General features: G+C 41.5%; 1 long non-coding RNA gene across 3 annotated transcripts; it reads right to left on the reverse strand.

Moving 5' to 3' along the window:
• Window positions 1–18,741: 18,741 nt before the first annotated feature.
• Window positions 18,742–27,087, reverse strand: LOC120387985. 3 transcript variants are annotated; one of them, XR_005590471.1, is made up of 4 exons: window positions 27,030–27,087; window positions 24,545–24,732; window positions 22,315–22,374; window positions 18,742–20,187 (listed from the first exon to the last, which is right to left on the reverse strand). It is a non-coding gene; the product is annotated as an uncharacterized LOC120387985 (long non-coding RNA). The 3 variants fall into 3 exon arrangements; XR_005590470.1 differs by having other exon boundaries at window positions 22,265–22,374; XR_005590472.1 differs by having other exon boundaries at window positions 22,265–22,374; window positions 27,026–27,061.
• Between the last annotated feature and the right edge of the window lie 45,002 nt (window positions 27,088–72,089).

The following is a 72,089-nucleotide window of genomic DNA, read 5'->3' on the forward strand; positions in this document are numbered from 1 at the left end:
AGTCAGCATGTGGCATCATCATGTCACTGTTCCTGTAACTGTTCCAGTTGTGTGTGTGTTGTGTGTGTGTGTGATGTTTGTGCCAGTAGCTAGGATGGTGTTCTCTGGAAGGTCACCAAGGAAGGTAAGGTAGTCACTCAATCAAAATCAGTGTGGTGGTCAGTGGGAGTGCTGGTATAGTAGGGTCTGGTAGGGAGTCCAGGAGTCCACATATCCATACAGTCAGAGAGAGTTCCAATCCCAGAGATGATGATGATGTCCAGGATTACCAGGTTTGTTTGTCTTAGGTAGTATATAGATAGAATAACCTGGTGGAGGGTTCTGATGTTGTTTGTTTGTTGTTAGGTGTGTGAGTGTAGGGAGTGTGATGGTAGAGGCAGTTTCCTCAGTGTATTCTGAGTGGATCTCAGGGGAAGTAAAATAAAAATTTTGTAGTTTCTGATCTGTTGGCCTTTTGGTGGCCAGACCTGTTCATGATGACACATGACCCTTCCTTTATCAGCTTCTTTTTATAATATGGTTTCTGGGATGGTTTCTGAGGCTGTGGATGGCATGCACGACTGCCTGTTGTAGGTGTTGTGATGTTGTTGTTTTTTTTTCCAATTTCTCTGCTGCTGCGTGCGGAAGCATTCAGTATATAGGTCCAAAACTGTCATTTCCACCCAGGAGAGGTCCATGTGGGAGTTCTTCTTCTTGTGCTGTTGGTGGAGGGTAACTGTGTCATCAGCGCTGTTCAGTGTGTTGTCCTGAAGTATTCTTGAGTCGAGACGGGCGAAGTAGGGGCTTCCAGGATCGCGCAGAACTGTCATGTGTTGGGGGGTGGCAGGGCAGAAAGAGAGTCCCCGAGATAGGACAGACTGTTCTTCTGGGCTGAGTGTGTGGCTGGATAGATTGACGATATTGCTGGGTGGGTTAGGGGTATCACGGTTGTGGCCCCATGTGGCAGGTAGGAGTTTAGACAGCTTACAGTCCTTTTTCCTTTTTAGAGAGGTGAAGTGGGTAATGTAGATCTCCTGTCTTATTTTAGTGAAGTCCGTTTGTATGGAAGTTTGGTTATTGATGAGAGTCTCTAGGTTGGAGAGCTCTTTTTTGATGTTTTCCTGTTTGCTGTATAGTATGCTGATCAGGTGGTTCCTCAGTTTCTTAGATAGAGTATGGCATAATCTCTCACTGTGGTCTGTGTAGTATGTAGATAGCAGTGGATTTTTTACCTTTGGATTTATACTGAGCTAACTAGTGAACTAAGCAAGCTTTGGCACAGTATCCAAAGCTCTGAATGAGAGTGTACAGCAGTGATGGGCAACCTGCGGCCCACGAGCTGCACGTGGCCCATCAGGCTAATCTGCTGGTGGGCTGCAAGATAATTTTTTTACATTGACTGTCCACAGGCATGGGTTCCCGCAGTTCCCAGTGGCTGTGGTTCACTGTTTCTGGCCAATAGAAGCTGCAGGAAGGGGTACGGGCCACAGGGAACGACAAACTGCCGCAACTGTCTCACAGCCCACCAGCAGCTCACCCTGACGGGCCACGTGTGGCCCGCGGGCCGCAGGTTGCCCACCACTGGTGTACAGGCTAGTTCTATGGCAAGTCAGAATTGATCCAAGGGCACCAAGTCTTGTGGGCCCTTGGGGATGTGGAAACCAAGTGTAGTGGTGGTAATGCTGTCTTCTGGCTGAGGCTTGCCATGACTCTGTTCCAAGACAAATGATACTGGTGGTGTTCTGAAAACTCCTTCTGCTCATATTCCCTAAGGAGTGATAGTCTTGTTACTGAAAAACTGCAGTCACACTGAGAACTTGGAGGCCATGTAATGAAGAAATTGGAAAGTCTCTCTGACATCTCACTTGAATGTATTCTCTCAGTCAGTCAGCTGGCTAAGAGGGGTCTGAATAGTACGGAGGTGATGCTCTAAGTGTTTTAAACTATCACTAAAGGAGAGTGAGGTGAGGAGGCTTATTTTGCTGATTTTTAGCATTTTAAAAACTCTGTCATTTTTATTTTGAAGGATTTAATCTGATAGTTTAGATTGTAGAAAACACTCTTGTTTAAAGAAAGTGGTTTGCCAAGTTAAATGTTAAGGTCAGATAGGGTCTTTATTGGCTTGCTTCTCTCACTTTCCACTTCTCTCCCTATTTTTTGCCTCTTTAATTCTGACACTGATGGTCTTTCTTCCAAATGGCTCTCTAAACATCAGTAGGTGCACAGCTGGACAGGAAAGGATACAGCTTTTGGAATTCTTGAAACTAAAGCAGGCCAGTTTTCGTACTTCTTTTGCAAGAAATGCACCCAGCTTCCAAACTTGGGATACCTGTTTGAGAAGATTAAGGGAAAGGACATATTTTTGAACAATAGCTCTAGTATGGGTGTTGCAGAAGCTATTTCCTCCTTTTGTAGAGAGGCATAGCTCCTTTTCTTAGAGGAGATCATACAGGGGCAGTTTTTACAGGTGGATCATACATTTCAGTAATGTTGTTTTTAACTTGTATGCTCCTCCTCACGGACCACATTCTCTTTCCACAAACTCTTGTTCAAGTTTTAATCAGCTGTGACCCTGTATGAGAGGAAGGCTATAAATGCTCCATTGATCTCATTTTAGGGTATGTTTATGCTTCAGTCAAGAGATGTAAATTCCATCTTGAGGTGACATACCCATGCTACCTCTGATCAAGCTAACCTACTCAAATTAGAAGCATAGCCATGGCAGCACAAGTGGTGGGATGGACTAGCTGCTCCAAGCTACGATCCTTCCAAAATGCTAAGCAAGTACTCGGCGCAACTAGCCCCTCCCACTGCTTGTGCCACCACAGCCACGTTTCTATTTTTAGCACACTAGGTTGATCAGAGCTAGTGCAGGTATTATCACCTCCAGCTCAAAGTGTACCTAGAAATCATTAGGAACCTATGGAAAAGGGCTAACTGGCTCTGGCCCTTCTTTACTCATTATTATTATTATTATTATTATTATTATTATTATTATTATTATTTTATAATAGAAAACTGAAATTTGGGGGATTTTTGTCTGTCAATAAAGAACTTGAAAATTTTGATTGAAATGAAGATTTTCCATTAACATTCTTTTATAAAAGAAACCAATTTTTAACCATTTTAAAAAAATCAAGGAGTTCTAGAGTTTGTGAACAGGTCATCATCTCCCAAGCAACCCCTCATTGTCTGGGGTGGTTCTACAGCACCCTGCCTCAGTTTCCCCTTGTACGTAGGGCCCCTTAGAAAGTGCACACAGTCCAAATATTCCTCTTGGGGGGGTCCAATTTATAAGACCTGCACAAAGTCTCTCAAAACTAGAACTAAAACTTCCACAGTCTTCACCCCAATTTCAAGCTGGGCGCAGCCCCTCCACCCTGAGGTTCTTGTCTTTTCTATGAAGCTCCTCTGAGAGTTCAAACACAAACAGGCTCTTTCACCCAATCCCTTGTTTAGCCCAGGTCTCCAACTGGATGATCTTTCTTCTCTGGGTCTTCACAGTTTTCTTCTCCTAATAGAAGAGTGTCAGTATTCCCCTCCTTGGAGCTGTGCTTATTCACATCAAATGCAGCCGTAGATCAGCTTCTCTAAGCTGACTGCACCGTCTCAATCTTATGTCTTCCTGAATTGGAAAGTGATCAGCAGGCAACCCTCCTTCCTTGCTGGCATCATTCCACCAAAAGCTTTTGGCCCTCACAGTGTCACTCCTTGGTAAATACACATCAGAATTTTTTTCTCTTCCTTTCTAATCATTTTTCCATACCAAAAAATCTGAACCGGTGCTAATGGAGGCAGTTGCTAGGTTTGACTTCAAATACTCTCATTTCAGATCTTGTACTGCCATTTAACGTGGAGTAGCTGACAAAAATGATGAGAACTGAAAATGTCAGCCGAGGGTTTTCAGCCTCCCTCAGTGCCCACATTTTACTTCCATATAACAGAGTTGGTATATCCATGGTCCTACAGATCCACAGCTTCGTGGCAAACATGTCCCCACTGTAGCCACAGAAAGACCTGAAACAGAGCAGCTGCTGCTGCAGTACAAGTGTCCACATCTTTTGAGCATCTTGCAGCATTGCATGTGGCAGTACCCAAACATTTGACAGTTGCCACTTGTGTGATGTCCGATCCAGACAGGGTAATACTGAGCTGGTTCTAAACTGGAGCTGGAGGGTGCTTGATCAGACTGGCCAGGAAGTCTCTGAAGTAGCCTTTTGCAAGTCACATGAAGAATAAGCAGTGAGCCGTGAAGAACATGATGTGTTTGGTGGTGTTCCAGAACCAATGGTGACTAGAAGAAATACTGATTCTGTAATTTCCAAGCTGGGCATAATTTGGGAATGTTTCAATGGCCATGGTGAATTAATGGTGCTGTTTGTGAAACTGGTGAAAATACTCAATTATTTATGCACTTGTGATGTCTGATTTGTAGTTCTTGTTAGTTCTTTTCTATGAGTGATTTTTTTTTACAAGAGCTGCTCTTAATTTTAAAATGCTTAATGTATCAGAAACCAATTTGTCAAATAAAGGTTTTTCAGAGTCACTTTTCTCTCTCTCTGAAGTATTTAGACTGAAAGCCTCGCTTTATTTTGACTTTTTTGTTAACTATCAAAGTGTAGTATCAAGAGGTGGTGAGATAACTCTCTAACAGTGAAACATTTTCTTCTAATAATTCAGGACTAGAACTGTCAGTCTTGTACATATTTAGTGTAATATGTATGCTATAGTTACATATGAATGATCACAAACCCTGCAACCTCCCCCCATCTCTCTTTAGCTACACTCTATTCCTCTTACATTTTCCTTAGTTTTATTTGTTTTTATATGTAGAAAAAGTGAGACTCCAACATTTGTAGTGACATAGAATTGACGTTCCTAAGCCAAGCCATGGTTAAAAAAATTCTGTCCCAACCTCATAAACAGTGGATACAAACTAACAACAACATAACTGTGTCTTCTAGTCCTGAGTAAACAAGAATGCAGAGATGCAGAACTCCAGGAAGACAGATGACGTCCCACCGCGCAGAGTGAACAATGAGCATGTCTGTTGCACCATCCCTTAGGAAAGTGGAACTTATACTCCCCTCTGCAGCTGGCTAGCTCTGTGAGCTTCTGCCAAGGGGCCTTGGCCTCTCAACACTCATTTGAGGTGGTTCAGGCTGACAGGGAACAGTCCTGTTCTACAAGAATTTGCAAGGACCAAACTCTGATTTTCACTGTTTGCTAGACTGTTATTTTATTTTTGTAAAATAACTAACAATGAGGACTATAGAAGGTAGTGTATGCTTAGTTCCCTGACAATAAGTTAGAACTTCTCTTTGGCATAAGGATGCTAAAAAGAAGGGCTTTGAAGGCTGCCATATTTTAACATAAGCTATCAGTGGTTTATGTTGATATGAAAGGATTTTGAGCTGCTCTATTTTGTTTCCAAGTACAGCACTGGAAAACATTGCTCTGCCACCATAAACTGAAAAAGAGGAGAAAAACTGGAATAAAAATAATTAAACTGGTAAGAAATGGTAGTATTAGATCATAACATTAAGATGCATGAGTTCACAAGTAAGTATACATGAAAGAAATAAGGTAATTGTTTATAATTTAAAATTTTGGTAATTGTAAGTGTGTGTACAATGTTAGCACACAGCCAAAGACAGTGAATTGGCAGTTTAAGCAGGTTAGCCTCTGACTGGTGTGTTGGTAGGATGAGTGTGGACTGAAGTCAGATAAAGGTCATTGCAACACTGCAGGGAGGGGTCAGTCAGGCCTGTTCAGTAAATTTATGCAACAGCTTTGATTGACAGCCAGATTTAGCAGTTATGATCGGTGTATAAGTATGGACCAATCAGAGAGAGTCTGAAGGTGACTGGAGGATAGTATTCTAATGCTAGGATTAAAAAATGAGCCAACCAGAACAGGCCAAAAACTGTATATAAGGCAGAGAGCAGGCAGGCAGATGTCAGGTTAGGAGCAGAAAAAGAAGGAGAATGTCAGAGAAACCCGAAAAAGCAAAGAACATCAAGGAAGAAGCAACTGCAGAGTGACAACAGCAGCAATGGGCTGCGAAGACACAGCAGAAAAGGATCCTGAGACACATTAGAAGGATCCTTAAGACAGAGGGGGGGGAGGGGGAAATATGGAGAGTAAGGACATCAGCCATAGGATAGGATATAGAATAGAAATAGAGTTAATGAATGCGTATGCTTGTGATGATAAAGATGAGTGTCTGTGGTGTGTATGTCTATGCTACTATGAATAAAGGTTAGCATTTATTAAGATTGCTGTCAGTGTCTTGCATATCACTGATCACCATTTGCAGAACATAATCATTTAAGCCATTCCAACTGTATGCCATTACAGTATTGGCTACTTTGACATGCATACCTTGGCTAAGGTACTTATATTTTAATTTAAATTTAGATTAATTGTATTAGGAAAGGTTGGTCACACTAAATAAAGAAAATACTTTGTTTTGGAAAAGTACTGCCTGGGTGTCAGTCCTTTGAGCAGAGGTTCTGTGTCCGTGATCTAGTCTGTTCTGTGGAGTTTCCTGGAGGGCATAGGGAGATCATTGGTAAACCCTGGCAATTCTACTAAGCGGGCCCCCTCCTTTCACCTTGCAGGAATAGATTAATATGTCACCATCTTGGGAACACAGAAGTAAGCAATAGGATGACTATTCTGGAACCTTTGAGTCTGTTCTTGGCGTAACAATGGCAGATGTGTATACTGAATTGTGGTATTGTGGTAGTATCATTGCATTAGCATCAGTGTTGTTGGCGTTTTTTACATTTAGGATTAATGGCTGCTCTTTTTTCTTGCTTTTCACAGCTGAAACTAGAAAGAAACATGCACACTTTGTGGACAAAGGAGAAAAAATATATATGTGCACTAAGTTCACATGTGGCACACAATACAAATGGATCACTTTAGACCTCATCCAAAGCCCATTGAAGTCAATGTGAGTTTTACCACTGATTTCTATTATCTTTGGATCAAGCCTTTTAAGCCTGATCAAAGAAACACCAGGAATGAAACACCAGGAATGAAAAGATGATAAGTTTGCCTGAAATGTAACCTGTGGTATGTGTCTGTTTTATGTGGTCTTTACTGGGTGTAGAGATGAACCAAGTAAAACCCCTGATCACCCTTAAATTGATGAGCCTTTATCTTTGGGAGAATAGAACTGAATCAGGAACAGATCAAACAAAAACCATGGATCAGAACATACAATACCTAAAATTTGTGAAAGCTCGTGTCCAGGTTGCAACTTAATCTGCAGCCCTGAACCATCTCTAGGTTAGAATAGTTAGTCAGCTATGTAAAGTACTGAAGGATCATGTGATATACAATAAAGAAGGGAAGTGAATGAAATGTGCTGAAAGCAGTGTCATAGGACAGTTAGTACTTGAAAGAATGCTCTGTTCTGTGACATACAGTATACAAGAATAGGCCACAGGACATTATGTAAAGAATTCTTGTAAAAAATGATGCATTTCTTACCTTTTAAAGATCATGACTGACAGCATAACACTTATATGTTGCACTCCATATCTCCATTTTTTTTTTAGAAAATATTCCTTTGAAGACCTTTTCCCAAATAAATATTTCATGCAGGCAACTGATTGTCATGGCAATAAGCTCCCTACAAGTCATTACATCAATATTTGATTCTGTGTTTGTGAGTCAAGCTTCTTGTTAAGTGATGACCATCAGGGCTTGGACACAGCTGGTTATGCATCCATATGCCACACCTCTCTGAGCCCACCACTATCTTATCCTGCCCATTTCTCTCCTATCTCAATGCCACTGAGAAATCAGAGTTGCTCCATAGGCTGAGGGAGAGCATGGTCCCTCAGAACATACAGCAGGTAATGCTTTCTCCTTGATAGCATAAGGTTGTAGTGTACTAGCTCAGAGTAGGCTTAGGAGCAGTTCCTCCTGTCCACTACGTTCCCCATCCAGTGTCAAGATTCTAACAAGGACAGTCAGGATCAAGGTTCAAGGCTGGGTCAAACCTGACGGTGGCATAGGAGATCACAATCAGGTTCCAGGCCACAGTTGATATCAAGGGTCAGAGTCCAAGTCAGGTTTCAGGGTTTGGGTCAGGAGACAAAGTCCAAATGAAGCAGAGGTCAAAGCCAGGATATTAAGAGCAGGGAGCAGGAATAGTCATGGCAGCTACAGGAAATCCACATTGTTGTCTGGACACTTCCTGGAATTCCCTTTTCATTTATATAGGGCACGGAGCCAATCAGGAGCCATAAGGCTGCCGCTTGTCAAACCCCTTGAGGTGGGACTTCCAATGATCTGTGTTCACAGCAGGTGATGGGTAGTGTAGCACAAGCTGGCTACAGCTGCTACTGGGATGTCAGCTGATTGCAGTCCTGTGTTCTAGACCTGTGGACTCTTACATTGCCCCCCTCTAGGGTGCCCCCTGTTGGCCTCAGTTTGTTGGGATGGGCCAAATGACAGGATGCCACTCTGTTGAAGGCATGATCTTGGAATGTGAGTTCCCAAGGTCATTCTTCTGAGATATAGCCCTTCTAGTCTACAAGGTGCCAGAGGGAGCCACGTCTGATTTTGGAGTCCAGTATCTTGGGGATCCACACTGGAGGGGATGGTGGTTGAGCCCAGTGAGCAAAAATATTTCATGCAGGCAACTGATTGTCATGGCAATAAGCTCCCTACAAGTCATTACATCAATATTTGATTCTGTGTTTGTGAGTCAAGCTTCTTGTTAAGTGATGACCATCAGGGCTTGGACACAGCTGGTTATGCATCCATATGCCACACCTCTCTGAGCCCACCACTATCTTATCCTGCCCATTTCTCTCCTATCTCAATGCCACTGAGAAATCAGAGTTGCTCCATAGGCTGAGGGAGAGCATGGTCCCTCAGAACATACAGCAGGTAATGCTTTCTCCTTGATAGCATAAGGTTGTAGTGTACTAGCTCAGAGTAGGCTTAGGAGCAGTTCCTCCTGTCCACTAGTGTAGGGTTTTAGCAAGGATACATGATAACGCTGGGTATATTTTGAGGGAGATAGGTAACTGAAGCTTCATAGTCTTTTGATTAATTATCTGGCTGATGGAATATGGCCAATTCTATCAGTAGTCCAGTTTATGCAGAGGATTTGGGGCGAAAGGCACACTTTTTGACAGACGGTGAATGCTGGGCCTTCCTGGCCCTTGTGGTCAGCATACCACATGTAGTCCTCCTTGGCACTGTCCAATGGATCTAGAGTTCTACTTGAACTTTATGGATCTGCTGCACCCCAGACAGCAGCGACAGGATTGGTTGAGTTGATGGGTATGTCCAGGTGAAGACAGGAGTGGAAGCTTCAGTTTGCAAAGAACAGACTCTGCCCAGTGGAGACAAGATCTTTATAGTCACAAGCAAATTCTGCTTGGGGTAAGAATCTCAATCAGTTTTCCTGGTGGAAATTCATGAAGCATGTGTTCCAACATTTGATTTGCTCGTTTGGACTGACCATCAGATTGTGGTGAAAGGCGGTGTGTGCATAAATGCAGACTCCAACCAATCATAGAGATTTGTGCCAAAACTGCAACACAAACTGCAGACCCGAAGAGTTGTGACTCGCTTCAGGAGCCCATGGAGATGGGTAATGTGATTAACCAGAGCTGGACTGTTTCTTCTGCAGAGGGCACGTGTGCAATGGCGCCAAGTGGACCATTGTTAACTGGTTGGCCACAGTGAGAACTACAGTGTGCCCGTTAGATATGGGGATCTCGACTATGAAGTCCAAGGTAATGACCTCATTCAAAGCCACTGAAAGGAGTGGGCCAAATGGAGGGTTTTAAGGTGCCCCAAATGGCCTGCTAAGGGTGAGTATGACAGAGCCACAGTATTTCTTACTAAGGGGGTCCTGACAGAACATAGAAGTGGCCCTTGTCATACAGCAAGTCATCCTGGCCCTTGTGTTGGCCATGGCTTGCTGTCCCAAGCTCCTTATGAGGGTGTTCCTTCTCTGTAGCAGATTGGCGCAGTGACATGAGAGCTTGGGGAATTGTAGCATCCAGGAAGTTGCAAGGGCTTAAGTATGTCTGGGGAATCTACACAAGGGGGGAGGGCGGGAAAGCGGTCCTGGCTGGTGAGATATTCTCCTTTTCAGGACAAGACATCAGTGGTCTTGTTCTGGGGACTCAGGTGGTACGTGATGGTGAAATTGAAGTGTGTGAAGAACAAGGCCCAGCTAGGCTGCCACTGCTTCAATGCTTTGGCTCATTGGAGGTGCCCTAAGTTTTTATGATCCCTGTATACCTGTACAGGGTACCAAACACCCTTCAGATAGTGGCACCACTCTCCAAAGGCCACTTTGATGACTAGAACCTCCTTTTCTAGAATTTTGTAATTCTGTTTGGAAGGAGAGAGCTTCTGTGAATACTAGACACAATAGTTGAGGTCCTGTTGGGGACCACACATTTGAGAGAGTATGGCCTGATTTGCCACATTGGAGGCATTGGTCTCGATGATAAAGGTTTGTGCTGTGTCGGAATAGACAACAATCGGGGCACTGGTAAAGATCATACTGGGCTGGTTGAATGCTTGTTGGGCCTCTGGAGACCAGGTGAGGGTGGTGTTTTTGTGGAGAAGCACTGTCAAAGGTGATTTGGACTGAAAACCTGGAAATGAAGCAACTATAAAAGTTAGTGAACCCCAGGAAACATTGCCGCTCCTTGATGTTTTGGGGGAGTGTGCCCAGATCCATAGCACCTCCATCTTCTTGGGGTCCATTCAGAGGCCAAGCCATTCAGAGGCCAAGTGGACAAGATGTAGCCCAGGAACTCCACAGACCACTGGTTGAAGCTGTGCTTTTCCAGCTTTGTGTACAGGTGTGTTGGTGTCAAGTATCAGAGGGGTAGCCGTGTTAGTCTGGTTCTGTAAAAGCAGCAAAGAATCCTGTGGCACCTTATAGACTAACAGACGTTTTTGCAGCATGAGCTTTCGTGGGTGAATACCCACTTCTTCTTGCATCCGAAGAAGTGGGTATTCACCCACGAAAGCTCATGCTGCAAAAACGTCTGTTAGTCTATAAGGTGTGTTGGTGGAGCCATTCCAGGATTGACCAGACATGCTGGGTGTGTTGCTTAGGACCCTTGGAAAAAATGTGGCTATCATCTAGGTAGATTATGACATACTGGTCTAGGAGGTCCTGGAAGACCTCATTCATGAAATGTTGGAATGTTGCAGGAGTGTTTGTGAGGCCAAATGGCATTACCAGGTATTCGTAGTGGCTGTATCAGGTTTGAATAACCATCTTCCACTTGTCCCCACCTTGGAGACAAACCAGGTTGTAGGCCCCACCACAGGTCAAGTTTTGTGAATACCTGGGCCAATTGTACATAGTCCAGTAATTCTGGGATGAGCGGAAGGGGGTATCGATTCCTGACAGTAACCTGATTGAGGGCCTGGTAGTCCACACATAGACACAGGGTTCATCTTCCTCTTTAACAAAAAGAGCAGGTTCTCCATTGGGAGAAGTAGATGATTGTATGAAACTATTGGCCTGGTTCTCCTGGAGATAGGAACACAAGGCAGCTAGCTCGGGTTCTGACATCATGTAGATGCAGCTAAACAGCACCTTGGCCCCTGTTTGCAATTCAGTTGGGCAGTCATAATCCCAGTGTGATGGTAGGGTGTCAAGGTTCTTCTTCTCAAAAACATCACCATAGTTGCTATACTTGGGAAGCAGTGCCAAAGATAACTCTGGTGGTGGTCCCACCTGACCCACAACCTGGGCCCATGGGTGTATGTCTGGGTTCTGGGGTTTGTCACATGGTGTGAGTAGGGATAATTGCTGGCAGAGTTTGGAGGAGAAGCTAACCTGCTGCTCATACCAAAGGATGATACCAGACAGGAAATGCTAAGGGTTATGGGGAAGTGATTGAGGGTGTCACCCTAAACGGAACCTCACTTGCAGAGCAGGAGGTAAGGATCCCAAATGGCAGTTGTGGGGGATAAGGTGTTTCTACCTGTTGGTATGGACTCTATCTGACTTGCCCATTTTCATCATTTAATGATAAGATGATTAGACTCAATAGAGAGTCTTTGTTTTTGGTTGGTGATTCCTAGAGTTGACCTCACTTCTGAGCTACTCTAGGAGATAAGCCTTAGATTTTGTGTGGGACAGTGAATATAAAGACTGTGCTGGCTGTGAGGTTCCTTGCCACCTACTGAAAGAGCTGTGAGAAGTGGTGGAACCTTAGAACATGACATTGTGGGAGCAAGAAGCAACAGTGGCTAGCAACATCAGAGAGACAGCTGCCAGTGGTGGCACAGAAGCAGCAGCAGTAGAGAAACAGCAACAGTTGTGTCAAGGCTGATTCCCCACTCTGGCACTTTGAGTGCAGAAGGTGGGGACCTGCAAGGATTCTAAAAATTAATAAGGGTCACTCCAGGCTGGTATTAAACTCCCATTACAGCTTTTCTCTGAGCTTGGATGGATAGATGCTGCCACCACACAGGTGCAAAAAAAACCCTTTGGACCCAGGAAGGCACATTTGGGAATTCCTCCCTGTGGGGTACCCTCAATCCCTTTCACCCCCGACCCCTCCAGGGAACAGCTGAGAAAGAAAACAAAGGAAACCAGCTGTTGCCACTAACTAATTAAACAGCATGTGCACAAATCTCTTAGGACAGAAAAAACACAATACTGTTCTTGAAAAAAGGTAAATTTTATTAAAAACAAAAAAGAAAGTCAATACATCTGGAACTTGGGCTAGTGCTAGATTTAAAAAGAGAAAATATAATAATTAAGCATCAAGAATGGTTTTCTTGAGGTCCAGCTTAATGATTATAAGCAAAACAAAAGCACTTGGAGTTAGCACAGAGGAGTCCACAAGCCTTAAAGAAATAAAAGAGATAAACGTAATCACGTCTTTCTAGACATTTCCTGATCTACTTACATATCTGGGGTTTCACACTGAGTAGTTTCTAGGTATGATCTGGTGATTTTCATACCTGGTTCATAGATTTTTACAGCATAGCTCCAGCCCTGTCCTGCTCTGCCTCTCCTCTCCGGAGAACAGCAACATACAGATAAAGGGAAAGTTTTTTCCCAATTTAAAAAAGTTCTAGCCCTCCCATTGGCTCTTTTGGACAGGTGCCCAATAGTTTCCTTTTATCTATGGGTAAAGCAAGTAGAGAACAGCTACTAACAGGGATTTTTTAGCTAACTGGCCAGCTGGGTGTCCATAAAAGGGAGCTACCTGCTCCCTTCATATATCACAAGTTGTGAGGCAGCAGCAAAGGCATTGCTTGACACCCCCCTCCCAGGATGTGAGGTGACCCCTGTGAACACACCTCTGAACTCTGGGATTTTGCTAACCAAAGACAGAAATGTGAGTGGGGTGCAGCAGAGGGAAAAGGGAGTGATGTGTTAAAGGGAGATTTGTTTGTTGAACTTTTCCATTGCAAGGTGTGAAACTCAGGCAAAGGACACTGCTCAATATACTGTGGGGTTGGGTTTGCTTATGTCACATAGTTTTGAATGTGGTTGTGTGTTTTCCTAAATTAATGATTGGTTCCCTTTTACTAAAAGTTCTCTTTTGTTGTACACAGATTCAGTGCTTGCACATGGGAAAGTACTGCCTCTAAGAGGCACCCCAGGGAGGTGCTTAGTTTTCCCAGATTACTGAGTGGGGGCTCGAACCGCTTCTCTCTTTTGTTATTAAGAGAAGCCCCTGGCTGTTGAACCCAGCCCTTGTTGCTGCTGACTCCACCTGGCAGACGGGTGACAGTAATTATGATGAGAATATGTATTGTGTGGGTATCTGCATCATATGGGCATGGGAGTTCTGTGGGGGCATCCGTATCAGCTGTGTGTATGGAGATGTGTTTTGGCAGTAGATAGAGCTTCAAAGGGAACCACCACCTTCTCTCCTCCCTCCCCATGGCCTGCTATCTATGACATCAAATATTTCCTTTAAAACTGCACAAAAATTGTTGTTCTCTCTCACATCACAGACAAGAATTAACACTAATGATGTAGTGGTGCTTTATAGTAATACGATTTGATTAGTTTTTACAAAATGTATTATAGCACTTTTACTCATGTACTGTGAAGTGTTATAACAATTGATTAAAAGTAAAACTAAACCACATAATATAAAGTAAATGAACAAAGAATATGCTCGCTTGCCTTGTACATGTTTGATTATCATACTCTTTACCCTGCTTACATCACAACATTCAGTAACTCATAATGGGTCTCTCAGTCTTTAGTGCAAGTTAGCAAGAGTCTGTCATATTTGAAAATACCATATGAATGGGTAGAGTACAACATGTCTTAGTGCATTGATCCTCTCCTTTCTTATGTGTTTGATATTTCTGCTGCTGTCTTTTTAACTACCTATCACATCCACGCTACAATTTAGTCTATAAATAAACTGTAATACAAGCCTGTGAATAAGTAGCAGTTGGAAATGTAAAGCCCAATTTAACTCCCCTGGAAATCAATGGGAATTTGGCCATTGATTTGAATGGAGCATGACTCCTGTAATAAATAAAGTGGGGGGATAGCTCCCATTGATGGACACCCAGCCACGCAGTTAGCTGTAAAATCCCCCTTGGTAATGTTCTTTACTTGCATTACCTGTAAAGGGTTAAAAAGTCCCCTAGATAAAGAAAAAAAAATGGGCACCTGACCAAAAGAGCCAATGGGAAGCTAGAACTTTCAAAATTGGGAAAGAAACTTTCCCTTTGGCTGGTCTCTCTGGATAGAGCAAACATGCTATGAGCAGCTTTAAGCCAGGTATGATCATAAATCATCAGCTCATACCTAGAACTACTTATCTGAACTCCAAAAGTGTAAGTAGATCAGAGTGTTTAGTTAAACGCAATAAAGTTTATTTCTGTTTATTTTTTAAGGCTTGTGGATCTCCTCTGTGCTAACCCGATACTTTTGTTTGCTTGCAACCTTTGAGCTGAACCTCCAAGAAAGCTGTTTTGGGTGCTTTCATTTTGTAATTGTTTCTTTTAAGTTCCAGCAAAAAGCCTAAGTTCCAAATGTATTTTTTCCCTTTTTGTTTTTAATAAAATTTACCTTTTTTTAAGACCAGGATTGGATTTTTGGTGTCCGAAGAGGTTTCTGCATATTGTTTGATTAGCTAATAGCCATATCTAATTTCCTTTGTTTTTTTCTCAGCTCTCCCTCAGAGTGGGGGTGAAAGTGCTTGAGAGTACCCCACAGGGAAGAATTCCCAAGTGCTCCTTCCTGAGTTCAAATGGTTTTTTTTGCATTTGTGTAGTGGCTGTGTTTACCAAGCCGAGGTCAGAGAAAAGCTGTAACCTTGCGAGTGTAATACAAGCATGTAGTGGCAAGTATTAATTTTTTAAATCTTTGCGGGCCCCCACTTCTGCACTCGGAGTGACAGAGTGGGGATTCAACCTTAACAGCTCCCCAAAATGTTAAAGATGTACTTTAGACTGATGGACGTGATCACGAGCCTGGCACAATCAGCCACGCCTGGTTCAGTCTGTAGACTTTTCCTCAGGGCTCTGTTTATTGTTTAACACACACAAAAATTGGAAACTGGAACAAGAACAAAAAGCTACAGTCCTGTTCTTCAACTGAGATTGTGGGATAGTGTCATCTTTGGTAGCTTAATGAACTGTATCTTCCCCCAGCTTAAAGGAGTCTTCAGGCCTTTCCTGCCTCTCACTGCCTTCTGCTGAAGCTGCAAAAGAGTACAGTCCTATCTCTCTCCTAGTACCTCACCTCACTTATATGCCCTGGCTTGCAATCATCAGCCCCAATCACTAAATACTGTCCGGGGGTGGGGGGGCAGATAATTCACAGCATCTGCCAGCTAGACTCTTTTCCAGAACAGGGCTGGCTGCTCTTGACCCCCTTGACCTTCGAAGGGACAGACTGTCTTCTTACAAATACAATTAATTAAAATTGTTAATTTTTATTAATTATTTATTTTGTTTTAATGTAATGTAATTTAATTATTTTATTTTATTTTATTTTATTACAGCACTTTAAAATGTGGCAGACATGCAGCTTTTATGGCACCCCACTTCATAGGGTGTGAAGTCATATCTCACCAGCTTGTGGTTATTGCTCATATCTTCTGAAGAAACCCAATGGCCATTAGGAGGATGTAAAACTTTGCTTTCAATTGAAGAACATGCAACCCTTGTAAATGTGTGCTCCTTTACATTGCTTCTAATGCTATTACAATTTCATGGACACACTGGTCTCTGATAATGAGCCCAGAATAGGAAAGCATATGATATTCCTGGTGTTCCAAGCAGATACTTATGTCTCTGTAGTGGGGCAGTCACCCCACTCCCTGGCTAAGAGGGGTTAAAAGCAGCCCTGGAGAGGGCTGCAGCTGAGAAGAAGGGTAGCTGATTGCGGAAACAGCCACAGCTGGGGCCACGCCCCAATCAGGCCACAGCTGGCCCTATAAAAAGGCTGTGAGGCAGCAGCTCAGGTAGTCTCTCTCTAGTGGTGGAGAGAGAAGGACATGACTGCCTGGGAGCTGAGCAGGGTGCCTGAGGTGGAGCAGGGCCCGCTCCAGGCACCAGCACAGCAAGCTGGTGCTTGAGGCAGCCCCTGGAAGTGGGAAGCACGTCCGGGTCTTCATCAGCAATTCGGCAGCGGGTCCCTCAGTCCCTCTCAGAGAAAAGGACCGGCCGCCGAATTGCCGCTGAAGAATGAAGCAGCACAGTAGAGCAGCCGCCAAAGTGCTGCCGATCGCAGGTTGTTTTTTTTTCCTCACCGCTTGGGGTGGCAAAAAAGCTAGAGCCGGCCCTGGGGCTGGGGAAAGGCAAAGGAGCCGGGGAGCTCCAGCCTGGCAATTCTGCAGGCCTTGCTTAAGGCCCAAAGCAGGTACTGGGGTTGCAGAGGTGCAGCCCAGGGTTAGGAAAGGCAGCACATCCAAACACCCCTTGCTGATGATGAGTGGTTTATAGACTGCAGTCTGCCCCAGTGAGCGGGGGCTAGAGGATGACTGGCAGTAGCCGCTGAGGCAAGGTGGGGATAGAAGGTTGGGGGTTCCCCTGTGGGGGAGAGACCCAGATTGTGGGTTACTGCAGAGGGCAGAACCCCAAGGGAAGGGGCACTGGGGTGTGGGAGTGACATGGGGGTCTGAGGCAAGTGAGACATCAGCCAGCAGAAGGCACTCTGGAGCAGGAAAACTAATTCCCAGGACGACTAGCAGGAGGCACCGTGGCGGTGAGTTTTTGCCCTGCTACAGTCCTCATCCTGGTGCTTGAATCCTTCCTTTTTCATTCTTTAATCCTTTCCTCATATATATCATTCACAATAGCTTGCCAGTGCCTTGAGAATGGGAAATATCTGTTTTTTGGAGTCCTGAGCCTCTGATCCTGCTGAAATAAAAATATGATACTAATGGAATTTTCTTGTTATCTGTCAACGTTAGCATCTTCTGTAGCACTGAAATATCTGAATTCACATCCATTAGTCACCTTTCATTGCTGTTAGGCTGTTGTTCTGTGTGGTTTTTACCTTTTGTTCTCTATTAACCCATCCTACCTTATCCTCCTTCTCCCAAACAAGTAACATTCAACAGATTCACAGCAAGCATATCCCGATTCTGTTGCTTATAGGATATTCTGCATCACTAAGGATTCCTGTGTGTGTTCTGGCAACCTGACATCTAGCAAAATCAAATCACAGATGTTTTGCAAGTATTAGGCATGAGCATTCTGTGAAATCCATTAACCTAGCTATGTGAAAGATGAGGGCTACCGTGAATCCACTGTTAGATGCCTTGGTTAAGCAAGCAAAATAAGTAATGGCATGAGACCTTAAAAAAGCAGGTTTAGTCCTGGAGTATCTGTCATCACTGGGCAATTAGTGTTTCTTGTCATTTGATAAAAAGAAGTTCATGAAGAAATTGGGAAAAAAAAAAACCCACCCCATGCCCTTACATCTAGCTATAGATGAATGTGCTGTTGAAAGTGTACAGTTCATGAACCAGAAAGATTACATGCTTCTTCCATTAACACCCTGGTGAATAAGCCTGAGAATATTTCAAAAGGACTTCAGAATTTTTTTAATCAATACAAAATATGCCAGATATATGTAACAACCAATCTCATGCATCCACAACTATCCTCAGTAGAATGGTTTGCTTAATGCATATGACACATAGTATGGTGATATGCAAGTGTCTTGAGAGCTGGTGAACACAATCAAAGGCAGGAAAGAGACACTGTTAATGCCCTTCCTTCTGCTACTTTGTTAGAACAGATCAGAGTGGAGGTCACCATATCATCTGTAGGTGATAATGGATTGACTTGGGATGACTTTTTATATTTGACTAACATCTTTCCTGTAGTTGCCTTTCCCACTCCCTTGTAACACACTGCAGCAGGTGCCTATTCTCTTCCCATTTCCTGCAGTAGTATCATTTTCCTCTGTTTTCTCACATCATCACCTCCACTTTATAAGGGACAGCAACTATATATACCTGAAGGCAATATGAATTTTGGGGGGTTGCCACCCTGTATCTATTGCTTTAATGTCAGCTATGTAGTAGATATGAAAACATTGCTACTCATGGAAATGCATTTGAAATAAAATGATTTCAAAGAAGACTTCAGACTTCAATCTCAGAAAGAGTCACAGAGAACCGTACAATGATTAAAGTGATTTAGAATATAAACAAATTTATTATGAAGTACAATGATAACATACATCAAAACAACTAAATAAAAGTTACAATATGAGTGGAAACATCAAAGCCAGAGATTTCACTTATTTTGGTTGGATGCCAGTGCAAATACAAATGTAATGGAGGGTGTTCGTCTGTCCCTGGGTTTTGTTTTATGCAGTCACTCTGTTCTCCAGGGCACTGCTTCGTCAGTGTCAGGAGAACTCTGTGTGATGCCTTGTTCAAGCTGGAGAAGAAAGGGCTATGCATAACCATGTGCAGCTCTAAAGCTACAAATTGGGTATTATTATAATTAATGAATTATATAGCCTGGCACTTTGCAAACAAATATGAGACAAGGGGCCTGCTTCAGAGTACATACAATCTAGATGGCAGACTGGGCTGCCCTTAATCACTATGAATAGCATTTACCCACACAACCAGTCACATTGATGTCAGTGCAACTATTTATGCGAGTAACTCTTATTCTGAGTGAGGTCTGGTTGCAGAATCTGGCCTTACACAGACCAGGTGCAGACAGGAGAGATAGGATAGATGGGATAAGCAGCAGTAGGAAATTACCATGTCATTTTTGTTATATTTTGTGGGAGGAGGACTATGCCTTTAAGATAGGGTGACCAGATGTCCCGATTTTATAGGGACAGTCCCATTTTTTGAGTCTTTTTCTTATTTTGGCTCCTATTACCCCCTACCCTCGTCCCCATTTTTCACATTTGCTGTCTGGTCACCCTACTTTAAGAACTGTCTGTCAAGGAGGGACTTAAAGGAGAGAGTGGAGGATGGAAGGGAGTCCTCTTACTCCCCAGCTACTGAGTTTACAAAATCCCAATTGGCTTCCTTTATATTTTTCTCTTTGGAGTTCAAGGAAAAAAAGAATATGGAATTAAAAGAGAGAAATGATCTTGCCATTATACCATACTCTGTAAAACTTTGTCATCTCTTGTCAACTTCTTAAATACTTTCAGTGTATTATATCAATGCATAAACACCCACAAGTAATTTTCTGTACTCTCTTCTTTTCTTAAGTTCCTATTCATATTCAGATTACACTGTTGTATAATGTGACTACTGGAACACATTATGGGGAAAAATATATTTTGCACCTCATCAACTTAAACAACATGAAATTTATATTCAGCAGCATACATGATACTTCCATTTGCTGCATAGGTGCAGATGACTAATTGAAGCGTTGCTGGGGATGTGGCAAAAAGAAAAAAGCTATCAATGAATGCGGAGTTATTCATACATTTTTAGAAAATGAAGTTTTCAAGCAAATTAGGGGATTTAGACACATCTTTGATTGAGACTACTGAAACACCTACAACACTTTTAAAGATACAGACACACTAGAGTACCCAAATTTTTCACTTAGGAAGATTTATCGATCAGACATTGTCATTTTCTGCCATCTTCCTGCTCATCAGCTTGGCACCTGACATTCGGGTTACTTTTCCACATCTGTGTGTTTCTCTGCATTCTCACCAGGAAGGGGAGCACAGGGTTTTCCTGCATCTGCTGCCATGCTCTGGCCCTAGAAAGGATTGAGTAGGAGGAAAATTCTAAAAATTCAAGATAGTAAGGAGAACAGCAAGGATAAGAGTCCTGCTGCACAGAGATAAGGACCACAAAGAGCTCAAAAACTGTCTTGAGAGGTGGAGGATTTCAAGGGAACCTGCATACAAGTGAAGTATGACTTATGAGCTCTGGCATCCACAAACCTGCCTGTTTTGTTCCCCTGCCCTCAAAACCTATCCCCTTCAGCTCTTTATGCTCCATCCCCTGTTACCCATTCTTAGGACTTCACAAGATAAATCAGTGGATGCCAAGTGAAGTTCTCCATCTGCATTGGAGTGTGCAGGAGCTCCTGGTGAGTTCTTGAGTGTTTGACTTTATTAGTTTTATATCGATAGATTAGATAGACTCATAGAATATCAGGGCTGGAAGGGACCTCAGGAGGTCATCTAGTCCAACCCACTGCTAAAAGCAGGACCAATCCCCAACTAAATCATCTCAGCCAGGGCTTCATCAAACCTGACCTTAAAAACCTCTAAGGAAGGAGATTCCACCACCTCCCTAAGTAACATAGATAGATAGATAAATTAGATTAGATAACACCCTTTCATCTGGGGGGACAAGTTTATTTTAAACTTGAACTAAAGTATGTGGTCAACAACAGCAAACAGAGCCCAAACATACAAGATATTCCCAATTTTATTTCAAGACTCTGAGGTTGTCTGCTCTCTGTACAAGCCGATATAGAATCATTGTGTCTATACACAATCAGAGCCAGAAGAAATAGTGAGGAGGGGCCCCAGTGATTTGTGATGGGATGGGAGATTGAAGGAAACCATAGATGATATAAAGAAAATCTGAGAAGATAGGGCCAGTCACTAAATAAATTAATATTTAAAAGTCCGCACTGAGCCGTCCTCATTCCTAAAACCAGCTTTGATTACCTTATGTGACAGAGGAGGATGGCATTCATCCTACTATACCCCAGCCAAGAGCAGGGGTCTAATTCACATGTTGTAGCCCAAATCTCCATCAACACCTTCAGACTTTCACTGAGCAAACACCAGAGGAAAATCAAGCAGAAAATTTTCTACATTTGTCTCACCCAGAAATGCTTCTCCTAACACAAAGAGTGTACGAGAAATGGGCAAGGAACTCTGTATTCCTTATGTTCTTACTGTCATTCTATGGCTTATGAGCACAGGCGTCTGCAGGGATTTAAGTTTGAATACTTTTTGCGGGGGGGGGGACTTTAAACATGGACCCCTAATGCCCCAGGGCCCTGCTGCCTCCCCTTCCCCACTGGTTTCTGCTGTCTGCTTGGGCTCCCTTCCCATCTCCCCAGGGCCCCACTGCCTCCCCCCATTGTCCCCGCCTCCAAACACTTACTGGAGGCTGTGGGCGAGGAAGGGGGCTCAGCTGGCATCCCAGGCTCTCTCTTGCAGATCTCTGCTGCAGCCCAGCTTCCCTGCTCTGGGCGCCATCTATTAGGGTTCAGCAGGAGCGCAAGCCACGGTGCTTTTCCCAGGCATGTCTCCACTTGCGCTCAGCCCAACTTCCACCCTGGCAGAAAGGGGGGAGGAGCAGCTTGGGGGAGGGAATTCCGGGACGGGGGCCAGGGCAGAAGCTGTGGATGGTGTCAGAAATTATAATCGAAGGGGGGGTTGTGCCCCTGCTTCCCACCCTTGCACCCACTCCTGCTTATTTGTAAAAAGCTTATTAAACCTTTACTGTGCTTATTTGAAAAAGTGTTTTGCTCTGGAACAAAGCAAATTACTGTGAGAGATGCAAAATAGCTCAGTTTTTATGTACCAGATATCTGTTGTTTATGTAAAGATCTTGGGGTTGATTAAATAACAAACCAGTAAATGAGAATGGAATAAAACTTATATAAAACAAACTGGAAAGCTTCTGTAATGAGCTGCTGAACATAGACACGTGGTGTTCTCCACCCTGGCCTTCAGGGCAGTCTCCAAGCTCCTATGTTCATAATACTTGTCCTTTATGAGAGAACAGCTCTAAATTATAATCTTATACAACCATATCTATAAGGCTAAATCTTCTTGCTAGAGGACAAATATGTAAGAAACCCTCACCATAACCTGTAGCTGGTTGCCTGAGCATTGGTTTTCTAAGAAACTCTCACCGTGTCACCCTCAGAGAGCAGCTGTTTTCCGACGATGGTCCTGGGATTCCAATAGGGATCCTGTTCAAGAAATTTGGCTAGTAAATGTGTGATATTTGTATTCTCCCATCTACCTTGATCTTTGGCACAGAGAACAAGGGAGTTTCCTGTGTTCTTCCTCCTCTCCTACTCCCTTTTTTCTTGGCTCCTCCCTGCACTGTACCCAAATTATGTCCCTACCCCAACAGAGTGAAATTGACATAAGTCTGAACAGTCTCACTCTGCTGAAGTTGCAGAACCTCCGCTTTTGTCTAATAGGACTAGTAGGGTGGAGTTCAGTGAAAGAAACAGGACTCCTTCCAGTCCTTTACAACTCTATTTCTCTGACAGAATTAGATTCTGGAGCCACAGTAGAGTGTAAATAATAAGATAGTAAGGTTCATAGAGGCTGTTCACAATGCTATCCTGAAGCAATGAAACTGAGTAGAGTACTTTTGCTTTCTCTATAATGCTGCCAGCTCTCTCACTTGTCCTACTTATAGGAAAATACAAAAACAGGAATTGCCATACTGGATCCAATCCTTTGTGCATCTAGTCCAGTATACTGTCTCTAACAGTGACCAGAACCAGATGTTTCAGTGACAAAAAACCCGCAGTAGATAGCTCTGGGACAGTCTGTCCCCTATTAATATCTCATCCTAATCCCTAACAGCTAGAATGGTTGGGCTTCAGGTTTTTAGACTTTCTGTAATTCTTTGTTTCCAATAACTGTTATAACTCTGAATAGTTTTGTTATCCACATAAGGGTTTAATCCCTCTTTGAACTGTATTAAATTCTTGCGCTCAATAAATCCTGTAGCAGTGAGTTCCATAGTCTAATTATTGTCTGAGTTTAAAAGTATGTCCTTTTATCAGTTTACTCTAAACTGGCTGCTGGACTAGTGGACTAGCTCACAGATTCTGTGCAGCAAAATAGTTCTTCTCCTTGCAGCACCCATGAGGCATCAAAAGTTCACCTTCAGTATCAAAGCAATGAATGTCCTTTCAACTTCACCTTCGCTTAGACAGCCCAGTCAAATTCTTGAAACATCTATGCAAATCAGTACATAGCTATCTAGTAAACTGAACAAATTTTAAAAAAAGCTAACAAACAAAAACCCCACACAACAGCATTAAGAGAGGTAAGGGTTTATAACAGGAAGTTAGCTTCAACCTCAACTACAGAGTGGTTACTGATGCTCCATAAAATATTTGTTACTCTTTTCCCAATCTTAGTTTTAATTTACTGTTGGTAGAAGCAGGGGTTACCTCATGGGCAGATTGTGTAAAGGGCAGTATTGTTATTAAATAGGCACTAAAGTGATTCTTTGACTAAATGTCTAGAAAGTGACATTATATTTAGGATTTCTTGCTTTAGGCATTTATATTTTCTATTATTCTGAATTATTTTATACACATTTAAAATATGTAATAATATAATTTGTGTTTCATCAGTTAAAATAAAAAGGATTATGCCAACTCCAACTTGTCAGTTACATTTATCTGTACCTCTTTCTTTCACTTATTTTTCACTTAGTTTAGCAAATGATAAGCATAACTCTAAACATGCAAACCAGCCCGGGTGTGACAAAATGTGGAAAAAATGTCTAAAATGTGTGAAAACTATTTTTCAGTTCTTGTGAAAAGGCCCTCATTTTGCAAATTGTATTCATTAATATTAATGAATAAAATAATTTCAATATAATATACATATTTTAAGAAACACAAGGACTCTTATTTTTGTTCTCTCTTATCCGTCCTTTTGGGATTTTTATTTTTATTTTTGCCTAACACTATACTCTTTTCTTCTTTTCTATTTTTTCTCCTCCTGTATTGCTCTCTGCTTTCCTCTAGTTTTCTTTTACTGTTTCCACCAACATATTTTCCCATTCCCATTCTACATTACATTAGCTATTTTCATTTGATCTTTTCCTATTGCCTTCCATTCCTTTTCTGTTTAATACCTTGTTTTTGCTCTCTTTCCTTCTCTGACACTCATTTTGCCAACCTTTTTCCCTCCTGGCCTTTCGGCTCCTGATCTTTCCCTCCCGTCTCTTTTCCTCCTCCTCCTCTTCCCCTCTTTTTATCCCTTCCTCTCAGACATGCTCCCTGTAACAGAACTTTCTATCCCCAGCCAGATTTTCCCCCTGATTGGTTCACTCAGCCAACCAACACCTTTCTTAACTTCTCACTCCAGACAGGCTCCACTTACTTGATTTTCTTCCTGTAGTCTAGCTTCTAAGTCAGCCAGCCCAATTAGTTTTGTGGGTCTCTTCCAGCCAGTCCTGTTGCTGCTGCCATCTTTAGTGCTGTACTCCCAACATTGTAGGGTTCTCCTGGCCAACACCAGGGAGGCACTCTATGCTTCTTGCCAAGAGAAATGATCTGAAGCAGTGCTACCTATAGGGAAAGGGAGGGCAAGGGCACAGATCAATATGAATGGCAGTTAGGCAGCAAAAGCTGAGCACTAACCAGAAAAGTCACATGTCTCTTTCGTGGCTGAGCTCCTGGGGGAATACAGGAGTCACCCAGGGGAAGAGGGGTGGAAAAACCCACCAAATTCAGGGATTCACAGAAAATCCATGCATGCTGTGAGTGAACATAACTTCTTTATGCCATATTGTCCACACCAAATATTTTTCCGAGCACACACTTTATATAAGATATGGAAGTAAAGAAGGTATGTTCTGCTAACAGACACCCAAACACTTGTATAACCCAGCCAGCAGCTGAGCTAAAAACTCCAGAAAAAAGGGAAACAGAGAGCATTGATAGCCATCATGTAGAATCACTATGCTGTAGCTGGCTATGTGATGTTGCAGAATGTGGTGTTCAAGATTTATAATACCTACAGGCAAAGTGGCCTAGTGATTACAGCTGGACCTTAGGAGTCATCCCTCTGTGATTCTTTTGTCCTGACCCTGGCTAATTTGCTGTGTGACCTTGGGTAATTCGCAGCTGCTCTGTGGCTCAGTTCACCAATTTGTAAAGTTGAGATAATAATCCTTATGGTAACTGCATATTTCTCAGGCTTGCTGTGAGGCTTAACTGAGTGATTACTGTTTGTAAAGTGTTTTGTGACCTAGGATGAAAGGTGCTACGTAAGTGCACATTTTTGTTCTCTGTTTACATGCTCCAGGCTGGTGATATTTGTTTCCAGTTCTGAATTTAGCATTATTCTATTACAGAATAGGGAGAAACGTGTGCATATGCAATTATATATTGTACAAGTATTGGGGAATATTTTAAAACAGGGTTTCCAGGGTATGCCATCTCTGTGTCCAGGGTTTTGGAAGGGAGAACATTAAAATATGATGATAATCTATTTGCCTTTGTTACAAACATCATCATCATAATCTACTGATAAGCGGAGGAATATGGGGCAAGGATTGAGCTTTTTTGGTTTTCTGTATTTCCTTATAAAACTAGATTTTGCATTTCATTTGTGAGCTTTAAGTTCTATTTATTTTGCTAATTGTAATACTCAGAACCATCTGAACACTATCATTCTATAGATCAAACCAAAAGCTGCCCTCTCATATTGTATATATCTGACCTTACATTGAATGTCATGGGAACAGCCATGGCCGGCTCTAGGTTTTTTGCCGCACCAAGCAAAAAAAAATTTGGCTGCCCCCATCCCAGCCCTGGGCTCCCCCCAACACCTCCCTGCTACCCCAGCCCTGGGCTTTCCCCCACACCTGCACCCCCTGCTGCCCCAGTCCTGGGCTCTCCCCCACACACACCCCCAGCCGCCCCAGCTCTGGGCTCTCCCCGCCACCCTCACCCCCAGCTGCCCCAGCTCTGGGCTCTCCCCCACCCTCACCCCCTGCCACTCCAGCCCTGGGCTCCTATCCACACACCCCATGCTGCCCCAGCTCTGGGCCTCCCCTTCCTCCCCACCAGTGCCCCCACCCACATACCCCATGCTGCCCCAGCCCTGGGCTCTGCTCTCTCCACCCGCACCCCCTTCCGCCCCAGCCCTGGGCTCTCCCCCCGCAGCTGCACCCTCCTTTCACCCCAGCCCTGGGTCACTGGTAACTTGCTCCCAGGGCGGGTCATTAAGCAGGAATTTTGGATGTGCACAGAACACAGACAGGATTGGTTCCCATATGGTTACAGAACTGCAGTAAAGTGGAACAATTTTCAGCTTGTGTGATTGGAGGATATCTGGATGCATATTATAAGACTGTCCTCCATAAATGAGGAAAAGTTGAGGTGCCTTTATTATTCTTTTGTTCCACTCTTTGTTTCTATGGGGAATTTGCCAATGCAATATCACTGTCTTCCTTTTAAACAAATAAAACAAACAACCAAACCAAAAAATGCAATGGCTGTTGAAAATAGCAATTCCAGTCCTAAAAACCACTGGGAAGCATTTCTTGCTCAATTTTATCCTATTTTTTCTACAGCAAGTTACAGTGGATCAGTATATTTGATTTGGGAGAAATTAAGGAACAGCTGCCCAAATTGAGCTTGAGCATTCCTGAATTTTGAGGTGTTCAAATCTGGAAGGCAGGTGCTAGATTCCCTTTCTGAATATTAGCTAAATCTGGAAAGGAAAGTCAATTTCTGCTTCCATGGCTCAGAAGTGGAAATCCTCCTACATGCCTGGTACTATATCTAAATCTGCCCAGGTCCAGAGCCTCCCCTCCCTTACTTTTCATTTTAAATTCTAGTGGGATCCACGTACCTACCTTGCTAGGCTTCAGATAGAGAGGGGCATGGTCCATTTAGTCCACCCAATTCCTTCTTTGGGGGCTGCAAGGTGAGGTCACACCAGTATCCCTAATCCAGTCTGGGGATGTCTTCTGAAGGGGACATCTGGGCCAAAGCCTTCTACTCCTTGGGCACACTTGTTCCCCATTCACAGTGCCACCCCGCTCTAGCAGTGAGCTCTCCATTCACAGCAAGCTGCAGCATGAGGTTTCAGCTACTATACTCCCTCCCCTTCCCTTTCCTGTTGACAGCAGCCAAGGGAATGCTGGGATATGTAGTTGTTTCCATGCTCCTGGGCTGGCTATATAGACAGGGAGCTAACCAAGGAACTACAGCTCCCAGGGCCCCCTGCTGGTTCTCAGCTCCCAGGCTGGATCCCTGCCAGCTGCTGCCCCTGAAAATGGGCTGTCCCAAGCAGCTGCTTGCTTTGCTGGTTCCTAGAGCCACCCCTGGGAACAGCGAACCTGTATGTGATATAGATTTTGTTCCCCATTATCAATGTACTGTGTTGCCTTTATTTTTCTCATTAATAAAGTTGATTCCTTCTGTTTACACAACAGTTGCTTGCACTTGATTTGTTCAAGTTTGGTTTGTTCTGCCTGGTTTTAGCAACATTGATTAAATGCATTACAAATAAATATGGCAACCATGGTGCCTAGATCAGCTGCCAACCCTCGACAACTGCTATTCTGAAAATAAGGAGCATTATATGTATGTCAGTTGTACCACTACATACTTTAAAATACATTCAATGCAGAGATGATTTGCATTCAATGCTTTTTTAAATACCTGGAGACCCTTTAGACAATGGAACTTACAGCAGCAGAAAGTGCCACAATAAAACCAATTTCATTTCATGCTCAGAAAAGCTGAACACCTGTAACCTTTTTATAGTAAGTTGTACAGTACTTTATTCCTACAGATAAATAAATAATTAAATAATCCTGTACCTAACATTGCTTTGTTAAAAAAAAAAAAACAGAAAGAAGATGCTCACCTAGAGAGCATGGAGTCATGAGAGCTGGCAACTCTGCCTGTGTCTGAGGGGTTTCCCACTAAGGACCTGGTTTTTTCACCACTGCAGTCAATGGGAGTTCTGTCTCTGACTTCAAAGGGAGAAAACCTCTGTAGGAGCAAACCTATGAAGTGCTGAGCACATACTGCAAAATGTGCTGAGCTGTTGTAGCTCATACTAACTTCAGTGGCAACTGAGGGAACTTAGCATGTGTCAAGATCAGGCTCTGTTTTGTGGGCTGCTTTTGCATAGCCTACAACATTCCTGCCAGCACAGCTCTGCTCCTCTCTAGCAATCATTTTCCATGCTCTTTTTGGAAAAAAGAAAAGGAAAGAAAAAAAAATTAGAAACCAAAACACGTTTGTTTATGCAAGAGAAATATTTGCAAATAAGAATAATTATTCACAGCTCAGAGTCCCAAAATGCAGACTTTCAAATACTGTACTTTTAATCACATTTCAACAAACAAATTCCCGCAATTTGCATTTTTGAATTCCAAGTGTGGTTTTTCCCGTCTACTGTACAGTTATAATTATTCTCCTCATAAAGAACACCACATTGGTAAGGAACTTTGCAATATTCAGAATTCTGAAGCATCTTCACTCATGCTGCTAAGTGTCAGCACTTGCATTATTAACCCTGCTTGTTGGGGCAGGGGAGATGTAAAGCATCTCCAATGGGCTTAAACATGTTGTGAAAGATCATCACATGCAAGGTTCGGTCCTGCAGTTGACTGTGCAGGGGTATATTGCTGTGCCCTCCTGAAGCTCCATTAAAGTTAATGGGTCTACTCAGTTGCTGATATAGAAGTACATCCTTAAGTCCACTTCTGAATCAGGACCAGTGTGCTTATCCTCCTGCAGATCAAGCCCATAATGGCTGTATGCTCTCGACTGGAAAAATCCTGCACCTTAGTTACACAAGTGTGAATAAAAAGCTGTCATTTGCAGGGGAGGAAATGCTAAGGTGCTCCACAACTCTACTATAGCATGTCTTCCTTCTGTGGGTCATGAGAGCTAAAAAGGTCTGTACTAGAGATGATTTAGTGTCCAGCCCTTGATGAATGGACTAGATTGGCTTTGGAACAGTTTTGATAACAAAAAATATTATCAAGGAGTTTCAGACAACTACGTGTTTCCTGTGTTGTTGTATGAGGAAGATCTTTTTTTTGTTTTTGATTTTGTTTTGCTTAGTCAGACTTCTCTTGGGGAGCTGCTTCCCCAGACGTCATGTTTTGTGGGGTTGGAGAGATTAATCTTGAGGCTGGATGGCCCCTATTCCCTTTTTGATTCAGAACTGTCATGGATGGTGAACTTCACCTTATGCTGCAAAGCTTCTCTGAGGAGTGGATAGGGAGGTGTGGTGGGAAGGAAGTGGAGCAGGGAAGAGTGGCAGAGGGCAGAAGAGTGTTTAGCGTTGGAGTGCTGATCCAAATACACTGCATGATTTTCTTATTCATATTTTGTAAATCTGTCCATGATTTTGGATTGCCGAAGAGGTAAAAATAACTGAACTAATGTACAAAAATAAACTTATTCTGCACTGGCCTATTTTAGAAAATACTGCAGCTCTCAGCTCATGTCATTAGACTGAGATTCTTAATAAAACAGTTGCATTGCTAATTTGCCTTTGCCTTTGCCTTTGTTTCAAACATAACAAAAGAAGAAAGGACCAAGTTCTGCCCTCAGCTGTCTCTGTGCAATCCTATTGACATCTTTGTGGCTACATGGGAATAAAATAGGACAGGAGCTGGCATTTAAGTGGTGAGTTAAGGATCCATAAGTGGGCATAGAGTGTGTAAGGATTAAATACTGTCCAAGTTTAGATAATGTACAGATATAGAGACCTCAACCACAGCTGTATATTCAACCCAATTTCAAAATCAGACAGCACAGAATGGCAAATATTCTACTGACTCAATCTGGTATCAAAATGCACAGAAGTGTTTTTTCATCAGAAGGGAATTTTGCCTTACATGTTTTGTCTCTGTGAAAATTTACTAGTTAGATATTATGAGTAAACAGCTATCATAGTTTTTCACCATATTATTTTTACTTAAGCACAAATATTGTCTCTGTTTTATTTGGTCTTATGATAACTGATTAATTTAACTAAGTACATGTTTGTATATTGTAAACCAGGGATCAGCAACCTTTGGTATGAGGCTCCCCAGGGTAACCACCCTGGCAGGCCGGGCCGGTTTGTTTACTTGCCGCATCTGCAGGTTCGGCCAATCGCAGTTCCCACTGGCCACAGTTCACTGCTCCAGGCCAATGGGGGCGGCGGGAAGTGGCAGCCAGCACAGTCCTCAGCCTGTGCCACTTCCTGCTGCCCCCATTGGCCTGGGACAGCGAACCGCAGCCAGTGGGAGCCGCAATCAGCTGAACTTGCCGATGCGGCAGGTAAAAAAACCTCCCAGCCCGCCAGGGTGCTTACCCTGGTGAGCCGCATGCCAGAGGTTGCCAACCCCTGTTGTAAACTCATGCAAAGTTTGGTGGACTTGTCTACACTTGCAATTAGCCTTAGTTTCAGCTATTGGTATAATTGCATCAGTGCAAACCCACAGTTAAACAAGAAAGGCCGAAATTTCCGCAAGAAGAGGTTACCCTGGTTTCAAGCAGAGATAAGTTTCACTACTGAAAATTGCAGCTTTTCTTGTCTAGCTATACGTTTGTACCAATTCATCTACACTAGTGGCGGAAATCAGGGCCATTTCCAAGTTTAGAAAAGGCTTCTTATTTCTATATCATCTAAAAGGTAGTTTGACCTTTTCAATACAGAACCTAATCTCAAGCTATAAAATCTGCCCCAAATCCATTACATGCCAATGTCCAAATATCCCCACTTGTAACTATCTCACTTGTGGTTCCACTTAAGAGAACACAAACAAAATATTAAAGTGGCTGTTTAAAGGATTTGGGTGATAGTAAAAAACACTGAAAACCATCAAACTCACCCTCTTAAAATTTTCTCACAGCCCAGCTTTCTCTGACTTTTTTGCTCTTTTTATAGGCAAAAGCCCACATGATAAATAATCTTCATTCCATTTGACAAAGAAAATCTGCAACAAGAACAGGAAATTACTCATATTTATTCTCCTAACTATTGTTCTACAAAGAATAAGGAATATTACATTTGCCTTTGCTAACCTTCTTTGTGTTTAGAAAACAATGCCAACATTCTCTCTTAGCCTGACCTCTTAACTGTGCCCAGTCATGAGAAATGGCATTAACTAGAGTTCTGAAACTGGCTGCTAAGTCCACACTAGCAGGGCAGTTGTATGTATTTTCCATAACTCATCTCATATTACAGTAGGGCCTCAAGGCCCAGCCAAGATTAAGTCATCATTCTGTTCATGAGTATACAAACACAGAATGAAAGACAGTCCATCTGAGACACTTAAAATCTAAATACCTGCTTTCACTCCTAATGACTTTCATTTTAGACTAAGGGTATGACTACACTACAAAATTAGGTTGATTAAATAGAAGTCAATTTTTTAGAAATCTATTTGATACAGTCAATTGTGTATGTCCCCACTAAGTGCATTAAGTCAGCGATGTCCGTCCACAGTACCGAGGCTAGTGTCGACTTTCGGAGCATTGCACTGTGGTAGCTATTCCACAGTTCCCGCAGTCTCCTCTGCCCATTGGAATTCTGGGTTGAGCTCCCAATGCCTGATGGGGCAAAAACATTGTCGCAGGTGGTTCTAGGTGCATGTTGTCAGGCCCTCCCTCCCTCCCTCCATGAAAGCAATGGCAAAAAATAGTTTCTCGCCTTTTTTCCTGGGTTATCTGTGCAGACAACATACCATGGCAAGCATGGAGCCCACTCAGCTCACTGTCACCGTACGTCTTCTGGTTGCTGCTGAGAGATGCAGTACTGCATTGCTACACAGCAGCAGCTCCTTGCCTTTGCAAGTTAGCAAAGATGTTTAGCAGCCGTATTGTACCATCTGCTGCTGTCTCCTGGTTGCTCCTGGCTGACCTTGGTGAGGTCAGTCGAGGGCGCCTGCATATAAATGGGAGTGACTCCAGGTCATTCTCTTCTTTTAGTTTTGTCAAATGGAGATTCAGTCCTGCCTGGAATATCATGCAAGCTGGAGGCATTTGCCTTAGGCTGCTCTCCCAGCCAGCAGCACCACATGGTCTCACCTACCCCAGCTTATTCCTTGCTCCCATGGCTCATGAACCTGGACTGTAGTAAGGAGCAGTTCAACTATAGGCTGAGCAAGTGCAGAATGGTGGTAGACTGTGCCTTTGGACGTTTAAAATCTCGTTGACACTGTGTGATGACTAGGCTGTTTGCGATTAGAAGAGCACAGCAAGGCACGCTGTGCATCACAGAGGCTTTGAAAACCAGTTTCATGACTGGCCAGGCTTCGGTGTGACAGTTGTGTGTGTTTCTTCTTGATGCAAACCAGCCCCCTTTGTTGATTTTAATTCCCTGCAAGCCAACCCTGTAAGCCATGTCTTCAGTCACCCCTCCCTCCATGAGAGCAACTGCAGACAATCGTTTTGCACCTTTTTTCCGCACAGACGCCATACCACGGCAAGCATGGAGCCCACTCAGATCACCACGGCAGTTATGAGCACTGTAAACACCACACACATTATCCTGCAGTATAAGCAGCACCAGAACCTGCAAAAGCAGGCAATGGGGCGATGGCAGCACGGTGATGAGAGTGATGAGGACATGGACACAGACTTATCTCAAAGCACAGGCCCTGGCAATTTGGACATCATGGTGGTAACGGGGCAGGTTCATGCTGTGGAACACCGATTCTGGGCCCAGGAAACAAGCACAGACTGCTGGGACTGCATAGTGTTGCAGGTCTGGGATGATTCTCAGTGGCTGCAAAACTTTCTCACGAGTAAATAAAATAAGTAATTGGAGATATACCAATCTCCTAGAACTGGAAGGGACCCTGAAAGGTCATTGAGTCCAGCCCCCTGCCTTCACTAGCAGGACCAATTTTTGCCCCAGATCCCTAAGTGGCCCCTTCAAGGATTGAACTCACAACCCTGGGTTTAGCAGACCAATGCTCAAACCACTGAGCTATCCCTCCATGAAAGGGCACTTTCATGGAACTTTGTGACTTGCTTTCCCCTGCCCTGAATCGCAAGAATACCAAGATGAGAGCAGCCCTCACAGTTCACAAGCGAGTGGAAATAGCCCTCTGGAAGCTTGCAATGCCAGACAGCTACCAGTCAGTCAGGAATCAGTTTGGAGTGGGCAAATATACTGTGGGGGCTGCTATGATCCAAGTAGCCAACACGATCATTGAGCTGCTGCTATCAAGGGTAGTGACTCTGGGAAATGTGCAGGTCACAGTGGATTCCCTCTGTGCTGGGGCGATAGGCGGAATGCATATCCCTATCTTGGGACTGGACCACCAAGGCAGCCAGTACATAAACCGAAGGGGTACTTTTCAATGGTGCTGCAAGCACTGGTGGATCACAAGGGACGTTTCACCAACATCAATGTGGGATAGCCAGGAAAGGTACTTGACACTCGCATCTTCAGGAACTCTGGTCTGTTTGAACAGCTGGAGAAAGGGACTTACTTTCCAGACCAGAAAATAACCATTGGGGATGTTGAAATGCCCATAGTTATCCTTGGGGACCCAGCCTACCCCTTAATGTCATGGCTCAAGAAGCCATACACAGGCAGCCTGGACAGTAGTCAGGAGCTGTTCAACTATAGGCTGAGCAAGTGCAGAATGGTGGTAGAATGTGCATTTGGACATTTAAAAGCACGCTGGCGCAGTTTACTGACTCGGTTAGACCTTGGTGAAACCAATATTCCCATCGTTATTAGTGCTTGCTGTGTGCTCCACAATATCTGTGACAGTAAGGGGGGAACATTTATGGTGAGGTGGGAGATTGAGGCAAATCTCTTGGCTACTGATTACGCGCAGCCAGACACCAAGACAGTTAGAAGAGCACATCATGGTGCGATGCTCATCAGAGAAGCTTTGAAAACCAGTTTCATGACTGGCCAGGCTATGGTGTGAAAGTTCTGTTTGTTTCTCCTTGATGAAAACCTGCCCCCTTGGTTCACTGTACTTCCCTGTAAGCCAACCGCCCTTTCTTCCCCTCTTTGATCACCACTTGCAGCGGCAATAAAGTCATTGTTGTTTCAAATTCATGCATTGTTTATTAATTCATCACACAAATGAGGGGATAACAGCAAAGGTAGCCCAGGAGGGATGGGGGAGGAGGGAGGCACTGCGTGGGGTGGTGAAGAAGGGGAGGAGGGAAGGACAAGGCCACACTGCACTTCAAAATTTATTTATTGAATTTCCAGATTTCTGTAGCTTGTGCAGTCCTCAGGGGTGGAGTGGTTGAATGCCTGCCCCCCCACCACTACCTTCTTGGGTCTCTGGGTGAGGAGGCTATGGAACTTGAGAAGGAGGGAGATTGGTTACACAGGGTCTGCAGTGGTCGTCTGTGCTCCTGCTGCCTTTCCTGCACCTCAACAATATGCCAGAGAATATCAGTTTGATTTTCTAGTAGCCTCAACATTGCATCCTGCCTCCTCTCATCACACTGACGCCACCTATCATCTTGATCCCACCACATGTCCTAGCGTTCATTTTGTGCTTTCCTGCACTCTGATAGTGTCTACCTCCATGCATTCTGCTGGGCTCTTTCAGTGAGGAAGGACTGCATAAGCTCAGAGAACATTTCATCGCGAGTGCGTTTTTTTCGCCTTCTAATCTTCGCTAGCCTTTGGGACGGAGGTTTTCGGGTTAACATGCAGCACAAACCCAACTAACCCCCCCCACACACACACACACAAACACACACACAATTCTCTGGGATGATTGGTTCACCTCTCCCCCGACCACGTGGCTAAAAGGCTTTGGAAGTACATCCAGGAGAGCTTCATTGAGATGTCCCTGGAGGATTTCCGTTCCATCCCCATACACGTTAACAGACTTTTCAAGTAGCTGGACTGGCCGCAAATGCATCCCAAGACTTCAGGGCAAATTAATCATTAAACATGCTTGCTTTTAAACCATGGATTATATTTACAAAGGTACACTCACCAGAGGTCCCTTCTCCACCTTCTAGGTCCAGGAGCCTACCTTTGGTGGGTTGGGAGGGTAGTAGATCCAGGGTGAAAAACAGATCCTGGCTGTCGGGGAAAACAGTTTCTCTGCTTGCTTGCTGTGTGCTATCTTCAACCTCCTCCTCCTCATCTTCCTCATACCCAAAATCTGCATCCCTGCTGCGTGCGAATCCATTGACGTACTCCACGCACAGGGCTGGGGTAGTTGTAGGGGCACCCCCTAGAATGGCATGCAGATCTTCATAGAAGTGGCATGTCTAGGGCTCTGACCTGGAGCAGCTGTTTGCTTCTCTGGCTCTTTGATAGGCTTGCCTTAGGTCCTTAAGTTTCACGCGGCACTGCTGCAGGTCCCTGTTATAGTCTCTGTCCTTCATGCCATTGGAGATTTTTTCAAATGTTTTGGCATTTCATCTTTTGAAACGGAGTTTGGATAGCACGGATTCATCTCCCCATACAGTGATCAGATCCAGTACCTCCCGTTCGGTCCATGCTGGAGCTCTTTTGTGATTCTGGGACTCCATGGACACCTGTGCTGATGAGAACTGCATAGTCATCTCTGGGCTCGCCATGCTGATCGAACAGGAAATGAAATTCAAAAGTTTTCGGGGCTTTTCCTGTTTACCTGGCCAGTGCATCTGAGCTGAGAGTGCTGTCCAGAGCAGTCACAATGGAGCACACTAGGATAGCCCCCAGAGGCCAATACCATCAATTGTATCTACACTACCCCAAATTCGACCCAGCAGGGTCAATTTCAGCGCTAATCCCCTCATCAGGGAGGAGTACAGAAATCGATTTTAAGAGACCTTTAAGTCAACAAAAATGGCTTCATTGTGTGGATGGGTGCAGGGTTAAATCAATCTAACACTGCTAAATTCGACCTAAACTCGTAGTGTAGACCAGGGCTAAGAAAAATAGCAACAAGACACAATAACAGTAAAAGCAGCAAAGAATCCTGTGGCACCTTATAGACTAACAGACGTTTTGCAGCATGAGCTTTCGTGGGTGAATACCCACTTCTTCGGATGCAAGTAGTGGAAATTTCCAGGGGCAGGTATATATAAGCAAGCAAGAAGCAAGCTAGAGATAACGAGGTTAGATCAATCAGGGAGGATGAGGCCCTGTTCTAGCAGTTGAGCTGTGAAAACCAAGGGAGGAGAAACTGGTTCTGTAATTGGCAAGCCATTCACCGTCTTTGTTTAATCCTGAGCTGATGGTGTCAAATTTGCAGATGAACTGGAGCTCAGCAGTTTCTCTTTGAAGTCTGGTTCTAAAGTTTTTTTGCTGCAGGATGGCCACCTTAAGATCTGCTCTTATGTGGCCAGGGAGGTTGAAGTGTTCTCCTGCAGGTTTTTGTATATTGTATAACAGTAAAGTGTCACTGTTTGTGTGTGTTTGTGCATGTCTTCTGCAGGATGCAACCATGTTGAGGACAACATGGTTGCAGTCTCCACACATAAGCAAAGGTCAAATTAAAAGATGAGTTCACAGAAAACTAAGACCTCAAGGGGAAGATCCTCAGCTGGTGTAAACTGTTATAGTAATTGAAATATGACAGTTTCCAGCAGCTGAGGATCTTCTGTCCTCAGAAGTCTACAGCTCCTTGCACTAGATACAAAGATTGATAATACTTTGGAGCAACTCTCATTGAATGTCTCCCTGCAGTTGAATGTACCACAGCAGCATGAATACCACTCCAGTATGAACAAACATCATGGGACAAGTGTGTGCCCTTTCTTTCTCTACAGAATAACTAAAGGGTTTGTGGAATTGTAGCAGATGAGTGGCGGTGCTTTGAAAATTCTGCTTGTGCTTGTCAAGCACAGTCATAAGGCCTAAAGGAGCCCTAGCCCTGATTCAGCAAGGTATTTAAGCACATGCCTAACTTGGGTAGTTCCATTAAAATCAGTGGGAATACTCAGGTGTTTAACAACAGGCATGCATTTAAGTGCCTTGTTGAAATGGATCCTCTGTGGGGAGCACATAGTTGTTGATAAAAGATCTAGACATTAGGAGGTTCCTGAGAGGAGATGGAGACATGTAACACATTGTCTACATAACTTGGACAAAGATGCTTATGCTCCTATGGGAACATGGAGCTCTACTCTGTACTCCAGCTGGCTCCCCCTGGACTCAGCTATAAGAGCCTAAATAGAACAGACTATTATAGTGTCATGTTCCTGCCTTCACATGTGTGATGGGTATGGAAAGAGCCTCCCAGTATATGTTCCCAAGGAAACCCAGTATTTCCCTAATAGAGATAATCCCCAAAGTTTTAATTGTCCCTCCCTAATAAGTGACATCATATTATATAAAACATGCAGCTTGCATATAAAATATTATACACATTTTGTAAATTTATATCTAAATTCTGCTAATGCCAGTGTGATAGATCAACACGAGGTGATTCTCGTCCTCTTTTGTGAAAGTTTATTTCCTGATGTCTTTTGGTTATTTTCAAGAAGGTCAAAATCATTTGCAAGGGCACGGTCCAAAATAACATGCACACAAAAAAAGCTAGATATTTTTAGGTCAGATCACAAAGCCAATGTAACCTTAAATGTCTTTAATTATCGTTTTACATCCAGTGCCCCTGATTAACATCCTACCAAGCAAGCTGTACTCATGAATATATTTTAAAAGAATTTTCACATTCTCAAGTTTTCTCAAACAAGCCTTACAACAGTTGATAGTTTCAAGGAACTTGAGAGTGGTTGCAAAGAGAAAGAGTTGTTAATTACGATATAAGGTTAGAATCTTAGAAGTAAATTTATTTGCTGTAGCTCCTATATTATCTGAAATGTGTGTTTGATTTATATTTAATAGGAGGTTGGTTGAAGAAGTTTGGGTAAATTAATATATAGGTTTAATATTCTATAGAGGTATTTTATAGAATAATTTATTGGTTATGTCTAGGGCCCTACCAAATTCAAAGCCATGATAAACACATCATGGACAGTGAAATCTGGTCTTTTGTGTGCTTTTACCCTATACTATACAGATTTCCTGGGGGAGACCAGGGTTTCTCAAATTTGTTTCCAAAAGGGAGTTGCAGGGGGATCACAAGGTTATTTTAGGTGGATCGTGGTATTGCCACTCTCACTTCTGCACGACCTTCAGATATGGGTGGCTGAAGAGCAGCATCTGTTGGCTGGGCGCCCAGCTCTGAAGGCACCACCCTGCCAGCAGCAGCGCAGATGTGAGGGTGGCAACACCATGCCATGCCTCCCTTACTTCTACACTACTGCCTTCAGAGCTGGATCATCAGATAGTGGTGGCTGCTGACTGAGGGCCCAGTTCTGCAGGCAGCAGTGCAGAAGTAAGGGTGGGAATACCATACCATGCCATCCTTACTTCTGCGCTGCTGCTGGTGGTGGCTCTGCCTTCAGAGCTGGGCTCCCAGACAGGAGCTGCCACGCTCCAGCTGCCCAGCTCTGAAGGCAGTGCCCTCACCAGCAGCAGCGCAGAAGTAAGGGTAGCAGTACCATAAGCCCACCTACAATAACCTTGCGACTCCCACACAACTCCTTTTTGGGTCAGGACCCTTAAATTACAACACCATGAAATTTCAGATTTAAATAGCTGAAATCATGAGATTTACGATTTTTGAAACCTTATGACCAAGAAATTAATCAAAATGGACTGTGAATTTGGTAGGACACATATGGCCTTTGTAATTTTGCCATCAGGGACTTTTATAGAAATAGTCAGTTTCAATGGGCAAAATTTTCTGAAGCTTAGGTGGCCACTGATACTCTTATGTGCAAATATACCACACGCACAGGCTATATGCGCACATAATATTTTCAAAAGGGAAGACTGGTTGTGAGCAGAGCATATGAGTGCTGAAGGGCTTGGAAATGGGCTGGGTAGCAGGCATGGACTCTGTGAGCAGGCATGGACTCTGGACAAATGCAAGCTAGGACACACTTTGGGTGGAATAAGTTTGTAGCTCGACATCCATTGGCTGCTGGGCCTGCTTTGCTCATGCACAAAAAAGAAAATGGGGTGAGGGATGGGGGAAGAGGCAGCTAAGGTTTTGGTAGGGAGCTCAGGAAAGGAACAGGCAGTAGCATTGTATCTGTTTGTTTTGAGGTAGATGAGGGGAAAGAATGTTGTAATAATTGGGGCCTAGTAGGCCTAGACTTAATTGTTAGCCCAACTGGTAAAAAGCAGGTAGAGGTTCATGAATTGTTACAATGATCCATTGTTTATAATTGTTTAAGAAAGATGTAAGAAGGAAACAGAAAGACTGAATTAATTTACATGGAAAGGGTTTATGGATACCACTCAAGGACTGTATATAATTATGACTGGAAACAAGAGGAGTAGAAGACTGGAATTGTGGTCTATTAAATTGGAAATTAGGTGTAATTGATGGGCAAAATAAAGAGAGGGTAGATCATTCCATCAGTAGCTCTTTCTGGGACCCTTAAAAAGAAACTTTGGGGAAGGAAAGGGGAACTCTTTTGCCTTCCTAGCGGCTGCTGCAGAAGTATCATTGCCGTGACCTCAGACATTGATGCACCAGTGTGGCACTTGACGATCATCACTGCCCCAGCAAGGATCCTAGCCTTATACATGTGAGATTGACTCTGTGTTCCCCTCCCTTTTTGGATCCTTTCCATATTCTATTATCTCTCTCCTGTCCTATCTCTCTCTCTCTCGGCTTTACACCTGATTCTGAAATCAACTGCAATGTAAGGCACCAGCATGGTGAGATGAGATGGCTCATCCAGCTCTGCTTGGCCTGAGAAGGACCAGTGAAGAGAGGGATGTGACCAGACTAACCATATTATGTCCCTGACTTGGGAGGTGAGATGGGAGCAACAGCTGTCATGGCCAACCTGCCAGCCAATAGCATTCCTCGGTCTAAAACGGTAAAGTGACTATCATTCCGGACAAAGAATTGAACAACAGAATTAAACTATTCTTCCCCATCAAGAGGCCTGTTTGACTGAATAAGAAACGTTAACCAATATTCTCTGTCTCTCAAAAAGGGACTTTGATAGGTTTTGTTCGCTTTGCATAATCATTCAATTTCACTTTCAATGCTCTTTGCCTCATTTTGATTCTTTCCCTTTTGTGTGTTTCAATCAAGAAAGAAAGAAATAACTTCCTAATCTTAGGTCTGAATGTCCTAATATGTTTGCCATGATACTAAGCAGAATGAGGTCTCTGTATACCAAACCCCAAATCTAGTTTAACACTGTTTATGTTGGACAGTTTCAGGGGCCTCCTCTGGGCCCATCTAAGTCAATACAGCAGGTCACAGGAAAGATAGGAGGAGGAAGAATATCTGGAGACAGCCAGGTAGCAGTACCAACATGTCTTTTCCCTGGTATGATTTTGGTGGGAGTTTGGGGCATGCAGCAGCAATTATCATATGCTCATGTTCTAGCAACTTATGATAATGACCTTGGGCAGGGACATGACCTTGCAGGTTTCTGTTGTGAAGCAAAGAGATTGTGCCTGCCTGATTCTTGGGGAAAACAGACAATACTGAAGGGGATTTATTTACGGTACTGGAAGGCTGACAAGCAGCTTCAAAGGCATGGGGTTACAGTGACCAATATATACCTTTCTCTTATCACTTCATTTGCATTTATCTTGTTCTTACAGAGACAGAGAATGCACTTAACATGACAGTGACAGGAACAGAACATATACATCAAAACTATTTTGATTACATCAATTATTCATGACTACCTTAAGGTGATGGGGTGGGATCAGGGTGAGTGTTTACAGATATCCGGAGGACTTCTGAAGGGAGGATTCGTTCTGTTCTAAGAGCCGAGTTACTGGGCGGACATTTGACCATATACGTTTATCAAGTGTTTACAGTTGTCAGTGTCCTTGGGCTTCCGGTGTTCCTGCTTGTTAGTTACATGGGTTTCTGTCTCACTGCTAACTGAATTTTTAATTCTTGACTAACACTGTGTAAGCCTGAGTAGTGCGCAGTTTTAGAAAACAGACCATAGTTAAGCTCTGCAGGTCACAGCGCAAGAGAAACACTAGGGGAAAGCAGGTGCTTGTTACCATACTATCTGGTACATGTACAACCATGTTATGCAAGGCCATGTTATGCTAGGATTTCCTCCAGTGATTGGTTCTTCCCTGCCTTTGGAACTTGGTCTGAGGCTCACACTGCTCAGAATGTCAGACCACCATGATGGCAGAAATTGATTGGCTGGATAATCTGCTCCACACCCCGACAACCTTTGGGCCTGGCTGTCAGGTTTATGGCATGATGCTCCAGTGGTAAATAAATAGGTTTTTTTTAAAATTTAAAAAGCTTTATTCTTAGATACTGTTGGCCAGAGCTGATGGGGCACATTCAAGCTCATCTTGGCTCATTGAGAGCTGTAGAATCAGTCACCGATTTATAGGATTATTTCCCTTCTCCCTCCTGAAATTACCTCTCTCCTTCTGTGTTATCATGACAGTGAAGATTATCTGAGGAACTTGAGTTGAAGGTTCCTTCTGAGTTGTGGACAGGATGTCATTTAAGAGGCACCTTCACCTCCTTCCTCATTTCACTGAAGATATGATTATATGAGTTTAAAGCCATGCTGTGAGGCCCATCTGTTTGCTGAGGCTTTCCCTGGAAAGAGAGAGATTTGACTGGCAGGACTGAATCAAGAGTTGATTAAAAGGATCTGGAAGGCTCAGTTTGTACGGGGAGACATTAGCAAACCAGTAAAGTGCCTGAAACCACTATGGCTTATTGTTAAAGGGAGCCTAGTCAGCAAGATGTAAATACGCCATTCAGCAGTCTCAGCTTGACCAAGGCAGGAGGTGGGGGAGTTTTGGGGTGTCACAAAAAGGGCAGCTTGACCCCGTGTCCTTCCTGATAAGAATTGTGTTGAAGTTGCTGGTACATGCATTTTTAAAGAGCAGGATGTGCCCCAGGAATGTCTATTGGGGTCTCAAGGTTGCAGACTCTGGAAAAACCCACACCTGGTTAATCAGTAATCAGAAGGAGCCTCTTGCTTGCCCATTGGAATTGCTTGCTTAACAAGTTTTCTTTAAGGGACATGTCATTCTATTACTAATGTCTAAATAAGAGGGAAAAGCTTGAGATAGTTGGACTCATCTGGGGACTCTTTTTGGACTGTCCCTCTGGATACATCTTGCGGTCCCCACCGGCAGATGGAAGATTTGGCTACCAGCAACCTGCCGCTGTTTCACTCGAGAGCCACACTCAGCTTTGGTAATTATCAAGGGTTGGGGGTGTTTTGCTAATCTGTTGGGGACATATGTAAGTGCTTGAGACTAAGTAAAGTGTAGCTTTAAGTGAAAGCACTCTTGTGTTGTCCTATTTGTGCCAGCCATCTATCGGTCGGACAGCCAAGTCTCCCCTGATTTATTTCCTGACACCACCTCACGCAGAGTAAAAGTTACCAAGAGCTTTGGATTGAAAGAACCCCGGATAACAAGTTAAGACTTATTGTTATAGCTAGGAAGATATTGAAGAAGATACATAGGAAGGAAGGTATATAATTTATAGGCCATGAATACCTTGTGTTCATTTTTTTAAGTTATTGTATATAATTTTTGCAATGTTCCAACAGCCTGGGATATGGTCGGTGAACAAATCTGAATAAATAAATGAATACATTTAAAATATTAATAACGCTGCCAACATCAGATGGCACCACCTTATGGTCAATGTCACACTATTTTCTTTTATCTGAGAGTTTTTATTATTTTGGAGGCTCCAGATTGACGTCCCTCAACTCTGGAAATGTGTGATCTGACCCAGCAGGCCACAGAAGCGTGTGGATACTAGCCCTGTAGCAAGCTAACCAACTCAGATGGCCTGCTCCAGAAGGGCCAGCCCTAGAGTTTCATATTGAAAAGTAACAGGAAGAGGAGTTTATAGTTGTCTGGGAGGAGATATTCAGATAAGTTCCCCTTCTGCTTACCAATTCCTATTATATATCCATTCCTTTTTCTCTCCTAGGACCATGTAGCCCTTGTGAAGTTTTACACCCCTAGTGGGGAGAAGACTATCACACTACATGTCCTTCATACAATTCAAGTGGCTCTGAGTAAAGCAAAAGTGACCTTCATCCCCTTTCCTTCAGTGATCTGTTGCAGTCATGGGACTCCTCAACCAGTAGTTTGCTTCATCACAAGTTTGGTGGGGATTCTAATCCTCCTCCATCTATTATTGTTTTTTGGTGCAGAGTGTACTTCCAGATCACACCTTCTTCTCTGCCCAGATGACAGTTCCAATTTAACACTCAGCCAAGGAAACCCTTCCTTAGACAGACATAATTAAATGTTTTCTTTTGTTTACTACATCTAGGGAAGGACCCTCCCTATATGTTAGGTTGTTGGGAGAGGGAGAGGGGAAAGCATTGAGCCATCTTGTCTTTTATTATTAAACAAGTAAGAACAACATCTTAAATATTTACAGCCATGGTGAATTTATCCAATAAGTTGGTAACATTATATCAGCACTTTGCAGATTTATTTTTCAAAGCTAAAATCAATGCTAGTCATTCCCAACTGTCTATCCATTGTTTCTCTAAAATATTTATGTTTACATCAAGCCCCTTACTAGCATCTGATCATCTGAGAAATTCTATTCACTCTATTTATTTTTCCACTATTTTTTTATTGAATTCAGAGCACTGAATAATACATAGAGCACTAGGATTACACAGATAGTGTGCAGCAACTATTAAATATCACAAGTTACACACATGTCTCATTTATCTGTAATAAGCAGGGTTGAAGTTCAGAGATCCATTCGTCTTCTCAGTCTTTAATTTTTCAACAATATTCTCCTACAAATAAAGTGGACATGAAAGAAAAGGTCTTCAGACAGGTGGATAACATTAGCCTATGGATCAATCCTCTTCCCTATGCAGATGGTTATAAGACTCCCATTGACATTGGTGGGAGGAAGATCAAGTATTACATGTAATCCAGTGCTGTGCAAGCTCTCCCTCAAAGCTTTATCAAGCAACATCATTTCTCACTTTCCAGTTCCAGGGCAGACATAGTGTGTCTTGAGCAGATCCTGCAAATCATGTCAAATTATGCCCCAAATGTGTAGAGCTTTCATAATGTAAGCGCTCTTATCAGACCACAAAGGAAGGTAATGACATCTAGCAGTTAGAGAGGGGAACAGAGGATTGGGACTCTTGGGGCCATGTCCTCAGCTGCAGTTAATTGGTGTAACTGCACTGGAAGTCAATGGAGCCATGGCAATCTACATCAGTTGAGGATCTTATCTCTGGGTGTTATTTCTAGCGTGGTCACCAAGTTGCTGTGTGATCTTTGGAAAGTCATTTACCTTTTCTCTGCCTTTAAAATAAGGTATGTAGTATTTGTTTCATAGAGGTATTGTGAAGCTTAATTAAATAATGTTAGTAAAGCACTCTGAGGTCTTACAGTGAAATGTGCTACGGGGAATGTAAACCATTCTTCTTCCTATTATCCAATAATCTTTATCCATGGATGAGAGGCCAGGTGTATGGTATGTTGTATGAGTGCCTTTAAGACTAATTCTTTACATCTTTTATATTTCTTAGAGTTGGTGGCTCTATGCATATTCAATATAAAGGACACTCTCTCAAAAATCACAGCAATATAATACAGTTGTCCATTTCCAATGGACAACATTATAAAGCCATATGCTCAAGAGTATTCATCAGTATTAGGGAAAAAATATTAAATGGGTCTCACTGCCTATTTCGCAAGTAGAATGAGTCTGCACCCAGAAAATGTAAAGTTGTTGATGTCTGAGTATAGGGACAGTCTGTTGTGAGAGATAACTGGTTGTCAAAAGGCAATAAGTAGAATGCATCTAACAATCTATTTGTTGTTAGCACTAGCTTTTTTTTATCCTAACATTCCCATGGCAACAAGATTTCTAATGTCTCCTGGAGGTCTCAGATAGTTCTGGTTTTATGCAATACTGCAGTGATTACCTCATTATTTAAATAAAAATAATAACCCATAAAAGAATTTTCCAATTAACATTTTATAGCAAACCTTCCTTTTCTGGCAAAGATTCTAAAAGGGATCATTAGTGGACAGCTGTTGTCCTGCCACTGCCATATCTACTTATTTGAAAAATTCCAGAGCTTGATCGTTGCACCAACACTGTGCTAAATAAGGCTTGTAATGCGTTATTTCTCCTTGCTGACTTTGGTCCTCTGACGGTTTAGAGTTTGCTTGATCTCTATGTAGCACTTGTCCCTGCTGATTATAAGTACATCTTTACTATCTTCAGCAGTTATTGCTAGTTATTTTTTAGTTATTGTGCTTAGCTAGTTCATTTCTCCCCCACCCCCAGGTCTTTTCCTTTTGTTGTGATCATCCCCATCATTGTGAAATCACAGAGGGTGGCTTGTATCTGGGCTCTTCAGTTCCTAAGATGATAGTGTATACAACAGCCACCACTATCGTTAATTGCTTTTGAATTGACTAACTTATGAACCTTTAAAAACCATATACAGCCTGATCCAAAGCTCACTGAAGCCAACACAGGCTGCACTGTGATCAGGCCCGATTGAGCATGAACAACAGGCTTTTTCTCTAAACGCTTACATGCATAATAAAGGAAGGATGTGTTACACAGGTGCACAGCTAACTTTGCTACACTGTGCTGTTCAGTCAAAGGCACTGCAGTAAATCAGGGGAGACAGCTGACTGAAGGCAAATGCTGACTATTTAAGTATGAAGGAGCCGAGGAGGGGTCACCAGAGACTTGTATGGTATGCAGCAGGGAGCGCCAGTCTCATGAATTTAGGAGCTCCACAGCCAGGGTAAGCGCAAAGAAAAGTGCTTCCTTTCCTTATTGCCGAGCATCTCAGGTTTCCAGGAGAAACTAGACCAATATATAGAAAAATCAAAGTCACACAAAGCCAGAACACAGGTTGTCCTTTTTCCACCCACCATCATATGCATTATGATACATTTTTAATTATATGGTCAAATGCTATCCATTTTACAATATATCGTTTACCCCCTAGATCAGAGGTGGGCAAACTATGGCCCACGCACCACCTCTGGCCCACAGGACTGTCCTGCCTGGTCCTTGAGCTCCCAGCCGGGGAGGCTAGCCCCAAGACCCTCTGCTGCTGTGCCCCTCCCCGCAGCCTCAGCTTGCTGTGCCAGCCAGCTGCCCAGACCCCAGGACCAAAGCTGAGGTCCCAAACTCCCCATTAACTTAAACACACCATTTCCCAGAGCTCCAACTTCCTGGGCATTCTGGATTTATAGTTCATATCTTCAGGGACACATGGTAGCGGAAACAAACCAACACACAAGCTTTTAAAGAGTTGCCAAAACCAATCACTCTTTACTTTAGCTAGCACAAGAAATATACAGACTGAAACAACAACAACAAAAAATAACAGTTCCTTGCTTTAGTTTCCTTACCATTCTAAAGCACTCTTTGGAATTAGGGCATAAAGCCTTAAGGGAGTTCAGGTCCCCCTCCTGCCCATGGCTTCTTCTCCAAATTATGGAATCAGAGTCTGAGTTTTCGTGTCTTTCTCTTTTTCTCTTTCCTTCTTTCCTTGCAGCCAGTTTCCTTCTTCCTCAGCTGGTCCCTCAGTTAACAAGACTCCTCTAACTTTGATATTCACTGACATTTGAGTACTTATTGTGCAAACTTGATGTTCTATAGTTTTTCTAATGATTATATACAGTCCATCAAATACTACTAATATTATTAATATGCTCTGAAGAATAATTATTATTACTATTATTTATTTATTTATTTACTACCTCTTTGTTATTTTGTAGCCATGCTGGTCCCAGGATATAACAGAGAAAGTAACCCTCTTGTCACTTTTTCCAGAACTCAGCCATGCCAACTACGTAGCCACTGGTTTCAGGCAGGTTTGTACTTGGCATGGCCCAGCCATGCCTCTGATGCCACTACCTGTGTTACTACAGCTATGCTGCTATTCATACTCACATTAGTTAGATAAGAACTAGCACGAGTATGTATACACAAGCAGGGGAATCACACACCTATCTCATAGTGTAGACGTAGACGTAGTGTTGGATTAACTTTGGGCCCAATCCTCAGATGATACAAATCTGCATAATACCATTGAAATCAAAATTTATGTCAATTTCAACCATTTGAGAATCTGGCTTTCTCGTTTTTTGCATTGAATATAGACTGTATGATACTCCCTAATCACATTTGCAATATTACTGGCTGACTTAGCAATATCATGAAGTTTATATACAGATATCCATAAACTCTTGATATACAAGATTTTTCTACTTTCATCCGCCTTGCTATAGATCCAGGAATGAAGGTCTGAAGAGTTTCTCAAGCTTATTTATAGTTTTCAGCCCTAACCAAAACTAACTTTTTTATTTCCTATTTGAAATCACATTTTTACCTTCGTAGTAAAGATCTGGGAAGCTATTTTAGATGCCTTCATTTTCTGATCTCTTCAGGAACATCTGAGCTCCAGGGTATGTTATCATCCTACTACTTCAAGAACTTTTGCTATGTTGCAACAATGGCTTTCACAGTCAGACCTTGAAATGGTCATTCACGCTTTTGTTATTTCAAGATTAGATTATTGCAATTCCCTACTGGCTGCTTGCCCAGAAGGATGCTACATAAGCTCCAGCTGGTGCAGATGGCAGCTGCCAGGATTCTTTTGAAAGGGGGACAATCCAAACATATTTCACTCCTTGTGCAATCTTTGCCCAGATTGCTGGCTAAACAACATATTGATTATAAAATGACCTTTCTTATTTGTACGGCAATAAAATGACTTTGGTCTAATGTACCTTATCAATATTTTATATTAAGTCCCTGTCCATGCAACAAGATATGATAAGGAAAACATTTACGTTGTCCCAAGGTTAACTTGCAAACTGCGGAGTGACTGTATGCTGTATCATTTATGCAGTTCTTTCCACTAGAAGTCAGTAGCACTGAATCTCAGTACATGTTTTTATCATAAAGTTACATCAATGGAAATTTGCTGATTTCCACAATCTGAGAATCTGTCCCTAGGTTTTTATACTTTTTTCTAATTATACCTTTTCTGTTTGATGGTACAAGATCATTGTTGTTTTCTCACTTTTATGTTCTAAAAGATTCCTTTGGACTGATATGTTACAGTCTCAAATGGAATAGTGTGAGACGTATGTTTGGGTTCAGTGTATTACAAATGCTAACAGGTAAAAATGAATTAGAAAGAAAAAAGTTGACCTTTTTCTCTGGCTGCCTGTTCTGTTTGACAAAACTGACATGCTTCTCAGCCTTTTCAAACTGGGAAAAAACTCATTTCAAATAGTGAGAGACATATGGAAAAATTAAATTCACTACATAAATTATATTTGAAAATATACAAAAACTGGAGATTGGGGCAATCAGTAATTAGGAAACAAATTCTTCTAATGCGTGTTTTTTTAAATGTATAGGATATTATTAAACTACTGGTCAATATCTACTAAAATTAATAAATTGTTGTTTTCTTGAACTGTCAGTCTTACAAATAAAATAATTAAATACTGACTGATCATTATTATGGCTTTTTCATTTTCTTTCATGGAGCCCTGGATGAATTTTGGGGATCCTGAAGAGTTAAATATTAGCAATAATTAAATGTAAGGCTGCAGTGCAAAGTCTGGCATGCACATGGAGCCCATTGACTTCGAAGGACTCTACATAGGTACAAGGCTGTGGCTACATGGCACATCAGCTTGTGAGACTGAGGCCTTACATTTCAGTTGCTACTAGCCTTTAATGGCCAGATTTTCAAAGGTATTTAGGCACCTGAAGAGGTGCCTGCTGGCATTTTCAAAAGCAGGTTATGAGCAACCTGCAAGATGTTGGCCTAAGTTTTTACTCGATAGATATGGGAGAATCTTGTCACTAAATTGAATTCTCACCTTTAGAACCAGCCTCTATTGCAGTGAGGGGGAACTCAGCCTCTGTGTATGCTCAGTCCCAGACCTCTCATACACAAAGATTTGTTGATTTACACCAAAATCATGTGGTATTTTTTAGTCCTGTTGATATGGTTATATAGATTCCCATCCACTGGGGATATGAACCAAGACCACCAACCTCTTTGGACCACAATATTGACTTCAACCTTGGTCCTGATGTATAAACATTTTATTCAGTGAGCAACCCAAATACATCAGACTCCAACGAGAGACTGCTGAATTGGAATTAATTTGCAAACTTGACACCATTAAATTAGGCTTGAATAAAGACTGGGAGTGGATGGGTCATTACATAAAGTAAAACTATTTCCCCATGTTTATTTCTCCCCTGTACAGTTCCTCACACCTTCTTGTCAACTGCTGGAAATGGGCCATTTTGATAATCACTACAAAAAGTTTTTTTTCTCTCCTACTGGTAATAGCTCACCTTAACTGATCACTCTCCTTACAGTGTGTATGGTAACACCCATTGTTTCATGTTCTCTGTGTATATATGTATATATATGTGTATATATGTATATCTTCCTACTGTATTTTCCACTGCATGCATCCAATGAAGTGGGTTTTAGCCCACGAAAGCTTATGCTCAAATAAATTTGTTAGTCTCTAAAGTGCCACAAGTACTTCTATTCTTTTTCCAAATACTTCACTGTGGCTTCCCCCACTACCCCTTTGAAATAATAGTATTTATCTGGTATGCATGATTGATCTTGATCTTGCTATTTTGGCTATAATTTTCTACTTCTCCCTAAGGCTATGCTTTTGACATGATGATCTGCCTTTTCTCCAGTCAGAATTGGAGAAAGTATTAAAAGAGGGTTCCCTGTGAGCACTTTATTTTGGTTGTGTTGTGATTAGCCATGAAGTCTATTCAGGAGAAAATTATATTTGTTTGTTTCAAAGCAGATTTTTACAGACAAAAATCTCAGCAATAAATTAAAATGGCATTCTTATACAGTTGTTACACACTGTTATACAGTTCAGTGCACAATTTTACAATATCTTTCACTACAGGTTTATGGAACCTCAAATACTAAATACACATTCACAAAAGGATGAAAGAAGATTGTTGATTCTGGTCAACAAGGCAAAACAAATAGGAAAATATGCATAAGAAAAGACACATATTGCGAATAGAACTCATTTCACTAGGTAAATGACCAGCATCACACAGTTTTATTTACATCCCATGTAACTTCCATTCCATTTAATATTCCACAATAAATTACACCATGTTAGTCTAAAGGATTATTATAGTGAATTTGAATTACAGAGATAGGCAGGCATTGTCACCAGTTCCTGCATATTGGCAATAGAGAATCTGTCATGTTTTTGCACCCCGCTGGCAACAAAGATGACATTTCTCTCTGTTTCTTTTCTAAAGGATACATAATTTTCCATATATTTTTCAGTTGTTTAAAGAAAATGCATTTCTCTTCTGGTGTAACAGACAAGAAAAATAGGATTTTTGCTAAATACAAATTAAATAATTGTTATTTCATTATGAAAGGAATACTGATCTATTGTATGTACTAACCAGCATTGTAACACAGCATTGCTGTGACATGCTATGATTACTATAAACAAAAAAGATAATAAACTGCGTTGCCAGTTTTTAAAGTATAGTACAACAACTATACAGCATATTACAAATTCATGATTTTCTTCACAACATTCTGTAACTGTTTCCTTTAGCCTGAAAATATAGAAGTTAATCAGAGATCAGACGTTAGTGATAAAACCATATGATAGTGTCAGCAAAAAATGTCCAAGTGTGTGGCATATCTCTGATTGAAGTAATGTCGCTCTTACTCTATAAATGCAGAGGCACATAACTTGCAAGTTTTCATTTCTGGGAATACAGGTTGACAGACAGCATAAATCCAGATGCGTTATGTCAGTCAGACAATCCTGAGAATGTGCGCTTCCTATATTTGCAGTCCTAGTCAGATAATGTGTAAGATGTCTTTAAAGGAATGTGTAGATATTTAGAGATTTAATTACATGAGTATCTCTACATATTTAAATTAAAATATGGAAAGGGTCCTTTTTCTATCTGAAATTTAAAGAAACAGAATCTTACTGTTTGTGTTCTGTTTCTTTCAGTAAATTCAGATATTGCTATAGAGTATTAGAAAATACCAACTTTAGGGGCATTAACAAATCTGTTTGCCCCCAGCCTCAAAAGAACATTTATTTCTATAATGGGGAGTATACGGTTCTTTCTAAAAGACATTCTCTAGTTCAACTAAAGCAGTGTTTCTCAAACTGGGGTCGCTGCTTGTGTAGGGAAAGCCCCTGGCAGGCTGGGCTGGTTTGTTTACCTGCCCAATCCGCAGGTCCGGCCAATCGCGGCTCCCACTGGCCACAGAACGCTGCTCCGGGCCAATGGGAGCTGCTGAAAACGGCCTGCAGTGGCGAACCGCGGCTAGAGGGGGCCGCGATCGGTCGGACCTGCGGACGGGACAGGTAAACAAACGGGCCTGGCCCACCAGGGGCTTTCCCTGCACAAGCTGCGACCCCAGTTTGAGAAACACTGAACTAAAGTTATCGGCTTCATGACGGAATTCTAGGTGAGATTCAATGTCTTGCATTATACGGAAGTTGAGACTTCATGATCACAATGGACCCATTTGACCTCAAAGGGTATGTCTAAACTGCTATGAGATACCCTCGACTGGGCCATGCCAGGTGATTCGTGTTCATGGGGCTCAAGCTCTAAGAGATGTTTATTAGAGGTATAGACATTCAGGCTCGGACTTGCTCTCCCCTTTTGGTGTCCCAGAGCTCGGGCTTCATCTGAAGTCCAAACATCTACACCACAATTGAACAGCCCTTTAGCATGAGCCTTGTGAGCCTGAGTCAGCTTTCATGAGCCAGCTACAGGTTTTTAGTGGCAGTGTAGACATGCCCCAAGCCTGCTAATCTATGTAGTTGTATATGCATAAACAGTACTGAGGTACTTGCAATTATTAGATTTTAAAAATGAGCAAAAAAACCCTTTTATCATGTTATTACATATTTGGTCCTTTAACATAAAGAAAAATTAGTCTTCTAGGGCCAAATTCTAAGAACTTCACTCACTTTTTACGCAAGCCTTATTCAAGCAATCTGACTTCACTAAGGTTATGCCTCTACATGGAAATATTCATCCAGGAGCTGCAAGGCTACAAGGCTGCAAGGCTACTCTCCCAGACTTTATTCTGAATTCTGAGTGTATTTTATCAATAATTTATGTATATAAACATAACAAAAATTAATGTTTCAGAAATGCCTTTATCTAAAGTATTAAAGTATTTGTCTTGTATCTATATCTCATGTGCAATCACAAATGCTCTTCATGAGGTAATCCTATAGACTCTGTAACACAAAATTCATGCACCAGTTTAGTGACTTGATCATACAAATGTTTCTCATGTATGTAGTCCTTACTCATATGAGTACTCCGTTTTACTTCACTGAAGTCACCTTTTGGCTTCAGCTTACAGTTTCCAGGATCATGACCTTATTATATAGTAAATTATAATTATAGTTAAATGTGGAGAATTCAGAAACATTAATTATTTCCCTGGTATGTAATAAATAAGAAAAAGCATTGCCTTTCTTTCACAAGGAAGATTATGACCAATTTCTAGGACAATCAGGCACTTTATTATTCATACTTTCTATCTCTAAGCTGATCAGTTTCAGGGAGAAAAGTGAAATTCAGTCAGATTTGACACATTCACTGATGATGGCAGTGCAAGATGCATTATTGGCCCATTTTTATTTACACATAACATGATACCGCTCATCTCATCTTGTGGCACTTAAATGGTTAATGTTATATCATTTGTTTCCAATTTATCATTTCATGGTAATTACATCATTAATTCATAACATATGACAAATCATTCCAGAAAAAGATTACAAAAGCCAATATCAACAATTCATGCCATTGTTTTGGCTAGAACAATCAGTCTTCAAAGACATATGTTACCCAGAACTCATCTCATAGTATTAATTGTATACAGTAATTATCACTGTTCATAATAGCATGAGACTAATCATTAAATAGATATTAAATTACAGTCAGTCATCTCATAACTCTAATAAATAATCTTCTGGATCAATATCAGAACTATTAGCCATATTCAGAGTGCAATCTTCTTTCTTTTCACTATGAAAATCAACATAGGCTTTTGTATCATCATAATTAAAAATAGAATAATGGTTTTGGTCTTTAATTTACTATAGTTCACAAGAAATGAGAGAAATAGAAGAACCAAAAGCTGCAAATATTGCCATAAGCAAGAAAAACATTTTATATCCACAATGAGTAATTTTAGAGCTATTTAGAAGTATATTAATACATTTCTTATTCCCTAATATGGCCACATGAGATGAAATCCTGGCTCCTGGTGTGCATCATACAGGGTTGTAAATGTTGCAACTATGCACCAGTAGAAGAAATATATGTACTTAAAACTAAAACTTCATGAGATATCCTTAAAACATTTTATACCCAAGGAGAAGATAAATGGCTTGTCATATGATGTTGATATGTAAAGATCATTTGTTTTGATGCCACATGTATTTCCATGATCAGGAATGATTCAATGACTATATAATCTCCCATAATTAGAATGTTGCTGTTTAACCAGTAACCCTATCTTTGGTTTCAGAAATATGTGATAAGTTTTGTGCTTGAGCTGTCCTAAATAATGGACTAATGGCTTTAGTTATTCAAATTAGATTAGAATTCCTGTGGTTTACTGTAGCATGTTTGTAAATTTCATACATAAAGATGATTTGAAATAGAATTGTGGAAAAAAACTGCATGATTCTGATTGGAGAAGATTCTATGTTCATAGTATGGCTGGCTAGAAAAATCAAAGCATTTAAAGATAGCAAACCATTTTTAAGAAGAACATAATTTTTAGTAACTAGAGAAAGCAAAGCAAACAGCTTCTTACTCTCCTAACTTCTTTAAATATTATAGTCTTGTACTTTTTTAATGAGCTGGGGTTTGGACTTTTGGACTTTTGAACTTTTCAAATTGTGAGCTCAGATGCAAGACAAAGGATAGCAGAGTATCTGCTGGGGGGACCTCATAGGAGGTTAGCATAGCCCAAGCATTGAGTAGTCACACTGGACAGCAGTGAGGATATTACTGGAGCAGCTACGGATGCACATGTTCGGTATATTCCTTCAGCAGGCTGTTCCAATGGGGCTCCTATGCCTCCAACGGAACATAAAGCTACTCTTCCCAGCAGAAACCCTGAAAGATGAAAGGCAGCAGTACCACCACTTGCTGTTCCCTACATGAATGCCTCAGGGGCACAGCGAATCACCAGAGAGATGTAATTTACACCTCCCTTCCCCTATAAGAATGAATAAGGCCCCTAATGAAAAATATATCTGTCATGTAGACTTCTTTAATATATATATATATATATATATATAATACTCTTATACTAGTATATACTAGTAATATAAATACATCTATGCTCAGCAAAGCTCTGTTGCAGGCAATGAAGCTATGCCAATTAACACCTGCTGAGAATCTGGCCTATTGTATGTGATGTATTTGAATATACAGATATATGTACCTAAAATCAGTAAACTAATCATACTTGAGCTATAATGTTACTCTCATCCAAGAAACACACAAGATGGGAAATAGATTTTTTTTTTCCCTGTGGAGGAGGAGGTAGATGGAAAACAAGGAACAACCAAACTGAACAGAAAACAAGCATCAATCTGCAGAGCACAGATGTTTTCTATAGCAATCTGGAAAGTGGTTGCTCCTGTGTGCTACAAAATACTTTCTGGTCATTCACAGACAGTAAATCTCTAATACTCACATAACTAAAAGCTGATTTAGTAGAAAATATATTTTTCATTAAACAACTAGGAGATATAAAGTTTTTTTTTTATGTAGTTAGTGAATGAAAAGTGAGTTTTACAGTGTTCAGTTCAACATTGGGTTATTGACTATTTTCCATTTGCAATTAAATAATGTATAGGACTATAACTGAAATGTTGCCAGATGCTTGTCACCTTGCACTAGGCAACCTAATTCCATATTTACCTTTAATTGCTCTCTGAAACCTATTATTTTCAACACTCTAAACCAGCACTTTTCTGCCCAAGGTAGCTAATTAAATAGTATCTAGATACTGCACACACAGAGAAGAGCATTGAATAATACATGAAGATTGACTGAAGTCAATTTCTTTACATTTTTATCTTTTATTCATTAGGATATTTTAGAAAACCAGAGGGTTTTTATTTTAAAGGCAAAATTAAATGCCACCGTACTCACAGTCCTTCACTGTAAAGTTTAAACAGCTGTGAAGTACCAACAACTGGTGCCAAACATCTGGAAAGCTGAAAGACTTAATAAACTACTAAAGAGTTGTATTAGTTGTACAAATTAATGAAGCCACATTATATGAGTTTTACTGCACTGACTTATCACCATACCTTAAGAGCCAACATTGTGATGAGTTCCTTCACAATGCAAATCTCTTGTCAAAAAGAAAGAAAGAAAGAAAGAAAGAAAGAAAGAAAGAAAGAAAGAAAGAAAAAGAAACAGTGTAGCTGACTTCAGCTTAATTTGAAGAATTTATAGATGAAGGATAACTGCTTTGGCTAGAGCAATCTTATCTGCTGAAATAGTTCTCTATGAACTTTGCTGGTTTTATGTGTCCTTGCACAATTAGGATTTTTAAGATATAATTTTAGGGATAACATTAGGGATTTTGTTTCATATTACAAGGCTGAATTTAGCCAAGAAGAAAAGAATTTCACTTATTTGCAAATAACTTCTGAAAGGCTCAAAATTCAAACACATCTCATATTTCTGAAATGTGTTCAAATTTTAGCATTATGGACGTAAGGTAAACCTGAAGTTCCTGCCTCCCAAAAGGCCAATTCAGGCCTCCTATGTCTCCACCTAAAGGGTACGGTCTATGCACAGGTCTCAGCCCTTCTGCATCAGATGAAAGGGTCAGCCACCTCCAAAGCAGCATGCCTCCACCTCAAAGGACCCTGGGTGGGGTAGGGTGGTGAATGCCTATTGTCCTCCCAATGGACCTTATGTGGAAAAGGTAATCTGTATCACCTGTTACACAGAGCCCACTACGTGGTGGGGATCCTACGTTAAGAGACCCTACTGCGTTGGACCCTGGAAAGGAATAACAGGGCACAAAACCAGCAAGGGGACACAGGGCACAAAATGGTAGGAAGAAACCTTTGTGAGTAAAATCTTGTGGTGATGTCATCCACCTTTCAAAATAATTCATTATCAAAGTCTATTTATTGTTGCAAACACAGTTTTAAACATCGGGTCACAGCAGTCTATCAACATTTAGGGAAACTTACTGATTTTAATGTAGACTCCTTTAAAAACTGATGACATAGACTCATAGATTCCAAAGCAGGAGGGACCACTGTACTCATCTTGTATGGCATAATATGTCCCATAATGAATATAGGGCCTTATATAACTGAAGACCAATGGGGTAAGTTATGAAAAGGGTTCAGGCCTTTATTTGAATTTTTGGTGATTTTACTTGTAGTATCACAAAACTACTCTACCTAGAGTCCTCCTCTAACTCTATGATGTGTTAGTCAAGACCAATTTGGAGAAATAAATAATACCCTTGTTTCCACTTATACTGAAGTAGTCTTTCTAAAAAGCATGGAATTCTAATTTGCGTTTGAGTCTCTGTTGTTGTTTTTTTTGTTTTATTTAATACATCTCTCTCTCTCTCTCTTGCCTCTCTCTCTCTCTCTCTCTATATATATATATATATTGAGGTTAAGGATATAATTTACAGGAATTTACATATTTTCAGAGTCAGTGACCCACATTTATGTCAACAAACGTACAAACCAAAAAAACTCCACACATTTATTTTCCGTCCATATAGAATACATGGGTTTCAAGAGATAAGACCATAAACTACTGGAGTGTTACTGTTTGTCAAGTTCTGGCAGGAGAACTGGATACCCAAAAATGCATCTGAATTTGATTCAGCAGGATCAAAAAGGGCAAAACATCTCTCACTGCATCAGTGATTCCTGCTTTACTTGATTATAATGAAGGCCAGGATTACAATTAGTCAAAAAACTGTTTCTCACATGACAGAGTCATTTCACACAGCCATTTGATTTTTACCTACGCACTGCTTTATAACTTTGCAATCATTTGACCAATCTTAATGAAGCAATTATCTGCCATTACTATTCGAGTGGTGTTTAACATTTTTCACTAAAGTACAGCATTAAAATTAGCACAGTGCAGTGCATTGACAAAGGTTAAGATTAAAACGGTTTGTGTATTAGTTTCCTCTGGGCTGCGTGATTGTGCCTCAAAGTTAAGTTGCTGTATAAATGTTGTTTTAGTCAAATATAATCTTTTCTTTAGTAAAATATGAAGGTTATTATACGGTCAACCAGCTGTTTTCATAGAACCATAGAAGTTATTCATGGAAAAGCTCCATTAAATCATTTAATCCATTATTTTATTTCTTGAACATGTTTATTATAGAACCATAGAATCATTGAAGATTAGGGTTGGAAGAGATCCCAGGAGGTCATTTAGTCCAATCCCCTGCTCAAAACAGGACCAACCCCAACTAAATCACCTCAGCCAGGGCTTTGTCAAGCAGGCCTTAAAAACCTAAAGATGAAGATTCCACCAACTCCCTAGGTAACCCATTCCAGTGCTTTGCCACCCTCCCAGTGAAATATTTTTTCCTAATATCCAACCTAGACTTCCCCCACTGCAATTTGAGACCATTGCTCCTTGTCCTGTCATCTGCCACCACTGAGAACAGCCTAGCTCTATAGCAGGGTTTAAAAGAGAACTAGATAAATTCATGGACATTAAGTCCATTAATGGCTGTTAGCCAGGATGGGTAAGGAATGGTGTCCTTAGCCTCTGTTTGTCAGAAGGTAGAGATGGATAGCTGGAGAGAGATCACTTGATCATTACCTGTTAGGTTTACTCCCTCTGGGGCACCTGGCATTGGGCACTGTCAGCAGACAGGATACTGGGCTGGATGGACCATTGGTCTGACCCAGTATGGCCATTCTTATATTCTTATGTTCTAGATCTATCCTCTTTGGAACCCCCTTTCAGGTAGTTGAAGGCTGCTATCAAATCCCCCCCTCACTCTTCTCTTCTGCAGACTAAAAATAAGCCCAGTTCCCTCAGCTTCTCCTCATAATTTATGTAGTGGGGAGCCCAAAACTCAACACAATACTCCAGATGTGGCCTCACCAGTAACTCATATCCAACTTCTCATCCACTGTAATCCCCAGGTCTTTTTCTGCAGAACTGTTACTTAGCCAGTCAGTCTCCAGCCTATAGTAGTGCATGTGATTCTTCCATCCTAAGTGCAGAATTCTGCACTTGTCCTTGTTGAACCTCATCAGATTTCTTTTGGCTCAATCCTCCAATTTATCTAGGTAATTCTGGGCCCTATCCCTACCCTCCGGAGTATCTACGTCTTCCCCCAGCTTAGTGTGATCTGCAAACTTGCTGAGGGTGCAATCCATCCCATCATCCAGATAATTAATGAACAAAACTGGCACTATGACTGCCTCCTGTGGCACTCCACTTGATACCGGCTGCCAACTGGACATCAAACCATTGATCATTACCTGTTGAGCCCGACGATCTAGCCAGCTTTCTATCCACCTTATAGTCTTTTCATCCAATCCATTCTTCTTTAACTTTCTGGCAAGAATAGTGTGGGAGACCATATCAAAAGCTGTGCTAAAGTCAAGGTATATCATGTCCACCGCTTTTCCCATATCCACAGAGCCAGTTATCTCATCATAGAAGGCAATCAGGTTGGTCAGGCATGATTTGCCCTTGGTGAATCCATGATGACTGTTCCTGATCACCTTCCTCTCCTCAAAGTGCCTCAAAATGGATTCTTTGAGGACCTGCTTTGTGATTTTTCCAGGGATTGAGGGGGTGGCAACCCAGTCAGCAGTGATCATGAAATGGTCATGTTCAGGATCCTGATAAAAGGAAGAAAAGAGAGCAGCAGAATACAGACTTTGGACTTCAGAAAAGCAGACTTTGACTCACTGAGGTAACTGATGTGCAGGATCCCCTGGGAGGCTAATATGAGTGGGAAAGGAGTTCAGGAGAAATGGCTGTATTTTAAAGAAACCTTATTGAGGGCTCAGGAAAAAAATCTTCCCTGTGTGCAGAAAGAATAGCAAATATGGCCCATGACTAGCTTGGCTTAACAGTGAAATCTTCGGTGGGCTTAAACGCAAAAAGGAAGCGTACAAGAAGTGGAAACTTAGACAGATGATTAGGGTGGAGTATAAAAATATTGCTCGAGCATGCAGGAGTGTAGTCAGGAAGGCCAAAGCGAAATTGGATTTGCAGCTAGCAACAGATGTGAAGGGTAATAAGAAGGGTTTCTACAGGTATGTTAGCAACAAGAAGGTCAGGGAAAGTGTGGGACCCTTACTGAATGGAGGAGGCAACCTAGTGACAGATGATGTGGAAAAAGTTGAAGTACTCAATACTTTTTTTCTCTTGGTCTTCACAGACAAGGTCAGCTCCCAGACTGCTGCACTGGGCAGCACAGTATGTGGAGGAAGTGAGCAGCCCTCAGTGGTGCAAGAACAGGTTAAGGACTATTTTAAAAAGCTGTACATGCACCAGTCCATGGGGCTGGACGCAATACAACTGAGGGTGCTGAGGGCGTTGGCTGATGTGATTGCAGAGCCATTGGCCATTATCTTTGAAAATTTGTGGTGATTGGGGGAGGTCCCAGATGATTGGAAAAAGGCAAATATAGTGCCCATTTTTAAAAAGGGAAGAAGGAGAATCCAGGGAACTACAGACCACTCAGCCTCACCTCCCACTTCTACTTCCCCTACCAATTCTTCCCTGAGCAGCAGGTAAAGTGGAGCACGGCTCCTAGTTGGATCCTCCAGAACCTGCACCAGGAAGTTGTCTCTAAAAACTTCCTGGATTATCTGTGCAGTGCTGTTTTGCTCTCCCAGCAGATGTCAGGGTGATTGAAGTCCCCCATGAGAACCAGGGCCTATGATCTGGAAAGTAGTATAATAGTGCCTAACAGCCAACCAAGAATGGGGCCCATTGTGCTAGGCACTGTACAAAAATTCATGAAAGCCCATGACCTGTCCCTAACTTTTACTAAAAATAACTGTGACAAAATGGAGTTGAGTCCGAGCATGGGTGCGGGGGCAGGAGTAGGGTGACTAGCTGTCCTGATTTTATAGGGAGAGTCCTTATTTTTGGGTCTTTTTCTTATATAGGCTCGTATTGCCCCCCACCTCCTGTCCCGATTTTTCACATTTGCTGACTGGTCACCCTAGGCAGGAGAGTCCAGCAGAAAGTCCTTTGTGGTTTGATATACATTACATAGTTATCACATAGTAACTATAATGTGGCATCTTTAGTCTTTCTCGCGGAGAGGTTGTCACATAAATCAAATGCAGAACCAATCTTAAAATTACTTTACCCACAGCAAACAGGAGGAATAATGCTCATGAACAGCCTGTTATACTATTGGGGGAACTCATTACTAAGACTAAGATTATGTCACAGATGCCATGGAAGTCATGGATTTTGTGACTTCTGTGACCTCCATGATATTTTTCGTTTCAGCCCTGGGGCATCAGGGCTGGAGCCATCAGCCGATGTGTGCCCTGGAGCTCTGAGCCACTGTGGTCAGTAGGTGCCCTCATAGCTCCCAGCCACCAGCAGGGTGGAGAAGACCTAAAGCTCCCTACCACTGCAGGGGCCCCTGCAGCTCATATCCACCGTGGGCAGAGGGGGTCTCGCAGCTCTGAGCTGCCGCGGGAGGCAGGAGCCCCCACATCTCTCAGCAGCCACAGGGAGAGGGGGACCCGGAGCTCCCAATGCCAGCCGCACAGCTCCAAGTCACCAAAGGCAGCTGGGAACCCCACAGCAACCAGCCACTGCAGGTGCCCAGGAGACCACAGAGCTTTCAGCCACAATGGCAGTGGGATCTGGACTCCCCTGCACCAGGGCTCAGGCTCAACCCCATTTTGTCACAGTGATTTTTAGTAAAAGTTAGGGACAGGTCATGGGTTTTCATAAATTTTTCTTTATTGCCTGTGAGCTGTCTGTGACTTTTACTAAAAATAACCATGACAAACTTTTAACCTTACTCATTATTTATCCAATTACACTACACTTCCATTCCCTGAAATTTACAAATTTAAACTATGGACTATTATCTGTAGTAGGAAGAGAGCCTGAAACATAAAGCCTTGTATCAGAAGCCTGGTATGAGGCCTGGGGCCTGGGCAAAAGTAGTGATCACAACTTTGGTAAGCAAAGTTAAGTTGTGAGCAAGAGGCAGGCCCTGCTCACAGACTCTGGCAAGAACAGGGCTGATATTGCAGAAACACACATTCCTAAGAAAGTGCTAGGTACAAAACACACATGCAAACCAAAGAGATGGTACCAGAATACCTCAATACCAACACAGTCCCCAAAGATAACAGGAACACACTGACCCATCCTACGGATAAGGCTGGAATGACAGCATAATAGATCAAGATGTTTTGATCGAACCAACAGGTACAAGGCAATGGGTGGCACTCAGATACATCAGAGGGTGTCACCTACATATGCCAGAGAGTGGCACCCAGATACATTGAGTGTCTTTGGTTGGCCTAGGGGATAATGAAAAGTCCCACTATTAACTAAGCTAGTCCATTGCAATGGGCATACATATGTTAGTGTACCTCTAACCATTGACCCAGGGCATTAGGACCATGGTTCATTGACATGACTGAGTTCCTTCGCTACAAATGGCTGTGTGGTTATTGGGCAGTGCAGTCGAGGTCTGCTCTGCCAACTATCTATGCAGAACTGGGACAGCACACAGAGAGAACACACACAGTCAAACTTCTAACAACACCTAGCAACGTTATCCATAATCAGCGCCATTTGCCACTTGCAATAGGAGCAGCACTTATAATTATGTAATAAGGCACATTTTTAAGAGTGGAGATAATTAACAATTGCACAAATTATCAAGGGAATTGGTATATTGTCAATCACTTGAATATCTTTCTTAAAGATATGCTTTAGCTCATCTGGAAGTTATGGGCTTGCTACAGGAAGTCACTGGGTGAAATTCTATGGCCTATACTATGAAGGAAGTCAGACTAGAACAGTAGTGGGCAACCTGCAGCCCACGAGTCGCAGGCAGCCAATCAGGGCAATCCGCTGGCAGACCAGGAGACCATTTGTTTACATTGAGCATCCGCAGTTTCAGCCTCCCACAGCTCCCAATGGCTGTGGTTCACTGTTCCTGGCCAATGGGAGCTGCGGGACTAGATGATCACTGGACTAGATGATCACAATGGTACCGTCTGACCTTAAAGTCTGTGAATCTATGTCTATCGTCTATGGGTACCAAAACCTTCCTGTAATATTTTAGAGAAATTCCTAATTAAAATGAATTAAAGTGAGAGATTCATATTTTGTCAAGCCTCTAAAACTATTGGTTGCAAGTGGTAGAGACAATGTAGTATTGAACTAGGAGTGCAAGACTAGGAGGGGTTCTCTTTTTGCCACAGTACAACTTGTTCAGGGGGATTGAAAATACATTTTGCATCTTGGGTAAACATCTGTAAAACAGGTATTGTAATACTTCTCTACTCCAGAAGGGAGTCGAGTCTCTGTTAATGTGTATTTGTAAAGCGATTTAGGATTCTTGAATGAAAGTGGTTATGTTCTTATTTATCGCCTACATTCAAACTTTCAAAAAGCCTTTGAAAATATAGAGATTTGTAGGATCAGGGATATGGGTGAGGAGAAATACCATAAATATTACTTTTAATCATATTATGTGCATTTCATATTAACATTTCCATTTTTTTATTTTGTAAATATATTTTGCATATATTTTATTTAATAATGAATTTTGTATTGTAGATAGATTTTTGCTAGTTAATGATGCATATTGTTCAGTTGTTAGCATAATTGCATTTTATGAAATATTGATGCATTGTTGTTTATAGAATATATTATATGCAAGCAGGAAAAAAAAAGTTTAATTAAGCACTAAATATATTTTGAAATAATACCTGTCGTTAGTTTCAAATTCCATTAACAGATACAATAATTATACTTTTTGTTCACAGAACAGCATATTATTATTCCATAAATTACAGTGCAATACTCAAGGAGAAGTTGACTGCAAGGCACAACTGATATATTTGTATTACTAACATCTAAGAAAAAGGAATTATTCAAGTGAACTCCCTGGTTTTCACCAAGTTATTTTGTTTCCCAGCCTTTGCAGCAGTATCATAATTTCACATTTACAAGTCCATAGAAGAAGAATAAACCATAATCAAAATGAGCATAGCACATATATGACAAGTGTAACTGACATAAGAAAACCAAACGCTGATTCCATCTACAAGATTTTTGCAGCTCAGATGAATCACTAGTAACAAAGTTTAAGGGTTGGGTTTGATTCAGATAAGCATCCAAAAGTTCATGCATATACTTGCCCAGGTTCACAGCACTGTACATGGCTTCATGTCTTTAGTTTCCATACAACAACCTTACTTCTAATCTATCAGGCTGCAAATTCATTTTATTTATGTATCATGCTGCACTGGTCATCATGGTACCTGATCAACTTATGAATTTAATTATGTTTTACAAGTATCTTATCTTATACTTATACCACATAAATAGAGGGTTTAGTTGTTGTGAGTATACTTAAATAAGTATGATGTGTTTTTTGTTTTGAATCTGTTGCAATTCATGATCATTCTACTGTGTTACAGGAATGAATTCTATAATCTTGTGCCACCTGCCAAGAAAACTCCCTCTGGTGGATGATAGTTCCATTGTTTGAGTGGAACATGAGCAGTCATGACTGCTTATAGGAAGGCCAAGTTTTATAGCAGTAACCTGGCCCAAAACTATGGTGGGTTTTGATGTAAGGGCCTCGTCAGAGTTCTCTCCCCACTCTGAACTTTAGGGTACAGACGTGGGGACCCGCATGAAGACCCCCTAAACTTATTTTTACTAGCTTAGGTTAAAAACTCCCCAAGGAACAAATTCTTTCTGATACATTGGATCAAGAAAGCAAGCAATCCAATTCCATTAGTAAAAGTAAGCTACTGCATTCCTTCGCTAGTACTTACTGATACTAATGGAGTTGGATTGCTTGCTTTCTTGATCTGCCTCCAGCAAGCATACAAAACAGACAGACAAAGCCTCCCCCCCCATTTGAAAGTATCTTGTCCCCTTATTGGTCCTTTTGGTCAGGTGTCAGCTAGGTTACCTGAGCTTCTTAACTCTTTACAGGTAAAAGAGGAATTAACCCCTTACAGGGTAAAGAGGGATGTTATGCTACCCTTAGCTGTATGTTTATGACAGGCCTAAACTTTAATTTGATTCTATAGTCTATCAGATGTAAATACACCTCTACCCCCCTATAATGCTGTACTCAGGAACCAAAAAATTGTACCACATTATAGGTGAAACTGCGTTATATTGAACTTGATTTGATCCGTGGAGCACTGCTTTACCGTATTATATCCTAATTTATGTTATATCGAGTCACGTTATATCAGGGAAGAGGTGTATTGAGAGAACTGTACTGAAACATTTTTAAAGGGCATCAACCAACCGTGGATGTAAAATTGAAGTGTATGTACATGATATGATTTAGAAGGTAGGGTAACAGTGTGATGTCTAATATGACTTGCTTAACTCTATAATTACTATTTTGCACCTCCAAGTTATTGTAGATATAAAATTAAAAGCCTCATTACAAATGTAGCACAGGGTGGAGAAAACTTCTCTCTTTATCCTTTGTACTGAATGTTATACAAATGACAGAGACATTAGGAGGGGGTGAGAGCAGTTGAAAGAAAGTTTTCTTGGTTTTTGTTTTGTCTGAGTCACTAGAATGTTTCAGAATTGTTTCATTTTTTTATGAAAGGATAGTTTCTTCTCTTGTGTTTGAGATAAAGGTTCAGAGTTTTGGTTTGGTTTTGTAGCAAGTGCATAATAATGGATCCCAATAACAGAAATTTACAAATGTGCTGATGATGTCTCTCTTGCTCACATCAAGTGATATGCCTTACTCACAAGTAGTTCCACTCAGTGAGGTTAGTTCAATCAGTGAGGATGAGGCCCTCAGCTCAGGATTAAACAAAGACTGTGAATGGCTTGCCAACTACCAAAGCAGTTTCTCCTCCCTTGGTGTTCACGCCTCAACTGCTATAAGAGGGCCTCATCCTCCCTGATCGAACTAACCTTGCTATCTCTAGACTGATTCTTCACTGCATATATATACCTGCCTCTGGAAATTTCCACTACATGCATCTGACAAAGTGAGTATTCACCCACGAAAGCTTATGCTCCAATACGTCTGTTAATCTATAAGGTGCCATAGGACTCTTTGTCAGTATATAATCATGTCATTTTCAGAGAATAAAATCTCTTCTTCCTTCCTTTTGTACAACCCCAACCTCCTAAGCACAATATTTCTGATCATGAAACAACCTCTGTTGACCACTAAGCCTTGAAGAACCAATAAATAGTAACCTTTTTGACTCACATATTCACTAGCTCATTTTGGCAGACAAAATATAGGGATGTGTGTTCTGTTGATGGCCATCACACAGTTTGGAAACCCCATCTTCTGAAATCCCACAATAATTTCAGGGATGTGGTTAATGGCAACCATGCTTGGGTACATCGCAATATAGATAGCCTGGCAAACCTGAACAACCACTGCCCTGACAGCTGATTTTCCCACCCTAAATTGGATTGCAATTGACCAGTAGCTGTAGTATTGCCAGTTTCCAGAGGGTGATAACCACCTGCTTCTGCACTTGTATGAAATGGTGCTGGAGGATTGTGTAAATTCCTTGAACAACTGATGAAGATCTGCTTCCTCATTCTGAAGTTCTGCAGCCACTAGTTTCCATCTGTTTCCAAGAAGATGTGGTGCCACCACATTTTCCTGCTTTTCTGGGACCTGAAGCAGAGGTCCACTGTTACAATCCCAGCCAGGGCATGGCATACCATTGTAATCCCGGCATTCAATACATTTTGAGTTCTTGTGGTTCTTTGGGACCACAGCGGATTTTCATTCCCCGGCTGAGTCAGCCGTCTTTGCCATCTCAGTGTTTTCTGGACCATATCCATCCAGTATCTAGTACTGCACCACATGAACATTTGTACAGTGATCAGTAGTAGGAGCAGAATCACGTCATCATATACTTCCTCCATGTCTCCAACACAGTTTGGCAGATGACTGGGAGCTGCCATCACCAAATGTGTGATGGCAGTGTACAGTACCTGCAACATGCAACAAGGCATTACCTAGAGCATCTCCTGTGATGCACAGGACTCTGGGGTACTATCCCTGAAATGATAGCACTACTATTACATAGTGAAAAGGGGTAGTGTGGACATTGGTATATACTTGTTCACAGTCTGTGCCCATGCTTAGCTCAGCATGTGGACATTCATTGTGGGTACAGGGTACATGTGCTAGCAGTACATGAACATGTATCCAGGGAAGCAACAAACCCTAGATAGACAGACAGATAGATAGATAGATAGATCTAGAAGAAGTCCCTAGATCAATATTTCAAGTCAGCAGTGGGTAGAATGAGGGAGGGAGCAGGTTTCTTTCCTCAAACATTGAATTAGTCTTATTGGAGAATGTGTTTGAAGATGGAGGAGGTTCAGTGTCTCTTTGGAGCTTATATTAAATGACATAAAAGATAATGAGGGACAGGTGAAGGATTTTACAAAAAGCTGTAAAAATGAAGGATGTATTGAACAATTTCAAAGTGAATTATAATTTGTTACTAAAGATCAAGAAATTATTAAAAATGAATTCTAAAACCAGCCTCTGGGTCTTTAATTAAAGAGAATACACAAGAGCTAGATTCAAAAGTGTGGTTTCTATTAAAGGCCCCAGAGTTTTTGGAGAAAATTTTGGATGAACAATCTGATCCACAAATTGGAGTGGAATTTTTTTTTAATATCACATGTATTTATAAATAATCAGGGTTACTCTCAGGATGGAGGTGAAAGAAAGCAACCCTCTGATCTATCTCAGTGTCTGTCACTCCTTCATTTTCCTTTATGTTGTATTTGATAAAGAATGGGTTCTGCAGGCTGCAAAAGCAAAGAAAAGCCTGGTGCATTTAAGTGATATACATATGTTATCCCAAAGATGCAAGGACAACTTTGTATATCGAGCATCCATATTTTATTTTCCAAAGTTCCAGGCTATTTTCAAGGGTAATCTTTTATCTTTTATTGACTCTGAGGCCAAAAGATTTTTAGAGGTTAAGATCTGAACACCCAAAGACCAAAAGGAAGTGGAAGAAGGATAACAGATTTTTTAATTTTGTGAATGAAGATGTCATAAACAGATAGTTAATGGTTAATGCCTCTTTTACCTGTAAATGGTTAAGAAGTTCACCTAGCCTAGTTGACACCTGACCAGAGGAACCAATGTGGGGACAGGATGTTTCAAAAGGAAGGAGGGAAGTTCCCTGAGGTCAGTTTCAGTTTTGGCCAGAGTGGAAAAGATCAAGGAATCAGCCTCTTATCAGAGTAGTAAGTTTTAAAAAGAATAAATAGGTTTGTTTATTTTCTTTTGTGACTTTGTCTTTATGCAATTAGAGTAATATTCAAATTGGGAATTCTTTTGTGTACTAAGTTTTTGCCCAGGGGAACATCCTCTGTGTTTTGAATCTGTTGTCTGTGAGACTAGCTTGTATGCTAATCTCTTCCAGAGGTTTTTTTCTTTTACCTTTCTTTTCTTTAATTAAAAGTCTTTTTTTAAGAACCTGATTGATTTTTCCTTGTGTTTAGATCCAAGGGGATTGGATCTGGACTCACCAGGAATTGGTGGGAGAAAGGAGGGAGGGATGGTTAAATTCTCCTTGTGTTAAGATCCAAGGGGTTGGATCGGTGTTCACCAGGAAATTGGTGAAGAAGTCTCTCAAGACTACCCAGGGAAGGGAGTTAGTACTTGGGAGTGGTGGCAGCAAAACCAGATCTAAGCTGGTAATTCAGTTTAGGGGTTCACAGGCAGGTCCTCATATCTGTACTCTAAAGTCCAGAGTGGGGGTGAAACCTATGACAAAAGATATCTCAAACATTCTTATTTATCAGATTTTTAATAAAGCTTTTTCTCTTTAATGTTATTGTGTGATCACCTTTTCATATGGATTGTGAAAAAGCTAGTGTTGTGGGATCTATTGTTGAGTAATTTATATGATATATAAAATATATATTCCTTAATCTTCCACTTATTTATTGTGGTTTGTAACTGATAATTAATTGTACTTGTTTCTCAGTTTAGAGCCAGATTCTGATAAACTTACTCATGTGGGATAGCCTCCTTTCTCCACAAATGAAATAAATGGGGCTATTTGTAAAGTAAGATACTTTTCAACATGCATGGGGGTATCAGCATCTGGCTCTCAATTAAGTCCTATTGAATAAACTGTTATTTGTATTACATATTCAAATAAATAACAAAAAGGAAAAGTATTGATTTTGCATTTGAGGCAATGGGTGAGGATCTTATTTTTTTCTGAATTAGTTCATCCCACCAAGTGTACAATTTAGAGTTATCTAACAGCCCAAAAGAACTGCCTTGAAAGCCTTTCTCTGTTTCTCACTCTCTCTAACTTTTCTTTTATAAAGGCCATGGCCCAGATCATAAGCTGTGACAGAGTTAAGACTGGTTGGTGGCACTCAGGTGGTGCACGCCTATGGGAGGCCAGCATCTGGTGCCAAAAGTCATGGCCTCTGTCCTTTTCTGTCACATTGTGTGCAAACACATGTAAGTGGGATTTTTGCCAATAACAGGTGTTTTCAATAATAGTTTTGAGTTTAAAAGTGTTACAAACCCCGCCAGAATTCCTGATATTTGAAATGAATATACACATGGTCATTAATAATGAATGCCAGGAGGGACATTACTGATCAAAGACTACATGAGAGGGGAAGTCAGAGGTTGTGGGAGATGAATGTTTGGAGTGATCGAGGTTAAGATAGATCATTAGGGCTTTGTTCCGACCAGTTAGTGTTAATAACTCTAATTAAATGAACACATAGAATAGCTTGTCTAGAGCATCACACCTCCATAATTTATTTTAAATACTGGAAAACCACATACTCCATATTTAAAAATACAGGGATATCCTGCAGCCTATAATTTCATTGCTTCTAAACTAAATTTTGTTGAATATGTTAAATGTTCAACATCTCATTGAGCAGACATTGACCATTAAATTTTATTTAGGCACTAAGGCCTAATCCTGCATAATGCTCCCACTTACTAGAAGATTTGCCTGAGTAAGGACTACAAGATCAGATTATAAAGTAAGTGGTGAGCTATCCTTGGCAAATTTGACAAGAAAGGACCTTATTTTCAGGCAATGATTGTACATAAACTTGCACAAGAACATCTCTACTTAGAACACAAGTCAGGTTGTATACATGCACATGGCAAGATAGATGCTTACATAGCCAGAGGTACACAGAAGCTCACTACATGCAACAATGCAGATGCAATGCAGGTATGCTATTGTGTGCTCAATTTGTTTCTAAACATTAAGCTTCGAAACACTGCCATTTTTTTTGATAGCCATGTGTAAAAATCAAACCAAAGAAACAAACGATAAAGTAAGTCCCCAAAATATCATTGTTTCATACCACTATATGTCCAAAAGAGCCAAACAAAATTTTATCAAACTTTCCAAATCTTTCTTCTGAGAGGATATGTGTGAAATTTCAGTACACAGTGTAATTTTTTTCCCGTAATATATGAATGCACCTAGAAATGGGGACATAATTAAAGTAGCTTCTAAAAAGAAACTGTAGCACTAATAGTTTGACATTGTCATAACCAGAGTCAGTACTGTTACATGTTCTAACAATTCATTAGAAGGTAGCTAGCATACTGTTAATATAGAAATGAAAACTCTTTCCTATTTTTTTAAAATTTCCTTTTTCAGAATATTAAGAAGGGCAATGTATATAACATACAGTATTATTTTGTAGCTGTTTTTAGATTTATTTTTATATGAATTTCTTTTTATATATATAACATGGATTACGGGCAAGATTTTTTGTCTGACTTGTTCATCCCCAGATATTTATTATTGTGGAGGTGCAAATGACCTTTTGTGCATAATTACTACAAATGTCCATGCACAAACAAATTCACTTTCTGCTTAAGTTAAGTGCATATAATTTTTAAAATATGAGTCTTATTTACCCCTTTGAATGATAATCTAGGGATGGAATCAGGAAAGGACAATGGCATCACTAATTACTAGATTAATACAAGATTTTTTTTTTTAAAGTTCAGGGACCATTTGTAAGAGGAGCTCTGTCCAACTCCTAAGGTATATTAAAAAGGGTTCGAAATCCAAGGGTCATTATTTAGACTTTTTTTTTTTAAATCTAATTACCTAAACACATGAAAAGCCATTTGTAAAGTACTATAATTAAATTACTGATGTGATAACAGAGAATTGTGTTAGGGAAGGGAGGCAAGTGAACACAGAGCAAGCAGTAAGTGAAACTGAAAAGGGTTTGGATTTACTCTGTAAATGGGCTGACAAAGAGAATGAAATTTAATGTTGACAAATATAGAGTAATGCACACAGGGTTCAAAATTCATAAAGTCAAGCACAGACTGAATGCAATTGAACTAGAGCAAGAGAACTTTGAAAGTGACCTTGGAGCTATTGGAGACTTCTCCCTCAGCGTGTCTAGACACTGCAAAGAAGCACATAAAAATGCCAAGAGAAAGGTAGAATATTCACAGTCCTGTCTGTTTTTCTATCACATTCACAACATGTCACTCAGTATATTTTATATAAGGGTAGTAGTTTACATATGTCTACCTATTGTAGAAGTATCATTCAAACACATCAAAAATGGGTGTTCTTAAAAACCTGACAGTTACAACATAAAGATGGATGGGTGTGAATTTTGTAAAAGGTACTGGGATAGTACAAGTCTTAAAACAATCTGGGAATAAATGATCATCCCCTTCTCCAGCCATACCGGTATCTCTTCCAAGGACATTTTCTTTTTCTGTCTTTCTCATCCTGGCCAGTGTAAAAGAAAAGAAAGTTATAAATGCTAAAACTGATTACCAACATTTTATTGACAATGAGATCATCAAACTTGAGTGGGCGACTGAAAGGCCGGGAGCCAGAGGACTGCCAAGGGAAGTACAATCCCTCGGATTCGGCGGCTTGCCTGTGGGAGGTCCGCCGGTCCCGCGGCTTTGGCGTACCCGCTGCCAAATTGCGGCCGAATCCGCAGGACCAGCAGACATCCCGCAGGCAAGCCACCGAAGGCTACCTGACTGCTGCCCTTGCAGGGACAGGCAGGGCACCCCCTGCGGCTTGCCACCCCAGGCAAGCGTGTGGAACACTGGTGCCTGGAGCCGCCGCTGAGAGCAGAGAAAATGAGGCAGTGGCAAAGTTACAGCCACACGCACAATTCATTATTGTCCATGAGTTGCTCATGTACTATGGCAATAAGCACTTCAGAAAACCAAATAAACAGACAAACTACATGACTGTATATTTATGTCAATTTCATAGATTTTTGAGGCCAGAAGGAATGATTGTCTGAATGTCGTTGGCCCTATAAAACAGGCCAGAGGACATCCCTGAATTAATTCCTGTTTGAACTAGAGCAGGGATCAGCAACCTTTCAGAAGTCATGTGTGGATTCTTCATTTATTCACTCTAATTTAAGGTTTTGCTGGCCGGTAATACATTTTCACAGTTTTAGAAGGTCTCTTTCTATAAGTCTATAATATATAACTAAACTATTGTTGTATGTAAAGTAAATAAGGTTTTTAAAATGTTTAAGAAGCTTCATTTAAAATTAAATTAAAATGCAGAGCCTCCCAGAGCGGTGGCCAGGACC

Source organism: Mauremys reevesii, linkage group 1, assembly GCF_016161935.1.
Source record: "Mauremys reevesii isolate NIE-2019 linkage group 1, ASM1616193v1, whole genome shotgun sequence".
In the NCBI taxonomy this organism is placed as follows: domain Eukaryota; kingdom Metazoa; phylum Chordata; order Testudines; family Geoemydidae; genus Mauremys; species Mauremys reevesii.